The sequence below is a fragment of the Salvia miltiorrhiza genome, chromosome 1 (genome assembly GCF_028751815.1).
Source record: "Salvia miltiorrhiza cultivar Shanhuang (shh) chromosome 1, IMPLAD_Smil_shh, whole genome shotgun sequence".
Classification (NCBI taxonomy): Eukaryota; Viridiplantae; Streptophyta; class Magnoliopsida; order Lamiales; family Lamiaceae; genus Salvia; species Salvia miltiorrhiza.
Genome location: NC_080387.1, coordinates 21137607 through 21209695, shown reverse-complemented (window position 1 = coordinate 21209695; position 72089 = coordinate 21137607). Strand labels below are relative to the sequence as shown.

The following is a 72089-nucleotide window of genomic DNA, read 5'->3' as shown; positions in this document are numbered from 1 at the left end:
TATGAGAATTTCATACCGTTGTCGTACCGTACTTTTCGGTATACCGAAGATCGGCATACCAAAAATTTCGGTATGAGAATTTCCATACCGTTGTCGTACCGATAGTGCGGTATACCATACCTTACGGTATATCGAAATTATTGGTGTATTAATATCAATATATGTAATATATAATGCGTATATAGTTTTTTATTATATATAACATAATATATACGTAACCCTATAAGTTTTAAAATTATTTTAGTACACTATAATTAAGTTAAATTATCAACTTAGATAACATTGAAATTATATATATTATGTATCTAATACTTAATAAATAGTTATATTATTATTTATCTTTTTATGAGATATATTGTTAAATAATGCATTATATTGTTTTTATTTATATTCGAGGATTTAATGAGTATTGAATAATAATTTAATGAAAATATAGTAAGTATTTCATTGTTTGATATTAATTGCTTTTATTTATATTAGAAAAATGACATAATTATATTTTTTTCCCTTAATTAAATGAATCAAATATTTTTGGTTCAGTTTGGTATTCAATTCAAATTTTTGATATTCAAATACAAAATTTTGTGATTAACTCGAATACAAATATGAATATTTTGTTAGATTTGATTAGTTATCAAATATGATTCAAAAATCATAATGCTCGATTAAATATTTAAAAATAAATAATAAAATAGATATAAAGTAAAATAAAGAAAAAAAATAATATTTACTTAAATAAAAATTAATATTAATCAAAGCATTAAAAACATTGATTTCAAATTCAATTCATACGAAAGTATTTCATATTTTGAATTAAATAGTAAGAAGTCAAATGAAATAGTAGGAAGTACTATTTCGATTTATATTGTTTAAAATATACTTGTAAACAATTGAAACGGATATTTGATTCGATTCGAATATTCGCGAATCAGTGTACGAATAGAATATGAATAACAAATAAAATTTGAAAGATATTCGAGTAACCATTGGAATATGAAATTATTTTTACAAATGTGAATCGAATTCAATAATATTCGCTTCAATTCGATTTGTTTACTTTACATCCGTAGAATTAACTTATTCTAAAATTCTAGTTATAGTCTACATATATAATATAACTATATAGCTCACACTTATATAGTTATATATTATAATTGACTATATATTGATATTCTAGTTTCATCAATAACCTAGTAGATCTTGTAATTATTGCTTGAGTTTTATATTTACTCAATTTATTTACTTTTCAAAATTTACTTATGACTTATTATTATCTATTAGTTAATTTAATATATAACATGAATGTAACTTATTCTAGAGATATAGTTATTCTAGAATTAGAATTATAGTATGTAGACATATAAATATAGATATATATATATATATATATGTAGCTCATACTTGTATAGTTATATAATATACTTGTATATTTTTCAAAGTCCTTTAGTTAAATAACATAGATGCAATTTATTTTATATTTATTCAATTTATTTACATGTTTTTAATTATTAATAAATATATATTTTATAAGTTGTCATTATTTTTTTAGTAATTATGAAAAAAAACTTTTTAATGATTTACCATTAATTAAATATATATATATATATATATATATATATATATATATATATATATATATATATAATTTATTCTGACGGTACACGGGTTTTTTCGGTATATACCGATACCGCGGTATATACCGTAGCATGGTATATACCGAAACAACGGTATATACCGGTTTTTCGGCATATACCGCGGTATGGGGAAAATGATACCGTTGTCATACCGAAAATTTTCGGTACGGCAATACCGTACCGAAATTTTCGGTATACCGAAATTTTGGTATTTTCGATATTTTTTCGGTACGGTAAGTGCGGTATACCGATTTTTCGGTATTTTGCTCTACCCCTAGTTACTGCTCAGTTCCCTGTAGATTCGACTTTGGACTTACCACTAGCTAGTCTAGTTGTGGGCACAAGATATTTTATTTGCGCGAAGCTCAAACGACGGCTTCGTCACGCCCTGCTTCGTCGGAGTCTAGCAACGTCGATCAGCCGCTGCCCCTCTTTCCTCTCATCTATTTACAGTAACAGCAACTGAAACCATCTTCTTCTCCTTCTCAAATTTCTAATCGGGCAACATGCCACCACCGACTTCCTCCTGCCTCTTCCTCACCTTTTCCCCCCGTTTGATCCCCTAAATCTCCCATCTCGTTTCCTCTCTCACAAAACCCACAATTATCTCAATTTATGAATTGATTCATGGTAGAATTGCCACTGCCATTCCTCACCTTTTCCCCCTTTATAAATTGATTCATGGCGGAATCCCTCATCTCGTTGTCTTCTTCCATCGATTCATGGTGGAATTGCCACGGCCCTTGTGCCATATTCTGATCGGCGCTCGATTTTTCAGGGCATTACACACCATTTGGGCAGAGGGTGGAGAATGAGTTGGCGGTGAGGAGGGGGCAGCAAAGGAGATGGCAGGGGGAGGGGGGATTAGAATCGACGCTCGTTAGTCTTTTCTTTTTTAATTACACGTGTCGGCCAACATGGCGCTTCGCCGGAATAAATCAAATACCGATAGTCGGAATATTTTTACGGGTCACAAATAAGAAAAAAATAAAACGATGAGTATTATTTTGTAATTATCCTTATGGTGGGATATTTTTGAGAAAATGCTCAAACGATGGGCTAAAAACTGATATTTACCCTATTTTTAAAAGAAACAATGCAGTCAAATAGTCATAATGAAGATTGAAAATCAATTTTTGGCCCCTAATCTTAAAACATCAAAATATGGCCATTAATTATGTGGTATGCCTAATTTGCCCCTTTTACTCGGCCGCTGGGGTGATTGCTCGGCCGCTGAGATGATTACGCGGCAGCTGGAAGCTTATGGGTGAGTTGCGCGCTCGCGGGAAAAAGTCAGCACCCGCTGCGCGTATGGTTACTTGATTTTATTTTGGATTTCCGTTGGCATTTATGTCACTATTAGTGCCATAAGTGCCAAAATGACCATTTTAAACACTTCCTCGTAGGGTTTAGATGTTTCATTTAGGGTTTAGATTATCCATTTATTATTTCTTAATTCTATTATTGTTGTTTCTGTTGCACAGATGACACTAATAGTGCCATAAGTGCCAAAATGACCATTTTACTTGGTTTTATTTTGGATTTCTGTTGGCACTTTTGGCACTATTAGTGCCATAAAAACGCCCAAATCAATAAAAATGGCCAAATTTTATGTTTAATCAATGTGTGGCCATAAATTGTGTTTTATGCTTCATTTTGGCTACTTCAAAATTTTACTCTTTTTAAAACATACTCTGTCCCGTCCATTCCACACAAAAAAAGAAAAAAAAGGTGGTTTATGACGTCTAAGTAAATGAACTTTGAGTGTAATTTAATTTTTCAAAACTTTTGAAAATTGTCAAAAAATACACGAACTTACGAAGTGTTGTGATTTTTCCACAATTTAAAAATATTTAGTTTTTCATTATGTACATATTTATACTATTTTTTGGTGGGTTATATACTATCTATATGATGTAACATTTAATATACACTTTACTGCATTACTGAGAATAAAACAAAATATAAAATGCACAAAAGTAATATGCACATTCTGCATTATTGAGAATAAAATAAAATTATAAAATGCATAAAAGTAAAACAGAACATCCCATCATGCAAGTAAAATAACGTTTTCTTGATTCTAATTATGCCATATCAAAGTCATGTCAATCACTGCATTACCTAAGTTTTTGTATATTTTAACAACTTTCAAAATTTTACGTGAAAACCCAAACTATAATTCATGTATTTAAACACCAACAACCCTTAAAAAAACATCTATTGGCATGTCATGGGCATTTTAGAGCATCCGCAAGGGACTTACTTGATAGCCTACTTGATAGCTTACTTGATAGTGAGGGACCACATTGAGTAAGTAGTGTTGCATTGAGGTTACTTGATAGCCTACTTGATTTTTTTAGTTTTGATTTTTATGCTTTTCATTTAAATTAATTTTACTCAAATTTAAATAACATATTTTTCTAATAATTAAAAACTCCATTAAATTAAAAATCCTAAAAATTACATAAAAATAAAAAAACACCTAAAACATTAGTAAAATTACATAATTAAAATCCTAGTCTAGACCACGATGCTTGAGCACGTCGGCGACCATGGACGCGTGCAATGCCCTTTGTGCGTCCGACATGTGCGTCATATCCGTGTTGAGGAGTTGCATATCGAGCTCCCTCTCCTTGATATCGTTCCTCCTGGTGTACTAGGCGGTGAATGCCCTCACCTGTTGGTCGGACCTGTCCAACTTCTCCACTATTTCGGGTGGAGGCTCCGAGCTCATCTGCGACGCCGACGCCTTCCCCTTCCCCTTTCCCTTCGCCGCTTTCGCCGCCTTGTTGCCAATGGGCCGTGAAGAGGAGATCTCCTCGCCCGACGCCGAGGTTGTAAAGCAGCCCTCTTCCGTAGTCTTTGTCCTCTTGGAGGAATACACGTCTCCGGCGGGGTACATCGACTTGAACTTTGGATTGTTCCGGAGAACTTTCCACGCGTTCCAAAAGTTGAATACGGCCTTTTGTGGGCTTTGAGCCTTGAAGAGGATTTGGGCCTTGTCAAGGCGCATATCGTCAGAATGGCCGGAAGGCCAATTGTTGCGCGTCTCCACCCAAATAGCTTCCCAGAGACGCACATCCGTGCTCACTCGGGCCTAGTGGCCTTGAATTCGCCGGATTTTAAGCTCGACACCGATGATGGGGTTGACACGGTCGCAGATCCGTCCCCAATACGCCTCCCCTTTTTGATCCGTCCCACGGATGGCGTCGTTCGTCTCCGGCCTCCGCCCAACCTTGGACGATGAGATCAGTATGCTCGGGAAGATAAGTATGACGGAGCCTTCCTTCCGGCGCCGACTTGTCGTGCTTGATTTTGTGGGCGATTTCCTTCCTCCGGCCGCCTTTCAAAATCGTGCTTGATTTTGGTTTGGAGGCACTTTCCTTGGCACTTGCTGGGGCATCCTCGGCACTTGCTGGGGTCTCCTCCAAGTTGATTCCCCCCATATCGGGGTGATAATCGGCGGAGAGATCGGGGCACCAATTAGGATCATAGTATTAGGGGTTGTGTGGATCCATGAAAATTGTAGAGGAAGAAAGAAATTTATAAGAGGAAGAAAATTGTAGAGGAAGAAAATGTGGTAGGGAGAAAGGGAAGAGATGGATCTTTAAAGAGGAGAAGAGAATAAAAAAAAATATATTGGAACGGTCAAAAGACCGAATTCCAAGAAAATGCAACAGCCAAATTTTTTTCAAAATTCGAAATTTTCCTTTTTTTTTCTTTTTTTTTTTAAATTCAGGCGCGTGCATAGCATGCGCCAATTCTCTCTCTCCCTCGTGTATACTCGAAGGCTCGAGTAGGCCTCGAGTAAGGCCCCCCTGCAACGCCCTACTCGAATGCAACGCTCTACTCGAGTAAGTGCTCGAGTAGGAGCGTTGCGGGTGCTCTTAGAGCCAATAGAGTGTCGGCTTATATCTATTGGCGTAATCTGCAATGTTGTTGGCTAAATTTTGCTTCTTGGTTAATAACCATTATTCATGAAGTAAAGCAATGAAGATCAAGACTTTGGCTCCAACAAAAACAAAGCAAGACTCCAAGGCCCAATACCAGTTCATTTGACATTTTTTTTATATATAATCTCTCCTACTATCTAACCATTATTTTCAATATTTATACGGGAGAGAAAAAAATTACAACTATTTGTTCTATGCTTTTCAAGCTGAAAAAGTAATTAGGTTTACATTGAAAAACTTCCAAAATCATAATTTATTTGTTAATGTCTGATTATTTTAATACAACTACAAAATACTATTTGTAGTGTTATTGTAAATCTAAAAAGCCCATCGGAGTTTTTGTCGATTTAATCGGTGGAATCTTAGCAGTAAGGCGGAAAAAAAAAATCAAATTTACAAAACACCAAAATAGCCTGTGGCTTTAGCTGCTGTTGAGAACTTTGGCGTTTGAAACTGCTGCTGCGGAGTCGCCGAGGTGGAAGGAGGCGATGGGGAAGGCTAGGCGAGGTGCTGCTGTCTGCTGCTTGCAGCGATGGAGAGGTCCGAGGCCGTGCGACTCGGGACGGCCAAGAGAGAAAGTGATAGCGGCAGAGAGCGAAGACACAGATTTCATAAACCTATTTCAACTTTTCTTTTCTTTTCTATTATTGTATTAGCCATTAAATTTTGATATACCAAAGATATACATATATTAAAAAATATTAAAAATTCAAAATAATTGTAATTCTGATTTTAAAATTAAATCAGTAATTTTTTTTTTGGCATTATGAATGGTGGCCTCTAATACAAAAGTGAGTATTGTTTATTGTTGAGCAGAAATACATCAACTTGAAAGTTATATATTTCTTTCACTGATGGGAAAACTAAATTTTCTTCTAAAAGAAACATTCATTTGAATGCCGATGGTGAGATACGGCAGATGCTCTTGCAGCAATAGGTGTGTTTTCTTTTAATGTTGTTTGATTAACAATGAATAGAAGAGAAGGATGAGAATACTTCCTTGAAATTTATTGATAGTTCAAATAATCGCATGCAATTACAGAATTAATGACAGTAGTATCACTAACCGTATCCTAAGAAAAAAAATGAGAAATCTTAATTTGCAACTATAATGAACAAAACAATCTACCAAGAAAATTGCAACTCGCCTTCTGCCTTGTAAGGTTTGGGGTTGATAGTGAAATAGGAGATTGAGATGAAGTTAGCAACTTGGAAGTGAATTGAGGTTGTTAGTCTGCATTGCAAGATGGTTGCAAGAAGCTTCAACTTTATCTCCCTTTTGTTGAGCACTTAACATCACATTTTGCAGCACAACGTTTTTGCATGGAACTGATTCACTGCAGTTCAAATTTATGGCCACCTTTGAAGCACTTGTGCCTTTTATGTTCCTGTATACTACATTCTCCACTTGCACTGCCGATTTCTGCAAAAAAATTTCCCCATATGTTATGTTGTCAGAGAAAACATTATTTAATGGTTGCCAATATTAATTAAGTTCCAAAATAATTATTTCATTGATAAAACCGGAGGTTTATATAACTCTATAGTATAGGTGTACGTATATGAATAATTTGAGAAATGCCCCCATTTTCTATAGGTTTTTTAAACACAGTGAAAAACTCCACGTGTTTTTTCTATGGAACAGGGGTAGTTTTATTAGTATATACTAAATGAAGAGGGGAGATATGTATTTAAATTGTGAATTTACAAAAAGCTATTACTATCAAAACAACTTTTAGATGTTTTGATTTATTAAAAATAATTTAATTAACCAAAAGAATTTGAAACAGAGAGGAGTATTGATTTAAAAAAGTGTACCTCTTTATCACATTTTTTATTTTTGTCACAGTAGTACTGATTTATGATGATGGGGTTGTGAACATTCCTCATCAAAATATCTTCAAACACTATATTCCTTGCAATTCCACTGCCTCCCTGCTCATAGATAAGGACATAAACTAGCTTAATTAGGATATATTACACTCCATATTTTACAAATTAACTCATCTAAATTTATAGTTCTCACATGATATTTATATGTATATTGCAAATTGCACAAAATGAGATGGTAATCATAGAAATAGGAATTAATTGTGCTTTTAAACTACAGAAAATGGTTTTCAGATATAATCAAATTAAATTTCAAGAATTTAATGTTGCTACTCATCGGCACGAAATATGCGTTTCGCACATTGTTCAACTACTGCAATCTAAAATTATGAGAAATTAAGCATTTATTTATTTTAATTTCCATGGAATTTACCTGCCAAGTCTTTATTCGTACTCCATTTGTCGTTCCTGTAAATGTTGCTCCTTTAACAAAAATATTTGAAACATAATTTTCTGTGTTGTCTTCACCTAAGCTTCCAATGCTGCAAAATCAATCATTTTCAACTTCCCACCAAATCCACCAATAAACTAAAAAAAAATACCCATAAAGTTTGGCATCTATGAAAAGAATTCCTCTTCATTTTGAGTTACTTACAATTACAAAGGTAATATTAGCAACTTTACAAATTTAGAGGTGTTCCTACTAAACAATTCAAACTTAATGGTGATTATATAATTTAATTACTTCAAATAAAGCTACATAAATAAAGGTTGAATGGTATATATATTTACCTGATGCCATGGCCTGGTCCACAAACTATGTTTCTGACATCAACATTTCTTGATCCATTCACTATGGAAACACAGTCATCACCTAATTATCCAAACCAAACAACCCAATAATTCATCACTACCTTTTTGCACCATTCGAAAATATTCACAACCATATATATAATCTAATTAAGTGCAGCTAGCTATTTGTGTAAATCACCTGTTCTGATCTCAGATTCTAGAATCTTAATGTTGGAAGTTCTTGTAACATGAATCCCATCTGTGTTGGGGCTCTCTTCTGGTGCTTCCACTAAAAGTCTCGAAGCTTCTACGTCGTCACAGTCTTGGAAATTCACATGCATTTGTTGTGCATTCAGAAGCTTCAAGTTGCTTACTGTTAGATTTGTGCAGTTTCTGAAGGTTAGGGCCTGCATGCATCAGAAGAGACAAAGATATTAATTGGAATATTCAATTAGTCCAAATTTTGAGAATATATGTTGAGTTAGAAAAGGATTTTCAAGAAACTCACTGTTGGTGCACTTTGGCTTTGACAAGGCTACAAAAGTGACAAGCAACACAAATATTATTTGTCAATATTTTACTTAGAAACAACAGTAAAGGAAATGAGGAAATTGACATTTAATTGGTAGCACAAACAAAATGTGTACATAGATACCTTAGTTTTCTTGATTTTGCAAGAATTCTTCCACCATACTTCACCATTACCATCAATTGTTCCACCACCAAAAATTTCCATGTTCTTTACATCTTCGAACTTTATCCAAAGTCTTCTTGGGATATCATACATCTGAGCAAAAGACTTGATTGTTCCTTGGATCTACAAAATAATAATAATAAATCTTAAATTAGTAACAAATTAATGTTTATCCTTATTTTTTTCAAAGTGGTGCAAGCTAATTTAGAAACTTACCTCCAAAGAAATACCAGAGTGACAGGGACCGGTAAAATTAATGTGCTTAACATAGTAAATTTTGCCTTTAGGCACCAAAATTATCATTGATTCCGAAGAATTACAAGCTTTGTCCCAAGCTTTCTTGAATGCCTGCAAAAAAATCATAAGTATTATACTTGTAAGTGAAGGAGTTCTGAAAATAAAATGTTTTAAGGTAAACTACCACAACTAAAATCTATCCAACTCAAATACAGGAACATGCAAACATCAATTTCAATCAACATCAAAATATATACATATATATTTTGAATATATACCTCGGAATTATCTGATTTTCCATCAGCTTTAGCTCCAAAAACCTCGACATCCAAGACCTGTTTTTGAGCAATATATGGAGTTGGAGGTGCTCGTTTCTTCGCATGGCGCGTCTTGTGATGAGAATGTTTTCTAGCAAAGCATGAGGAGGATAAACAACACATCAAAATTATCAAGAATATTGCAACAACATTACAAGTTGTTGGCCTCATCACTTCCTGAAAATAGAGTGTATGTAGGTAGGATTTTGAGCAAAGTAGAGAAAGTTGCAATGCAATTACTCAACAACTACTAGTGCAATATTAATTTGTTTTATGATCATCATAGATACCGGTATATATAATGTAGACATGCAGCAGAAATGAATGAGAAATATATATATCTTATTCAAGGAAAGAGCTTTGACGGAAATTATTTTTCTGCTTTCCCTTTTCTGGTTATGAAATAAGGCCAAAACATTTGAGAATTAATGAAAAGTGGTTGACTACTCTTGAGCAGGTATATTTCAACTATGAAAATAAGGACTTGTGTTGCGCTTGCTTACCAATATATTTGTAATCATTTTCTACATCTACATGTGCACAATATTTTTTTTTCCAGTATATTCTGTATTTGTGAAAATAGAACAAATTAATTAGGAATATATTATGTATACAGTTGGCCCTTGCAAAGCCCACATAAGTAGAAAGTTGGTTGGAGCCCCCACCTTATTTTGCAACAGGACTTATATAGTAATGTAATGGCTAACAATAATTAAGTATGTAATTAGTTTACAATAATTAATACTATCTTTTATTAAGTTGGGGGCAAAATTTAGGGTGACAAACTTGCTTCATTCGGACCTCACAAAAAAGAAAAAAAAAAGAACTTGCTTAATTGGAAGAGAGTAAGTACAGATTTGGTTAATTTGAATCTAATTATGTATTTATGTGGGTGCACTATTGGACCTGCTTCTAGAATTAACATCTATAATAATATAACTATAATACTTAAATTAATCTACTTTATATATAATTTTAAAATCAGATGTTTTTACAGAATTAATTATCAATTTCATGAAAAAAAAAATCTAAGGAGGGTTGGCAGGTCCATATCCGTTAGGTTTACGTTTATTGTTGAGAAAAAGATCATATTGCTAATTGACTTGATTAAATAAATTTAAAAATTGACTTCATTAAATAATAAATTTGAATAAAACCTAATTCGTATATCCTCTTTCTTCCAGTTTGTATGGACGACTACAGAACAGGTTTGAAGTTCTTGAAAGTCAATAATCTTGTGAAGTCAAAGAAGTGGAAACTTGAATAAATCGGGCAAACATACACTATCTGTACTCACTGTACATATTATTAAATTCTGGAATTTTCCTTCGTGATATGTCATTTTTTTAAAAGAGCCGTTCGGTGAAGGTGTGTTCTCTTTAATTGATAATTTATCAAATGAAAAATAAAGATAACACAAATTTCTTCATTTAAATATTTCTTTTCTTTTCGTCATTTTTTTTCCACTTTAAAGATGAATAATATTATCACACAAAAAAATAGTGTTATAAGAATAAAAAAAGGTGTTTTTTGTTTTTGTAGAAAATGAGAGATAATTAAAAGAAATAATTTATTACTATCCATTATTTTCTTATAATCAATAAAAAAAAAAGAGAATATGCACTCATATACCCATATTGTGGATTGGAACTCAATATTTGGTCCTTCATCTTAAAAACACAAATTTTAGCAAGTTTTTGCAATTTTGGACTGTATTGCCCTTAATTTAGGCGGATCGGATCGGGTTGGGCGCGAGTTCAGGTGGTACTTTTGCCATTGATGTTATAATTTGTGCCAAAAGTACCAAATTACTTGGTACTTTTGGCACAAATTATAACATTAGTGCCAAAAGTACCAAATGTATTTTTTTTTTTTTGCTTTCAGTTGGTACTTTTGGCACAAATTATAATATTAGTGCTAAAAGTACCACCCGAACCCGCGCGCCCAACCCGATTCGGTCCGCTCAAATTAAGGGCAATGTAGTTTGAAATTGCAAAAAATAGTCAAAATTTGTGATTTTAAGATGGATGGTCAAATATTGAGTTCAATTGCTCAATATGATTATCTCAAAAAATGGTTCTAAAAAGAATGTCATTCTTTTTACTACTTCCCACAATATTTATGTCGTAGATAATTATAAGTTATAACGAGGTCCGATCTTGAGTGACAAGTCTTGTGGGCCCTTAGGTTTAGGTTAGATTTTTTTTTTCGGGATAATTGCAGGTAAATATACAAACTTTGACCAAAATTCATTTTTAACACGAACTTAGAAAAATTCAATAAAATACATGAACTTCGATTGTTGTTCAAGTTTAACTTTGTTAAATTCTTGAATATTCAAAACTGCTCCATTTTCAAACAAATTGCACAAAAATTCACTTTTAAATTTGTGTGTACAAAAAAGCTCACTTTCAAATTTGTGTGTAAAATTTTAATAAATTACTTTGATGAACATTTTTTTTATAATTATAAATCCCACGCTCTCGTCTAAAATGGTGTCACAGTGATTATTATTATTTTTTTTTTTGAGGATTTATTAATATTTAATATACTATTAAGTAATTAACCATATGTGGGAGACTGGGAGGAGACTTCAAAGAAATTATGAATTCGAACAACTATTCGAGATGCAATGCATATAGGATTAGTCTCCAAGAGATTGTTCATCAAGGTAATATTTTAAAATTTTACACACAAATTTGAATGAGTGGACTTTTCTGTACACACACAAATTAATTTAAAAGTGAATTTTTGTACAATTTATTTCGAAAATTGGGCAATTATGAATATTCAAGAATTTAATGGAATTAAATTTGAACAATAATTGAAGTTCGTGTTGAATTTTTCTAAGTTCGCGTTAAAGATAGATTTTGATCAAAATTTGTGTATTTACATGCAATTATTATTATTATTATTATTATTATTATTATTATTATTATTATTATTATTATTATTATTATTATTATTATTATTATTATTTCATTTTCATTTCAACTGAGTTTCTAAAGAAGAATGGTGTCAACTGAGAGGGATTGTTTGGGCATTGGCAGGGAGTTAGGAGATGTGGCAATAAACTAGGTAGGTAAATTTGCATAGTGGCGAGTTTCCGTTATTTGCGTCAACTGCCAAACAGCCCACAATTAACGAACATGTTTAGTCAATAATTAGTGCATCCTTGAACATATTTGGCCCAAAACGGATGTATATTTTGAGTTAGGAATACCATTTCTTATCATATTCATAGTTGTAAGTTGTGCAACATACAAATTTCAAATTTTATATGCGAAGACAGAGAAATTCTATTGTCAAACTTTAACAAAACTATTTCCGCCTATAAAATTTACGTATTACATTAATACCTCTATAAATTAATTATCTTGAATTGAGAAATTTTATTAATCTAAAGAGATATTAATATATCAATAAATTAATAATTTATTTATATATCGATAAATTAATAGTTTATTTATTTACAGAGTATTTGTTTTTAATTTTGAAAATTGTAACTTTAGATCAAGTTTACCATGTAAAAACAAATGAGAGATAATATTTAAATTAAATAAATTTGTGCATGCTTAATTAAATAACTTCATAACTTCATGTATCTATGAATTCATTATAAGATGATTCAACTCCATTGGAAGCAATCATTAAAAAAAAAAAAAAGCATTGAAAGTGGCAATAATTTTTCACAACTTTTTTTTGTAGCTGAAAAACTCAACATCAAAATCTTTATATCCAATTAGCAAAGTCGTTAGGGATGAAATCCACCTAAAATTCAATTTAAACAAAAAAAAAAAAAAAAAAAAACAACCACTTATACAACAATAGGTTCATATTTGAACAAGTTACCTTAACATTCATAATTGTAATATTTTAAAAATTAGTAATGATATTAAAGGGACCTATATATGGGTTAATGACTGTAAAATACACGAAGTTTGACTATTTTTACTTTTTGCACATGACCTTTCAATTGAGCCTCAAAATACATGAAATTTTAATTTAATTGAAATGTGCATATAATATTGACCATCACCCAAATTGAATCTGACGTGTATCCCAGAACTGCCAACATGATGCTTCGACGGTATGCTAAAACGGTGTCATTTTTTCGCATGTAAAAAAGCTATCTTATCCTTGTAGGGCGTCATCATTTCATTTTTTGTTGGGCGGGGGGGAGGGGGTGTATAATGAAATTAGGGTTCTTGAGATAGTGAAGTGTGTCGATTGTCGAAGAAATTAAGGAGAGGGACATGCCATTAAGTGCCCGCGATTCCATGGGATGAAGCAGGAGTTGTTCAAGAACCTCTTCTTCGAACGAGAGCTACATAATTGACAATTAGCAGAGAAGTATGCATAACATTCTGAAAAATTTGAAGACTTCACACACCGAGAAGAATTCAGTGTGGAGATACGTCTTATATTGTCGGAGATAGTGGGATGACCGTGGATATTGGGAGTAGGTTGATCCTGAGCTCACGACATATTACAAGAATTGTTTTAATGCACTGAATCGATACCTTGAATCTGCTGAAGATGATGGAAGTGAACCTGCCGACTTGTCAAATTTGTGAAAAGCGGTTTATATGAAAGGAATGGAGTGGAGCTAGGGTTGTAATCGAATCGAATGCGAATCGAATATGTAAAAATGTTTTGATATTTGATTCGATTTCAAATACTAAATTCGATTCATTTCATTTTTTAATTATTCAATTCGATTCGAGTATTCATCGTTATCCATGTCATTCTTCGATTCGAAACTATTCGATTCAAAATTTTTAAAAAGGAAATATATGTAAAATAATATTTTAAATAATATAGGTATATATCTAATATATTTACATAGAAAACACAAACAATAAATGCTCAATTGATGATTTGTAGATTTATAGTGATTGAATTATACATATTCAGTATATTTATGTAAATAATAAATATATCTTTGACTATTTAAATATCGTATCTAATATCATGTTTGCATATTCGTATTTGAATACTATTCATATTGAATACAAATCCAACCATTATTTTTTATGAGACTTCTTTAATTTGAAAATCCAAATAAAAGCATATTTAGATGTTTGGGTAATTAACAAGTATCATTATATGGATTTGAGAAGGAAATCTAGAATAATCATTTTCTAATTGAGTTTGAGATATATATGCTATATAATTCTAAACGGATTGGGACATTCATCGATATACCTAGGTTTTCTCCATATTTCTCCACATTAATTATACTATAACAATTTATAACCTTAATAAAAAAAAACTCAATTCTCATTCTTACATTAGCAATTCGTTATTCTCATTATTTATTTCTTATTAAGCCTCATAATTGGGAAACCTAAATGAAATTAAATGATACTCATAAGATGTAGTTCAAATAAATACATTCTCAAAATGAATTGATTTGTCAATTTAATTAGATCAAATTTATTTGGTTAAACAAAAAAATATTAATTTTAATTTTTAAAAATAAATAATTATGATTGAATTTATTATTTTTTTTAATTTAATTTTACCATAAAAGAAGATATTTTGTACAAATTTTTAAAATAATTTTTGGATTCCAAGTTGATTTTTATGAAAACTTATCAATTGAAATATTAAATAAATTGCTAGAATTTGAATCTCACGCCAATTTTCTCATATTTCAGACTAGATGATTCTCATAATTTAGTATTTGATGTATCATATTCATTATTGATCTTACGTGGCATCTTTTCTACCCTTCATTGTTAAATACTTTAAATTCTCTATCACACATTAAAAATTGAAATAATACATCCGTGTGACCATTTTGAAGAAGGAAACACAAATTTTGGGCACTAATTTGAAAAATACAAAATCTGGCCATTTTTTTTTTCGTTTTAGAACTGTTTTACCTTTAATTAGAGCGGACCAGATTCGGGTTTGCGTGCGGGTTAGGTACACATGACACTATTAGTGCCAAAAGTACCAACAGAAAAAAAAAAATCAAGTAAATGGTACACTTGGCACTATTAGTGTCAATAGCGTCATGCACCAATGGTATTAGTGACCAATTGGCACTATTAGTGCCAATAGTGCCATGCACGAATGATACTAGTGACCATATTAGTGTCAATAGTGTCATATATTTGTGTTGATACACTGTCTTGTTTTATATAGATGAGTGCAGTTATATGACCATTTTGAACACTTCCCCGTAGGATTTAGATTATCCATTTAGGTTTAGATTATCCATTTAGGGTTTATATTCTCCATTTAGGGTGCTGCACGAATGGTACTTATGGCCATATTAGTGCTATTAGTGTCATATACTCTCTCTTATGTAGTGTTGCACGAATAGTACTTATGACCATATATTAGTGTCATTAGTGCCTAACCCGTGCGCAAACCCGAATCCGATCCACCCTAATTAAGGGCAAAATAGTTTTAAAACGTAAAAAATTGCCAAAATTTATGTTTTTTAGATAGGTGGCCAAATATTGTGTTTAACTGTTCAAAATGATACTCTTAAAAATATACTTTAAACTATAATAATTTATAGCCTTACTAAAAAGTTTAATTCTCATTCTTACATTAACAATTCATTGTTTTAATTATTCATTTTCTCTTAATATGATTTAAATCTCATATCAATTTTCTCACGCTTTACACAAATTGATTATGAGAACTTAGTTATGTTTTTTCAAACTTCAAATGTGATGATGCTCACAAGTCAGTTATGCTATTTCAAACTTAACATGAGATGATGATCGAAACTTAATTATGATATTTCAAATTCCAAATGAAATGATGCATCAAAGTCTATCATAATTTTTCAAGCTCCATACAAGATAATGTTTAGAAGCTAATTATGATCTTACAAGCTTTAGATAATATAATCTCACAAATCAACTTTAATAATTGCATTTTATAAAAAATAATATAATTAATATAATTTAAATTACAAGTTAAAGTAATTTTTCGTCCAATTTCGATGGATTACCTAGTTGTAAAAAACAAGGGTCAAATATCGCATCAAAATATGGTATTTTCCCTTGAAACCTCGCCTTAACAGTTTGCGCCCCATATCATATTTAAGTTTCCAAATTTCTTGTCGATAATTCTCAGAAACCGATTAACAATAAATGAAATTCACTACAAAACTATGATGAAGTTAGCTCCAAAGTTCTTTTGCTTGCCTGCAGCCCCGTAAATATTAGCATATCATATCATTCAGTACAAATTTCTTCAATTGTCAACTACAAAATATAGGTCGGCTTTCTTCAAATCTTTTTTTTACTAAAAGCAACTTCAATAAAATCAGAGCCAATCCAAGTAAAACTTGACATATTTATAATCATCTCCACGAATAATATTTAATAGATAAACACATCCATCCATTTCTCAAGTGCTGAAATTTAAATATGTATAGCATAAAAAAGAAAAATGTAATTCTATCAAGCTAAAGCAAATCTTCACTCACTCCAAGTTGTTGTAGTTTCACAAGCCGAGTTGAGTCTGTATTTCTACCACCCTTCAACAATCAATTGCAGCCCTCCTAAAACTACAAGATCCACTCACCACCTCATGTGTGCAAAAGAGGTTGCTTCTGCACCATCAACTGCCGAAGAAATTCCATCAGAATAAAAACAGACAAATAAATATTCAAAAGCCGGTGTGAAGAAGAGGAAGACAGGTCATTGGAAGAGACCAGAGGTACGAGAGGAAAAGAAGACTCTTACCATCGATTCCATTCTTCTTTGTCACTGAGGTCCAAACAGGCCAGAAAAGAAAATCAGATGACGATGATGGTTTGTCTAACTTGAATTCAACTCACTTTGTAAAACACTGGTAATGCTGATATTTCAAAAGTGAAAAGTTCCTGGTGAAGTTCATTTGGACTAGCATACTGCGTACAATGCACTCTAAGCTTTATCCAGAGTTAAATCACAAGAGAATACTGAATATCAATACTCTATCTTCCTACAAGTCATTCGTCTACGAAGTATGGCTGTAGAAACAGAACATATTATATAGGATCATCCAAGTTTTTGGGTATCTGATTATTAAATGCTCATAGCCAAGCCTGGGGATATGATATCTGTCTAGAAGACTAGGCAAGATTAAGCAGACCAGTCAAGAATGCTACACCTAGCAAATCTGGATTTTATGACGAACGGCCATACTTAAACTTCGAGGAGGGGGAGTTCCACATGCTCAGAGGTACCAAATATACATAAGCGAAACATGATTACACTCTTTAAACAAAACCAGACAAATATACAGATAACATGATTTGTAAGTACTCTACATCTCGCATCACAAATGTTATCCACAACACATTAAACAGCCACCTGACTAAAAATTAAATAAAGCCTTGGTGCAAAAAAAGAGATAATAATACAACATATAAGCATTGTACCAGCACTATAGAGTTAACTGAAATCTATTCAAGTTATTTCACTTAAGCTTTTGAGCAAAAACAATCATTTTGACATAATCTTAGATCTCTACCATATAAAAATGGAAAACGACAATTAAAGCTGATATTATGTGAATAACCAAATTTATATATATATTTTCAATATATAGGGGTGGGGTACCGTGAGAACACATCTTAAAATAAGAAATAGGAGCAATTTTCAATGTATGAATTTTATGTAGAACACGTATGAATTCGTTGTATAAATGTATGAATTGTGAAAAATTAATTTTTGCTACCTTTGAGATTCGAACTCTGGATCATAAATCCATCCAATAGGGTTATGAATCAGCCGTAGATCTTGATGATCTAAGGGTTGAAAATGATTCTTATTTTATATCTTAAGAAGTGTATTTATTTTAACTCTCCCATATATATATATATATATATATATATATATATATATATATAAACGAAATAAAAAAAGAGTAAATCTTTACTTCAATCAAAATGAAACCTTTCGAATAGAAATCATTGAGAGCACTTCAATTCCAACAACTAGATTTCAACTTAAGATAGATTCTTCCAAGAATTTAAACTATCCATTAGATGATGTATCCAATTCAATTAAGTAGCCACTTTCATTCAGACTTTTTGTATCTCATTGGCCCCAATTTGAGCTGCAAAATGTAAATAAGGAAACAAAATAAAAAAATTTGAAAAAAGAAAAAGAAGAGCATGTTATGCAAAAAGATGTCCCTCAGAAATGCCTATTTTCTACCTGGCATAGCAATAAAGAGATGGTTCCTCAACCTCCATTGCAAGAGGGAGCACCAACTTTGCAAAGCTCCAGATTACTAAATATTTCATCCATGGGACATTTTGCAGTATTGAAACAAATGGTAATTTCTACAATCCCCCAAAATATCCAGAGCATAAGAACCTAATATCACACATCACATCATTTACACCAACACAGAAACAAAACATAGCAATTATGAAAAATATTATGTAGAAGAAAACAGAGTGAAATCAGCCAAATGTTATCAGCTTTTCAGACCAATGACTGATTGACAGAATAAAAGTCAGAAAACAGAACAAGAAATAGAAGAAAAACGAAAATGCCTTTTATTCTCCCATGCTAGAGAGAGAGCAGCAGCGGCAACGGTAAGTGGCAACAAAGAAGAAAATGGGAAATTGCAGGTTTGTAATGGCGTCTAGGTTTTTGTATAAAAGGGCTTTGGTGGTATTGTTGTCCTATTTCTAAACTTTGTTTTAAGTGGGGAATGGGGATGTCAATCGGGCCAGCTATATCGGGTTGTCAGGTTAATTGAGTGCGGCCTAATCAGGCTGAAAATTTTTCGGGTTAGAAATTTTCAACCCTAACCCGAAACGTTCGAGTTTCGGGCTAGCCCATCGGAAAAATCGGGTGAAAGGCTTAAAAATAAATTATCTTTTGTATTTTATTATTCTTAATGATCATTATATATGTATAAAATCGCAATAAAAAAGACAAGATCACGAATTCATGATTCAACTTTATGATTTGGCAAGCTTTATATAATTCCTTTGTTAATAGTAGAAAGAACTAATATTTCATGCAGCTAGCTCATTTACTTTGAATCAAATCATGTTCCTTTTGGCAGAAAATTCTAACAATCACAAGAATTCTGACATGGAAAAATATAAACCAACGATGTTAGTTTTTATCATGTCAAACTTTAAAGCAGTTCGTATAAAATGAAGGAACAGTTAATTAGACGATCAGCTTCACCTAAATGATAACATGTCAATTTTTTTACTGTATTTTATAATAATGATACCAAATTTATAATGTTGATATCCAGATGAAATAAAGCATGACACGCATCATAGAGAGAAGACAATCCCTCGTGACTAAAGTGTGAAACAAAGATTCATGCAAATTGTTATCAACTTGATTTGGTATCTGCTCCTAATGAACTGCTCGCACACAGACAAATCAAGAAAAATAAATGGCGAAAAACACAACATACATGCCGATAAAAGCAAAATCCTTATTAGAAATCAAAATCCCCAATCTGAATAAACTGAGATTAAGTTACTACTACATTACAGACACAGCTGCTGCATTTGCCCATTAAAAAACATATAATCTGTTTATTTTTATGAAGTCAATTTCATCAAAGTATCGGCAAAGTAAACATACAAAGCATCAAAATTTATAGCTGCTGCATTTGTAAACATACAAAGCATCTAATTATAAACAAACAGCTGCTGCATTTGCCAATAAAATTTATATCTCTATACAGCGATTGCTAAGAATTTCAACTGACAAAGCATCAAGATCTTAGCACGAGGGCGAAGGGATCGTTGCTCGAGAAGCAGAGCGTACCAGATGATAGCTTAGGCGGCTTTCGGCAGAGTCGGGGTGGTGACGCGAGTGGAGGCGGCGGCTGAAGCAGAGGCGGACGGCGTGGAGTTGTGGTGTCTGGTGTGCGACCGCCGACTGAAATGAAGGAAGAATATGGTATGGAGGCGCCGGGTAAGTGGTTAATTCAATTTCAAACCCTAATTTTTTTTGAGCAAGTCTTGTGTACCCCAGGGTACCATACAATCCAGTCAAATCTGACTGATTAAAAATGAAAATATATGCTTCCGATTAGAAATGAAAATATATATACTCCGTCCATCCGCGATAGAGTTTTCACATCCATTTATAAAAGTATTGTCCACAAACTTTCACCCACAATAATATTGAGACCCAAACTCTACTCATTACAATATTCATTATTATTTACTACTATCCACCACTTTTCTTAAAATTCGCGCCGTCCACAATATGAAAACGATATCGCGGACGGAGGAAGTATATAATCTGCATTTTAGTTAACACTATTACGATCATCCCTGCGATGCACGACAAAATCGAAATTAAATGATATTTTTAAAATTTATAAATATAAATACTAAACATAATTAAATGTAATAAATACAAAATATGATTTAAAAATAAAATACTAATTACTCAATAAAATTTCGAATTTAAAAACGTAATTTTCAATTATGTATAAAGTGTAATGATAATTATAATTATTAAATTATTTTAAATTATTTAATAATGAAAATTAATATTACTCATTATTATTAAAGAAAAAGTTGTAAAATTTTAACAAAGAGAAAAAAATAATATTTAAAATTTTTAATAACAATTCGTTTTAAATTCATTTTTAATGATTTTTATACCGTATTAAATATCTTCTGACGAACTTAAATTTAAGATGCACATTGAATAATTTTTTTTATAAATTAAATTTGACAATGTTTAGAAAAGAATTAAAATTATAAAAAGAAAAGAGTAAAAAATAGTAAAAAAATTGATGAGAGAAGATAGAAAAAAAATGGAAGGAAAAAATTAAAAAAATACTCCCTCCGTCCACGAAAGAACTTCCTATCTTTCCTTTTTGGGACGTCCACAAAAGAACTTCCTACCTATTTTTGGACTATACCCCACCACTTATAATCCTCTTACTTTTCACTTTTCACAACTCCCAATATTAATTATAACACCTTTTCACCACTCCCAATACACTCAACTACCTTTTATCCATTCTCAATACACTCAACAATATTTTTTCTTAAAACCTGTGTCACTCCCTCCTAGGAAGTTCTTTCATGGACGGAGGGAGTAATATTTATGGAGGAAAAAAAAATGAAAGTAGAAAACTCTTCTTTTATATATTAGATAAGAACATATAGCTCAACTGGCTTTCCGTTGATGTGGAGGCGCTATTTTTCTCTTGATTAACAGATGAGGTGCTATTTTCTCTAAGTGTCAATTTTTTTTTTATTCTTTGTGTTCTTTAAGTTTTCTTCTATTTTTTTTTTGCGTAATTTTATTTATTTTTCTTTAAAAGTATAATTTTCAGTTTCTTTCTCTCTTTTTTTTTTCGTTCTTTTCAGTTTTTATTTTAAGTTTCTTTTTTTTTCTTTTCGGCTTTTTTATATTTTTAGTTTCTTTCATTTTTTCAGTTTTTATTTAATTTCTTAACACATTAAAAGTGTCATTTAGTTATACTATTTTTCTTACTAAATTACACTATCTACATTTTGTAGACAATAAATGATACTATATTTATGTTTAAATAACATTTTTAATTTATGTATAAGAAAATATTTATCTTAGTTAATTACATTATCTACTTTAATAAATGATACTACATTTATATTTGAAGGACACTTTTAATATATGTATAATGATATTATTTTCTTTAGTAAATTACATTATCTACTTTAATAAATGATACTACATTTATATTTGAAGGACACTTTTAATTTATGTATAATGATAGTATTTTCCTTAGTAAATTACACCAGCCCGCCGTCTAGCCAATGATAGCGTAGACCGGGTATCGTTACGACTAAATAAAATGAAGGAATGAAGGTTGTGAAAACTAAACTCAACATTAGACGGAAGCAAATAACAAATCATGCTAATTCTAGCAACATAATAACCCTTCAAGACATAAACATCGACATCTTTATAAAAGCCAAAGTATCAGGATTCTCGTCATCATTTACAAAGCAGGCATAGCTCAATATTTACAAGGATTTATATTATGCAGAGTATCACAGCAAAAGGTGATTACACTATATGTATGGAGACATTTAGCTGAGAGTATATCACTTGATTAAGTCTAAAACAAACTCTAAAATCAAAATACTACCATATGAAATGAAAATACGGTAGATAATAAACATCCGAAACAACAACCCCGCCAACACCACACCATCCTTCATCCTTGCTTATCCTGCACATTTAGAAATATATGCAGGGCTTGAGTACAGAATACTCAGTGGACATAAGCCAAAAAATAACTGAAACTTTCTCAATAGAGCTATAGATTGAACTTGCCACAGTTTTAAGCAGATCACAGGGGTTTTAGTATAAATAAACCGATGAAAGTCGAATCTCAAACATAAGCGTTATAATAAACAAACGAACGATTGTGCAATCAAAATACTCAACATGTATGTACCACGTCTACAATTCATCATTTAAGGTACTGAGAAGTAGGCCTCCCTCTCAAGTACCGTGACCGGCCGACCCGATAGACGGCTCACAGTCACCTTTGTGCACGAATCCCGCTTGAGGCAGGACCGAATTCATCCCATCGGTAGAGTGTAACATACAAGCTCATCATTAAAATTTGGCAAGTCAATTAGTTCAAATCATAATTCATCTCAAAACATTTATCAAATCATATCATCATTATCATTTGAAAAATCATATAATAGTAGTAGTCAAAGTAACGCACACCTGATAAGCTTAGCTTACTTCAAGTGGTACTCGGGGTGATCTTACTTGCGTCCTCGACTGGTATCTTCAGATATCATCATCGTAATAAATCATGAGACAAGTTAGAGGAACTAGTCAGAAACTTCATTTCTAAGAAACTAACCTTAATCCTATTATAACACTCATCATAATCACACTTCGACTTATCTCTATCTTATAACTAATTACTATATTAATAAACATTAATCTTATTCTCAGCTTATCACTCAAATAGGGCTAGATTAATAGCAATCAAGTACATAGAAACACATAGACACATAAGGTACATAGAAACATATACTCCCTCCGTGCCCAAAATAAGTTCCTCTTTGGGGACGGCACGGGTTTTAAGGAAATGGTAAAGTGTATTGATAGTGGAGAAAAATATATTATAATTAGTATTGGGAGTGGTGAAAATATGAAAAAGTGTTATAATTAGTATTGAGAGTGGTGAAAAAGTGAAAAGTAAAAATAAATAAAGTATTATTAGTGGTGGGGTAGTTGTCCAAAAATAGAAAGAAAGAAAGAGGAACTTATTTGGGGGACGTCCCAAAATGGAAAAAGAGGAACTTATTTTAGGGACGGAGGGAGTATATAAGTTATCACACACAAACGTCATTCTGCACTTTCTCAAACCAAAAATTCAATCCATTTCATCTCAGACCTCTCCTGGGTTCGAGACTCATATTAATGAAAACCCTTTTGAGTCTAGTTTCATTTTTTTTTTAAAGTAGGTTGAAAAACTCGAAGTGATTTGAGAGATATGACCGTTCTCCTACAGTCTACCATATTCGGTAGTTTTGCGCAACTGCAAGTTTTGATTTTTGAAAAATAGTAAACTTTGTCTAAATGGCTTGAAATTTGGTGGGTAGCTATTTAACACAATAAACTCTTTATCATACAAATTTGGAAGGTGAAACCTTACGGAAAGCCACTGAAAAATGTGTCTCTAGGTTCTGTTCTTCACAATATTTGGTTGAAAGTTGCACTTGGAGTTTTACATTTTATAAAAATAGTAAACGATGTCTAAATGACTTGAAATTTTACGAGGGAATTCAAGACTCTCGTATATACTCACCATAAAATTTCAAGACTTTTGGGTAACAAAACCCATCGTAAACAGTAGGTCAGTGGCGTCTCAAAATAGCTCCAAACTTGAACATAAAAGCAAAAGCCTCATCTCCAAACTCCTTTGATGAAAAATTCTCAAAAATTCAAATTAAACTCTTATAACACCCAAGAACATAAATATACGATCATACGATTCAGGAAAAATCAAACTAGACTTCTCCCCTTATTCATCATTTTCGGTCCTCTCATAGAATTTTAGGGGATGACTCGTTTCATCTCATATCGCATATATAAACTCAAATAATCATCACATAGCCATATATGTTCACATTTAACACTCAACTCATCGCATATGGGAGATCTCATGTAAACACACAAACTAAACTCGGTGAAAATTTACAATTCATTGCGAATTCACAATCTATTTATGTCATGGTCCTATATAGGCTCCAAATAAGATATTAATTAAATTGAGATTTTATTAAAAAGAAAAAAGAAAGAAAGGGAACCTAAAAAAAACCCTTGAGAGCACAGAAAAGCAAACTAAAGGCCGAGCCTCGTTAAAACCTTTTTAAGGCAAACTCGAAAGGGAAAATCCTTAAACATCATCAATTTAAGTAGGGATCTCATAAATCATGAATATCCAAATTTTAGTAAACTAAACTCAAGTGAATTCACATATATACAACAATTAGTCAAATTGATCATGGATACTTAGTCTAGACATGCTTTTAATCAATTAATCGTATCCAATTCAAACATATATCTCATAAATTAAAAAGTCTAAATTTTAGTCAAACTAACCTTTTAGAAAATCTTTAATCATGCTCATATAACCAATTAAAGCTTGGATCTAAGCAATTATTTCACTCAAACATAAATATAAGCATTCACATAATCATTTCAAGCACATAGGTAAAAAAATACCTAATTTTCATCAAACTAACTCATTCCAAATTCCATCCATCACTTCCAATCATCAATCCAATCCATCAATTATCACCATAGCAAACTCAATAGCTCATATAAACACTCAATTCATCAATTAAGTCATCATCTCAAAAATTCCCAAATTTGGATAAACTAACCAAAAGAAATTTTCATAATTCTTTCCCAAGCACAACAAAACACATGCAAATCATCTTAATACACTCCAAATAGTATTAATCTCCCTCCAATTCATGAAAAGAAAGAGAAATTTTTTTGAAGGGAAAATGCCCTAATTTTCGAAAATTTTGAAAAATGAAGGAGGGGAGTTTTCTTGCTTCAATCATCCATCTACACACATATATCACATTATAGAGTTTAGATTCATGAATTTAAAACACTTACTCAAGTAGTTCAAAGAGAAATGAAAATCCTCTTTCTATGCTTCAACCTTGGAACTTCTATTCTCTAGGTTTTGCTTTGAAATAGAGGTGTTTAGGTTGATTTCTATGGTAGACTTTAGTGTAGAGATGATCTAAAAGCTTTGATGTTCTTCATTCATGGAGGATCAATGGAGGAAAGAGAGATGAGAGAGGGGGGGTTGTGAGCTAGGGGGAAGTGGGGAGAGAGAAAAATATTTTGTTTTAATCCTAACTTACTTCCTAAGTTAATAATGCATTAAATGTTCCTTTAATGCCTAATCCATCCACTTGGCCACTTGTTTAATCTCACATGTGAAATTGATTAAAATAATTAAGTGAGAGTGTAGGAATTGTTGGATTTGTATACTGAATGCAAGAACGTTTTATGCTTGTATACAATGATTCCTGTGTTCACTATTTAATCTCCTATCTGATTGTGTTCATGATTGCATATGTATGTCCTTTATCTCTATATAAGTAGATTATATGGTGTGTTGTATATCACAGAAGACCATATAATTGGAATAACCTTAAAAGATATAAAATGATCACAGCCGAAATGACTCTAGGACGAGTCGTTGATTTAGGCTGTAGTATAGATGGAAGGAGTTTGTCTTGACTACTTGTCTATACTGGTACGTCATAACGTATTGATAGGATCACAATGAGATGTATTCTTCTATCTGACATAAGTGAAGAATCAAGATCTCGGTGACTTAATAGAATCTTAATACTAATAAGATTTGTTGATTCGTGTATCACTTTGACTTACTATGGGTGAGAGTTATATAGTAACTTGAGTATTCTGTATCTTGGGTGATAGCAGTCAATATATGATATTTGTTTATCTGTATTAGTACCCGTATCTGGTATAGGATAATGACATCCCCTTAAGGAGCTCAATAAGGTTTATTGCGTTAAACCCTGCAGGTTGATTAAGTTCAGGCGCAATAATAAAGTTTGAGTGGTACTGCTTAAGGATTATAAAGAGATTAATTAATTTAAGCTGTCAGAGCTCTAATTAATTAATGGATGTCGGATATTTTAAATACATAGATTTAATAAGTGTAAATACAAGCCCCTACTCATCATCGGCAATAAAGGGGTAAGTCAGTATTGATTCTCTAGTGGAATGAATTAATACTTATGAATTAATTATGATCTGGGCTGATCATAGAAATTAATTCATTAGAGGCCCATCTTTATTTCTTGTATCTGGTCCCTGGACTGGCCCAAAGTATCCTATGCCCTAGTAGGAGTTAAATTTCGCCCATCACAGTTATTGGTGCCCTAGGACTGTATTTTGTCTATAAATACAGCTGTCTGCTCTCAGAATAAGACACACACAATATTAGGGTTTTAGAGAGCAGCAGAAGGGCGCCAACTTTGAGAAGGCCGATTTCTCCTTGGGAATTCTTACAGCCCGTTGTCCATCCAACGGTGGGAGTTGAGCGGGATACAGTTCAGAAGATCAGAACTGGAGTCTTTCAATTAAGTCATTGACAGTCTTTCCATACAATTCACAAGTAAGTGTTTCTAACTCCAATGTGCAACACTTAAATTCAATGAAAATCAATCTCACATACTATCATTATCACAAAAGTAATAATTACTTAATCATAAGTACACACGTATCAAGTAAGTCACGTAATAATCAATTAAATAGTTCACACAAAAATCACATCAAAATTGCACGTTATTCATCGTCAATCCAATCATCTCTCGAAACTAAATCTTCTCTATAGTGACTCTCATTCACTACCTCGACTCTATCTCTAGCATTTCTATCTCAACTCAATTCAATCAGCATCTCTAACTCAATTCTAACCTCTTTCTCAATTCTATCAGCATCTCTAATTTTACTCACATTACCATCTATCGATAACTCCCTCTCATCGTTGGTAGGCTAGTGCAAAACTCTCAGAGCTCTTAATAGTATCTCGATACTATTAATAGTAAGGTAAAAATATGGGGTGTTACACACGTATATGAGACTAGCATTTGCATTCGTTCAACACACGAAAAATATTTTTATATTTTATTATATATAAAAATTGATATTAATTTGACTATTATATATAAAAATTCTAAATATAATTAAAATAATATAATTTAAGATAAATATATTTTAGTTTAATATAAAAAAATAAAGAATAATGCATGTTAATAAAAATTGATATTGTAAAAAAAGAAAACAATATAAGTTAAAAGATAATTGAAAAAAAATATATTTATTCAAAAAAAAAAAGAGGAGAGATGAGAGATAATTTTCTTAAGTTTTAATCTTTAAATAAATATAATTTTTATATTTTAAATCCAATATTTACATAACATATATCAAATTAAAGCTTTTGTCATGATCTTTAATTTGATATGCATATCAAATATATATATTTTGTAATTAGTCGAATTTCACAATTTTAAAAAAGAAATAAAATAGAAAAATAAGAAGTAAAAGGAAAAAAAAAACAAAAAAATATGTATACATTATAAATAAACCTTCAATTTTATTCTAACTACAAAATTGTCACTCAGTTTTGAAATTGATTTGAAATCAATTTGAAATTGAAACCTTCATTTTAATATAGTATAGATTACTCAAAAACAAATTTTTATTTCTTCTTTAATGAATTTTTTTTGATAAATTTAATCTCACATAATAATAATAATAATAATAATAATAATAATAATAATAATAATAATAATAATAATAATAAAAACGGTTTTTCACCCTACGACACCATTTTTAACATAAAATCGGTGTCTATTAGCATTTTTCTTGTAGTGATATTTTTTATATGGGTTAATAGCCGGAAAATACACGAACTATCACCGATTTGCATATTGCACACCACCTTCAAAAATAGTTCCAGAATACATCACCTTTTAATTTAGTTGTGATTTGCACACGACAAAATTTTTGATTATTTTTAAGTTTGACCGGCGATGACGTGGACAATATTTAATATTACATGTGTTGGGAACCTTGTGGAATATCCTAATCCTTGTTTTGATGATACCAAAATTCATAGGTCTTAATTGTAATAGACTAGAACAGTTTTTGAACTCAAGTGTTAGAGTTCGTTTCTAGTTTAGTATGCGGTTCTGAAAACTGAAGACTGAAGATACCAACTGAAGTATCAATTGAAGAATCAGTTTGGAACTGATTACTTAATGCGTGCCACAGACTGATACTAAAGTCAAGTATCAGTTAAACATTCTTTCTCGGACTGATCGTCCAATGTTCAAAGGAAGCCACGTACTCACAAGAGTACAGCCGCATTAAATGCAGAGATCTCAGAATCTTATATCTGCAGAGGTCATTCCTATTTGGTGGTTACTTTATCAGAGATGTCACATCTCCTGTCCCTCAAGAGAGCCGTTTCCACCAGACAAGGAACCTCGAAGATTGAAGCCTCAGCCCAAATTCGAATTGCTCTCCAACGGAAGAAATCTTGAGGACGTTCTACGCCAACGGATCTATTCAAGAGTTCTCCTACAAATAGCGCTCGAGGATCACTTCAACCTTCACCGATTCAACGACATAAGCTGAAGCTCTGCCAAAATCGCTACTCAGCCTAAAGCTCAACCTCCCCAAAGCTTGAATCGAAGAAGAGAATTCCAAAGCCAAAATCAGTCACTGCTGATTACATACATTCTCTTAGACCTTAGGCAAACCTATGTTTACCCAGAAGCCAAGGTCAAACTTGCTACAAAGAACTTGTTCTTTGCAGTATAGTTGGCACTCGTTCAAACCTCATTTCCAAAAGAAAGATTTGAGTGTTTTGAGTGATTCGGAGTTCAGAAAGGTTTTCTGACTCTGAGAGTCTTAGCGCGGGTTGTGCTAAGCAAGAGAAATCCGACACGAGTGAAGTGTGGGTACTGAAGAAGGGTTTTCTTCAGTGGTACGGTTGTGTGCACCCGGCAAGCACACGGTTTGGTTTGCAGTGCACCTGTTAAGCACTTGCGGAGTGGATTGTTGGTCTGATCAACCGACCGTGGATGTAGGAAAGGGTTTTTTTCGAACCACGTAAAAGTCTCTGTGTTGTTTACAGCTTTCAGTTTTACTTTCCTACTTGTGTTGTTTCAATTGATAAACTGAATACTGAATAACTGCAAAGAGAAACCTAAGACCAACAACGTGCTCAACCGAGGCTATTGCGAAACTAAGTTTAATTTCCGCTGCGTATGATATCAGTCTGACTGATCTATCTTTTGATAGTCAGGAAGAGTGTTATCATCTCTATTTTGGCAAACTCGACTGAAGCCCATAAGTGCATCAGTTAAGTTCCAGCAACTTAACTGATAACTCCTTACTGGAGAGCTTTCAGTATCAGTCGTCAACCCTGTTTGGTCAAAACTGCTTTCAGTTAACAGGCGTCTGTGTTTGCATGTAAAGTTTCGTTTAGATCTCTATCTTGAGATCTCTTTCTTTGAGGAAAAGAAAAATAGCCCATAGGTGTATTTCCCCCCCCATACACCTATTTGAGACCCCCGGGACCTAACAACATGGCATTACTCGTGACATTTTTTACACTTGGGAAAAATAACGTCGTTTTACCCAGAAATTAAATTGACTTCCTAAAAAAAAAATTTGAACAACCCCTCGCTCCAGCACTGGAAAATCTCCCCTCTCCGACGCCGACCTCACCCCCAACGTCAACCTCCACCGCCTCACCCAGTCCTGGTGCACCCTTCACGCCTCCCACAGCGTCGAGCGCCTCCCCATCCCCAGGCCCCGTTCCCCAAACCCCAGCTCATCTCCCTCCTTGTTGTCGCCGGCGCCACCCCCAAACACAGATCAAGTGCCTCCACCGCCTCCGGTTTTGAAGTGTAGTCTATTGCATACTATAGACTACAGGTGAAGACTGTAGAGTATGTGCGTGACCACTGTAGTCTATGTCAACTATAGACTACAGTTTTACAACCGTAGAGAAAAAGTGGAGTCTTTCTCTACATACCTATTCTCTACAGTGCAGAATGCTCATACTAGTGTAGAGTATGAGATAATTTGTAGTAGTGATAGTTCCATTTTTATATTAGTATAAAAAAGGAATGATCTATATTTTTAAATAATGACTTTTATTTATAATTACTTAAATAATACTCCCTCCGTCCCACTCCAATAGGCTCACTTTCCTTTTTGGGACGTCCCACTCCAATAGGCCCAGTCTAAAATTGGAAATAATTAGGGCTTTAATAAAATTCAATAGTTACTTAATTAAAGGAGATATACCCCTTAATCTACTCATTCAAAATAATTTCACTTCAGATTTTTCTCCTCTCTCTCTCCGGGAACCTTCCCCTTCCCCCTTGCCCTTTCCGTCAACTTCCCCACCGCCGCCGTTCTCCGTCACCGCCGCCCCCTCCCCCTTCTCTCTCTTAACCGCTGACTCTCCAGAGCTCCTCCGCTTCGCCGTCGTCTTCCTCCTCCTCATCCTCCAGCGGCTCCTCCTCCGCGGCATCTTCTTCGTCCTCCTCCTCGGCCAGCAGCAGCGCCGACGAAGATGAAGAAAACGACGCCAATCGCGGCGAAGTGAGGTCCGGCCACACAGATCCGCCGCCGCCTCAAGCCGCCTCCTCTCCACCCTTTTCTTCTACCTCTGCCGCCGTCTCTAGCGGCGAGCGCCTCCACCGCGTGTACCGCCTTCACCGCCTCTACCCTCCACCATCTCCACCGCGTCTTCGGTCTCCACCGCCTCCATCAGCCTCGTACACCGGGATCCCCAGATCTGGTGAGGGAGACGATGATTTCTTAGAGTGGGTTGCAGATCTGGGTTCTTGATTTGTTGCTATAAATGAGTTCTTAGAAATTTTCATGAAATGGGTAATTATCAATTGATTTTCGTTGATTTTTGTGAAATGAGTTATTGTTTCTTGATTAGTTGGAGCAATTTTCTGTTCTTGATTTTTTGGAATTTTCTCTCATAATTTGCTGAATTGTTCCCTGCTCAATTTGATCTTCCGTTTTGCCCTAACGCCGGAGAAGCACCTTCTGGCTTTGATCGGAGATGGTTTCACCTGAGAACACGAATTGGCTCTACGATTATGGCTTCGAGGATATCACTGTTCCAGATGCCAATTTCGCAGGCTTTTCTTGGCATGTTCAAGCCCTAACTGGCTCGACAAATGCTAATGTCGAATTGATGGATCATTTGGAGAATTTGACTCGCAGAAAGAAAATTTGCTGAATGATTTTTGTGAAATGGGTTCTTGATTAGTTGTTGCTTGAAAAACTTGAAGAATAATGAATTTCGGCAGTATATGATGAAGAAAGGAAGAAAGGATTTCTGCATTTAAATGATGAAAGTAATCAAATGAGATTAAGGAAAAATAAGGGAACAGTTAAATCTTTAATTATTGGTGGACCACACCATTTACCTACTAAAAATTGAGTTTCTTAATCTCCGTGCCGAAATGAACTGGGCCTATTGGCCTGGGACGGAGGGAGTAATTAAGATATAATTTATAAATATAAAAAAATTAAAGATTTTAAATAATTAATTTATACTCCCTCCGTCCACGAAAGAACTTCCTATATTTCCTTTTTGGGATGTCCACAAAAGAACTTCTTACCTATTTTTGGACTATACCCCACCACTTATAATCCTCTTACTTTTCACTTTTCACAACTTTCAATATTAATTATAACACCTTTTCACTACTCTCAATACACTCAACTACCTTTCATCCACTCTCAATACACTTAATAATATTTTTTCTTAAAACCCGTGCCACTCCCTCCTAGGAAGTTCTTTCATGGACGGAGGGAGTATTGTATATCATAGTTGTTTTTAAATCATTTAAATATTAAATAAGATAATTTACATTGCATGTAAAATTTTAAAGAGTGAATTTATTTTGTAATAATTTTTATTAATCATTTAAGCATTTAACAACTTTTTTATTTTTTTTATTTTTTTTATTAAGCATTTAACAACTATGAATTTATTTGTTATAAATATAGAAGAAGTATTTATATTGTATAATATTTTTTATCTAAATATTATTTAAATAATTATTAAAATGAATTTTTAATTTTTTTAAAATAAAATTTTTAAATAAGAAATAATTTATAATAGAATTATTACTTTTATTTAAAATTATTTTAATATTAAATAAAATAAATTACATTACATAAAAATATATAAAAAATAAGAAATTAACTAATGAAGGGAGTAGAATTCAAGGAGCTGACTTCTAAGAGCATCCACAATGCTTGCACCCATAGTGGGTGCAATACCATGAGTCCCACTTCTATTGCACCCACTCCCACAATGGTATTGCACTCACTATGGGTGCAATAGATTTTATTTTATTTTTGAATTAGTTTTATTCTAGTTTCCATTTTACAATAATTAAGAAATTAAAATTTCATTGAATTAAAATTCAAATCCTACATTGTTAGAAATAAAAGAAATACAAGAAATTAAAATCCTAAATTACTTAAATTAAAACAAACATAAAATAAAAAATCCTAAAAATCTACGGGATGTTGTGTCGTTGCTTGATCTCCGCCATCTTGCACATGTGAAACGCCAATTCGTCGGGATTCATTTGAGAGGTGTCCCGGCTCATCAACATGCTATCGGCGAGGTCACGTTGAACTTGGGAGAATGTTTCCATTGCATTCACCATATTCGCCATGTACCCGAGAGCTTTTTGGTTATCCTCCGACGTCTCTTCGGCCTTTTTCTTGCCTTTGCGCTTGTCTCGCTTGGCCGCCTTTTGGCCTTGGGGCCGGGTGGAGATAGAGGCGTCACTAGAAGTCGTTGTTGGAAGACCGTCGGACCCCTTTGATCGTTTGTCCGAATGGACATCGGAGTGAACATCCCCGCCGAGACTTGAAAATTTCTTCGACTCGCGCAAGATCTTCCATGCATGCGAATACCGGAACGGAACACGGTACTCGGCTAGCCACATTGCCTCTGCTTGCTCCAGGATTTGAATATCACTCATGCCTGATTTCCATTGATCATGGCATTTTTTGTGCATGGCCTCAAACCTCTTCGTATCCTTCGACACCCGTTGAAAGTGAGATTTGATTTGCGTGACGTCGCGTGAAATAGATCCTTCGGGCCTTTTAGCGTTGTACTCGGCGCAGATGGAGCCCCAAAACTTCGCCCCTTTTTGATCGGCACCCACCACAGAGTCGTGGGTGTGCTCGCAATACAAACGGCAAATTAGCACCGTTTCTGCCGGATAATAGTTGCTACGTTTGGATGCCGCCGGCATAGAAGCAATCTCCTCCACGTCGGGCTCGGGCTCGGCAACGGCGGCAAAACGGGGGTTCAAATTGGTGCCCGCCGCTTGAAAGGCATTGGATTCTTGCGTGAACGGCGAGAATCCTTGCCTGGAAGCATTTGATTCGCCGGGGGATGGATTTTGAGGATGTTCACGCCAATAGTTGCTCCAATCGCCTTCCATTGCTATTTGTTGAAATAATTTAGAAGATGAGGGGAATGGATGAATGAGGAGAATGGATGAATGATAGATGATGAAGAAGAGAATGAGGTTGTATATGTATATATAGAGGGAGTATAGAAATTACAAAAAAAAAAAAAAAAATATCAGCAACGGAAAAAAAAACGGTCGAAAAACGGCTAGTTTTTAAATTTTTTTTTTTTTCGGCCGAAAAGGGGCGCGTGTTTTACACGCCCCCTCCATCGCACCCGAAATACACGAGTGCGTAGCTTCGCCTCCCTCCTTCGCCCCCTCCTTCGCACCCGGGTGCGGCATCGCTGGTGGGTGCGATAGGCCGGGTTCGATCCGGCCATCGCACCCACCATTGTGGATGCTCTAAGTAGCAATCACAAACTTCAACAAAATAGTCGCACTATATTTATTTTAATTTCAAAGAATTTATTAACATTTTATACTGTCAATTTCAATTCAAAATAGCTCATTCTTCCTACGTACGTAACTAGGGGTGGAAAATCGGGTTGCGGGTATCGGGTATACCCTCACCCGTCCCGATACCCGCGCGGGTATCGGGTACCCGATACCCGCAAAATTCGGGTGGAGGGTCGGGTGCGGGTATTGGATCCTCGAAAATTGCGGGTAGAGGGTACCCTCGGGTATACCCGCGGATACCCGCACTACCCGCAAATTTAACAATTATAAAATTAAAATTAATACTTTTATTTAGGTTTTTAGGAATTAAACCCCCAAAACTCTCCTAGCCCTAATTTTTCCCCTATTTCGTTCCTGCTGCCCTGGGCCTGGCCGCTGCCTTGGCTCTCGACTCTCTCCCTTCTCGACTTCGCCGTCGCCGCCGCTGCCCCGCGCCGGCCCGTCGCCACCCCCTCGACGCTGCTGTGCTGACTGCCGTCGCCACCCGGCACGTCGCTACTTTGATCTCTCCCTCCTCCGCATCGTCGACATCGGCAGCTGGCATTCGCTCTCCCTCACCTCCCCTTCGTCAGGCTCCCGCGTCAATTTCGCGTTCAAGGCGATTGATGCTCAGCATTGTCCAGGTAATTGTGTTTACTGCTTTTGATTCGTAACTTCTCAGTGAGATTTTGCTGCGATTGGCGTTGTTTGGGGTCGGATTTTCCTTGCGATTGAAAATTTCCGATTTCCCCTCTTTTGATTGTTAAGAACCCTATTGTGTTCATCAATTCTCGAATCCTGGAATAATCTCATTGCTTTTGATTGACCTCTTTCATTCACTCTAAATAGGTATTTCAATTTTTTTTTGTGAAATGCGGGACGAAATACCCTCTCGCGGGACGAAATACCCTCCAGCGGGACCAAAAACCCGCAAAATTACAATTAAAATCAAAATCGCGGGACTGTGAGGGTACCCTCATACCCGCAGCGGGTATCCGCTGCGGGTATTCGGGTACCCGCATCGATGAAGAGGGTCGGGTGAGGGTGCCCTTTTCGGCGGTTTTCGTCCCGCGGGTACCCGCATTTTGCGGGTAGGGTACCCGCGGGTACCCGATTTTCCAGCCCTATACGTAACTTACCCACTATAATTTCAGTTCACTAAGTCCCTCCCACCCACCCACTCTAACCCTAGCCCCTTTCCCCCCTCAAACCCGTCGTAATCCCTCTGCCGCCTGTCTGCTTCAAACCGCCGCCGCCTTCTTCCTCTGCCTGACGAGTAGTGTCATCGCTACTACCCCCTCACTCTGCTCTCATCAGTTTTGCTTCGTCGTCGCGCCGCGTGCTCCCTACGCCGGTCAGATTTTCATTTTGTCTACTTTTTTTCAGCATTTTGAATTTTGATCTCATATTTGTTTTTATTTGATGAAGGAGCTAGGCCAAAATTAGTGCTTCAATTTATGGGCATCAAAGGGCTGAATATTGCTCATGTCAAGAGCCATTTGCAGGTGAGTGCAGCTGATTAAATCTTTTTGTTTGGAGTCACAATAGATGAAAAAGATGAAAAGGTTGGGAAATGTAATTATATCATATTTTAATCAATACTTTGTAGATTTCAAGTTTAAAGATCTTTTGATGATACATTGATACGTTTGATTGGATTGAGTACGAAGAATTTTGATGATGCACTGATTTACTTCCTTTTGATCTCTTATAAGCTTAACATGTTTTTTAGTGGTTCGATTTGTTTGTTTGTTTGTCTCCGTAATTCATGTTGTCTTGTTTATTTATTTATTTTCAATTTTTTTCATCTTCTTCTTATTTCTGTTTGTTTTGGTTAAGTAAACAAGAATCTGGATCTTTGACTGTTAAGATTCTTAGAAGCATAGCGAGGATGATAATAAAATTCACTTAAAGATTTACCTTTTTATTACACAATATTTCTTCTTGATTTAAGAAAATTAAAGAGATAAGGTATTTCACATTTGCAGACTCTTGCTGACCTTATTAGCGATGGAACTATGACGGATCTAGCATGGGCCAAGCTCCCGGAGAGGACATTGAAGTGATCCTATAGTAAGTTAATAATCTTTGATTTTTTTTTTTAAATTTTTTATTTTTTGAAAATATTATGTACTGATAAATTTATTAGGCGATGAAATGAAACAGTCCCTAGCATGGGCAATTTTTCTGGGATTCATTTAGAAGAAACCATTTCCAACATCACAGTTGGAATTAAACAAAGAGCAAATTCAGGTAAACTTTTGTTTTCTTTGGATATTGATGGTTTCCATGTGTGAGGCATATTAGCCCACGTGGCTTGGGGTGTTAGAAAATATGTTTTTAAACAGATAACAATCTATGGATTTTAAAATTGGAATGATTTTCATTGATTTCGTTCAAAAAATACACATGAACAAATCCGACCTCAAACCATGAGAATTCAAAAATCTTCAGATTATCCAGCGCCGGCTGGGTTCCAGCGGACGCGGCTCAAGAAGCCAGCGCCCGCTGGCCAAGAATATAAAGTAATATTGGAGAGGGTGAAAATAAAGAAAATATTATTTTCGTATGCTAATTAAAATTCTGGACAAGCGCTACGCATGCATGTACCCATACTTATATCTCTGTTAGTCGCACCCAGCGGTCGCTGGCAATAATTTTGAGTATCCAGCGATCGCTGGGAATCGGTCCAGCGCTCACGGGCTTGCAACGACCGCTTATTTTTTGATTTCAAATCTGGAAAAATCACGAGCAATTCTTGTTAAAATCCGTCCAAAATCTTTATAGATTCCTGTAGAATTATGAAGATTCTGTGTAAAATCGGTAGATTTCTAAAATCCAGAAATCCTGAACGAATACACCCCTCTTCTTGCAAAATTAAATCCCTTCTTTTTTGAACATGTACCTTGTAAGTCAAAATTGTATTAGGCCTGTATGCGATCTGCTTGTATGCCCCTGACCCAAGGATCGTCACAGTATGTTCGGAAGGTCTTGAAAAGGAGTAAATTGCAAATAATCAGTTGCATCTTGGAGCACAACTTATTGCTATTAAGCAGCAATTGATAATTTTTTCTATCGCGATCATGCTTGATTAGTTGATAGATTTCTACTTTACCTATGTCATACTTGGTATTTTCAATTTTAAATCAATTGATGATATGTACTTGATATTTGGTACTTTGTTGTTAATTTTAGGTATGAAATTTGTATTACTTGCTACAAGATTGTTAATGAAATATTTTTATTTTGAATGGAATAAAATTTATTGTATTTTAATTTTGTTTTGTATTTAGCATTTTAAAATAGGTGTGAACATTAATAATGTTACTAGGGTTTTATATATAAAACATTAATAATGATAAAATCGTAGCCTAATTTTCATAAGGACTACAGTTTACATTGCAGTGTATAAAAGCGAATATAAGACATACAATGCACAGATCCATTAAAACCGTAGACAAAAGTAAACATACGTACACTACAATGAAAAACAAATTACCTATTGCACACTATAGACTACATGTGAAGACTGTAGAGTATGTGCGTGACACTGTAGTCTATGGAAACTACAGACTACGTAGAGAAAAAAAGGGGGTCTTTCTCTACATACCTATTCTCTACAGTGCAGAATGCTCATATTTGTAGTAGTGATAGTTCCATTTTTATATTAGTATAGGTAGATATGATGGGCATACACAGTAATTAATATGGAAGCAGAAGACGATTCGGACTTTTATTCATGGGAAAAGTAGAAGAAGATTTTTCAGCAACGTGGCATATCCGGCGGAGGTGGCAACATCTTCTCATGGGGACGTTCCCCGTCTTTGACGATGAACACCATTCCCATTCCCCAGCTGATATGACGCTCGATATGGCAATGCATGTACCACACTCCCGGATTGTTTGCCTTAAATCTTATTGCGGCCCATCCGCTTTTGGGCACTACAATGGTTTGCATCAACGGCGGGTCGACCAAATTGTAGTTGGCCACATCCCTGATTCTGTTGTAGTTCCCTAAACCGGATCCGACCACGTAGAACCTGTATCCGTGTAGATGTATGGGATGATCGATGAGATGGTTGGCTCCTTGAAGCACCACTTCCACCGTGGTGTTATACTCTAGCATCCGAACCCCTGTTCCGAAGCTCGTCCCCGCCTCTTCTTCGGGTAGCACAACGCCGGTGAAGTCGTAAGATAAATGCGGGAAGTCTGGGAAATCCTCTGTGTAAATTCCATTGATCCCTCTGTAATAAGCCTGTAGAATGTCCAGTCGGAATCGGGGAAGCACGAACGACACGTTGTTCACGCTTGACAGCAGCCTAGTCGACTCCGAACACGTGCTTTTCAGACACGGCATTAGATTCATCGATAGAGTGTAGTACATGAATTCCTCCACCTTCTTAGGAACATCCACGTCGTTTCCTAGACTTCTCAGTCGGTTGATGAAGTTGTTGACCGCCGCTGAGTCTTTGACATCGGGTAAACTTGGAAGAAGCGGTGATGGCGGCGGTGTGTAGTTCCCCACGTACTCGATGATTGCTGTGGTGGGGGTGGTGGGGCTGTGGACGTCTTTGCTGGTGTACATTCTGGTGGCCATGTAATAATGGCTGGGTGGCTGGTTAGCCTCCAGCAGCAAGTCGAGGGTCTGGCCGGGGGGAATCGCAACGTAATCGGTCGTCAACGGCTTCGTGTAGGCGCCGTCAGCGCCAACCACGGTGAGCTCGTGGTTGGCAATTTTGAAGAACATGATGTTGTCCAGCGCCGCATTAACCAATTTGATCAAGTAAGTTTTCCCATATTCCACTCGCAACTTGTACGTATCTGCGCGCACAATAGTTTTTGTTAAGTAATATAATTAATGTGAGCAATTTTTAATTAATTACCTTGGTTTGAGCATGGATACAAGTCTCCTGGTTGGCCATTGAAGAGGAAAGCATTAGAAACTTCAGGATCTCCTCCAGTCTCGAGAAACTCCTTGAAGACTGTTTCAATCTCGGTATTCCACCACTCTCCTGCAACAATATTAATTAATTAATTAATTAAGATGAAATCAACACACACACACGTGCGCATGATATACCTATTAGGATGGGGGGAAAATGGGCATGAGGGATGGGGAAAGGAAAAGACTCAGTCCTGGGCGGTAGAATGACAATGGCGCCATACACAGAATTCCGAGCCCAATCGCTGTGAGCGTGCCACCACAATGTGCCTTCCTCGTCGGAGAGAATAATTTGTTGGGTAAACTTTTGTCCAGGTTCAATTGGGCACTGCGTCACATAGTTGGTGCCATCTGACCATGGATACTGGGGCATTTTTACTCCATGCCTATAATTACCATGCTTAACTTCAGTATGCATGACATGACAATTATTCAAGTGTGATGCATTTATCTAGAATATTCTTGGTGAGAATAAGTTATGTATATTCTAGAGTATTCTAGGTGAAAATAAGCTATGTATATTCTTGAGTATTCTAAATAATACCTAGAACAAGTACGAGCATTCTAGAGATTAGATATTTTTCATATAGTATCTAGAGAATTCCTTAAGCAGATGCTAGTAGAGAATTCTAGATACAAATTAATGTAGTGGGATCTAGATAGATCTTCCCACACCTATAAATAGAGCTCTTGTGAGATTTATAACTAGGGTCGGCCCTTTAGTGAATGAAGCGGGGCAATGGCCCAGGGCCCCCAATTTTTGGGGGCCCCAAAATTTAGGCCCATTTGTATTATACCCTAGTAAAAAAAAAAAAAATTTGCTATTGTGGGAGATGGACAGATGCAGCAAGCCAGCCCAGCAGCTCAACAATTTTTTTTTTTAAAATTTAATTTTCCAATCGGCTCTCTCTATGCTCTCATCTCTATTCTCTCTCTCTCTCTCTCCCCCAAACGGTTTTATCGGCCCTGCACTCTCTCTGACTCTCTCTCGACACTCCACTCTCTCCATCTCTCAACTCTCTTGGCTCTGCTCTGCTGGCTACTGCGTTCTGGTCGCCCGTCGCCGGTGCTCCGGCCTGTAGCTGCGCCTCTGCCGGAATTGCAAACTGGTGTGTTGTTTCCAATTTAAATTTAATTGCTTTGAGTTAGAACTTAGAAGTTTAAGGTATTTTGTTGGCTGCTGTGTTTATTTTGATTCTTTGAAATTTGATTTTGATTTTAATTAGAATTTATTTGTTAATTGAGTAATTGTTATTGTTTATTTGTTTTATTGAGGTTGAAATTTATTGTGGATATTATGTTGCCTAGAAAATATGCATCGGGTAGTCAAAAAAGAAATAAAATAAAAAGAATTGATGAGGTGATTAAAACTAAAAAAAGGAGCCATTCATAAGTTTCTTATACCTAGTTCTAGTTCTTCATTGAAAGAAGTTGATGTGATTGAAAATGAAGAGGTTGACGCTATTATTGAGAATGAAAATAATGCTTTGAACAAAGAAATTGATGTAGATGAGGATGATAATGAGAATGAGAATGACAATGAGAATGGTGCTTTGCATATAGAAATTGATGATGTTACTTTGAATATATTTGATCCAAGAACTTGGGATAATATTGATAATAAAACTAGAGATATATTGATTGAGAAAGGTCCCCTAAGAGAGTATAATCTTACATTCCCCGTAGATGAATTTGGTAAACATTTTGCATATTCTCATTATGATGATTTTGTTTCTCAAAATGCTAGAAGATCTAAGTTATTTTTGTAATTATTTCATTATTGTTTTTTAGTTTATTGCACTTTTATAGTTATAGGGGCCCCTTTTTTTCCTTTTCGCCTAGGGCCCCCGAAATGTCAGGGCCGACCCTGTTTATAACTATCTCAAAAAACATCACTCTATCTAATATTATCTAAGTTCTTTGGAGACAAGAGCTCCATCTTCTACACACACTACACTCACAATATTCTCTACATCACTTCACTACAATCACTCACCACACTCAAACCACTATATAATCACCCCCATTTTCTAACAAGAATCTATATATATATATATAAAAGCAAAATAAACTCTATCCTACGTGGCGCCGTATAATCACTTTATTTCAATTTTCCTCAATTCTCATTTATTCTTATATTTTTCAATATCTCTAATCAATCTCCACCTCTAATCAAACTTCATCCATTAAAAAATCTATAAAAATCAATAATATATAAATCTATATATATAAAAAATCAATAATATAACTTATATAATATATGTAAGTTACTCCAACGAATATAATATTAATATGAATTTTTTGAGTTTCAAGTTGTACAATTAATAATAATATAATGCTCCAACGAATTTTACATATATTAATATGCAGAATATATACATCAATTTATTCCAACGAATTTTAGATTCATATGCAGATCATATACATCGAAATACTAATTAGTTAACATATGAGTTTCAATTACATATCCCAAGTTAAATATTTTTTCAACATTCATTTTTTTTTTTCAAAATTTTAATTAATTTTGAATAAAAATAATTTATGAATATTTCTAAGATTTATAGTTTATAGTTTTGATTTAAATATTACAGTGTTCTAATGATTTTTTTAAACAGATTTGCAGTTCACAGATGATCAAATAATAACATTGGTTGAAATTGAGAAGTTGTTTATTGCTAATTTCACTAGTTTAACCAATTTTCCTACCATGTCGTTATCAAACGAAACTGTCATATCTGATTCAGAGAATCTATTGATATTAGAAGAGATGTCTTACAACATGGAAGAAATGAAAGAAGACAACCTTAAACTATATGTCTATATCCCTCTTTGATAGATGAGCGAAGAATGATTTATGAAAAAAACATGGAAGAAATGATAGAAGACAATGTTAAACTATATGTCTATATCCCTATTTAACAAATGAGCAAAGAATGATTTACGAAAAAATAATGGTTGTGGTTGATAGTGGTGTAGGGAGGAATTTTCTTTTTATATGGATATAACATCATTACTGTTGCCTAGGGCTACACACTCTAAATTTGGTATACCATTAGATTGCCACAAAGTGTAATTTTGTATAGCTATTAATTTTGAAAATTAAAAAATGCAAGTTTATTTTGTTTTGAGTTCGTCCTCCATTTCAGAAAATAGAAAAAAAAATATTAAAATATATTAAAAATTACAAATTATCTTTATGTATGTATGTATGTATGTATGTATGTATATGGTCAGAAGGGCTGGTCTAATATATTTTTCTCATTAGCTAAAATTCATTATTTTGTTGTTTAAGTTTTGATTAATTGTCTTCCTTTGTACAGAATATGAATGAGTACACATTTGATGAAAGTACATTTTGATTTCAAATATACATATTACATATAATAATTTTATCATAAAAAATAGGCAAATGCTTTTGGTTTGGATACAGAAGAAACCAACGAATTTGCATAATGAATACTTAAAATAGGTGACTGTTGACATTATCAAAATACATTCTTATACGTGCATTATGCAACAAATCCTATTGCAGCTATAATGGAAAACGCATATAATGCATTTGACCCATAAATGTTTAAGAATAGAGCTATCTTGGCCCCCCACCAATGAGATGGTTGATACGATAAATAACTATGTCATGTCTATAATGTCCATCAAAGAAAGGGTTTGCCTAAGTTCAAACAGCATTCGCAAAGAAGATGGACAAGTGAACCTCGATGAACATGTATTCTCGGATGAATATCTAAACACGATCAAGTGTTCAGGATTGCCGAGTCATGAAATTAAGAGGGATGCATAATCATGTTTTTTAGAAATATTGATCCATCTAATGAGCTTTGCAATGACACTAGGCTAATAGTAATTAAACTTGGGGAACACGTAATTGAAGGCAAACTCATTTCAGAAAAAAAAAAATACGGGCAATTAGTTTCCTATAGCTGGAATAATTACGAGTCCATCGGATTTCACTAAAATTTCAATTCGGTTTTAGAGAAGGCAATTCTCTGTGAGTGTTTGTTTTGCTATGAAAATAAATAAAAATCAGGGACAATCTCTTTCAAATATAGGATTATATCTACTGAAATCTGTTTTTAGTCATGGATAACTTTACGTGTCAAATTTGATAATTTATTCAAACTTTGGTAGCTTAAGTCATTAATGAGTTTATTTTATTGTTTTTTCTTATTTTTTTAGTTACTGATTCCAACTACATGCATTTAATTTAGATACGTTTCAAATAATTGTTCCAATTTTTCTTTTAATATTTTGTGGGTTGAAACTCTGCTTACATATAAATTTCATAAGATATTTAAATTAAATTAATTTTAAATAAATATTACAGCTTTTTTACTTTAAAATAATTTTATTAAATTCTCTATTTTAGTGAAAAGAAATTCATGAAACAAAAAATATAATATTAAATAATTTTATAAATTTATATTTTAATAGATCCCGTCGAAATTCGATGGGCCACTTACTAATGCAACATTATAATATTTCATATTTTTACCAGTGGATGCTGATATTTTGATCGGCGCGATTCACAATATTCATTGTAATCAGATCTCCCCTCCTAGCATATATGGTTGGCCCCGGGAACTGTCCATTTATGGTCAGCATAGTCTTTTTGGTGCATAGTCTAGTGTGCGCAGAATTTACCACCTGAAATAAGTTGGGGGGAATTCAAATTACCTACTTTTTCTTTTTTTTTTTCAATTAAAATTACAAGAGCTATTTCAATATAATCAATTATGCACGTATACGGAACCTCAACACCAACATCTAAAAGTGAGAAAACATCACCGCACGAACACGAGATTCAAGCCAAGACTTGTCACAACGGAGAGTCTTTGAATGCCTCAACCTTACGCCTCATTGGCAAATTAATTTTTCTTAAAATAAAAGGTGATGATGATGAAAATATACTTACTTCAAACGTACAACAACGAATTGAAGCATTAACTTGCGTTGCGCCTCCAATCATAATAACACCTAAGTAGCACAGAATGAAGGCCTTTGTAGCCGAAAACATTTTTTATTTTTTTTGTGTGTGGTAAATATGTATAACTATTGTCTGTTAGTGTCATATTTATAGAACTTGTTCTCAATAGAACTTGCTTTTGTTAAAGATTGCTCTATGATCAATATTGTGTCCACGTCAGATACCTTATATAAAGTCTATTCTGGGCATATGTGCACGTGCGCATTGCATTTGGATGAGAACACGTGTCCCCCAACGAAAACCAACTCGGTTCAACACTTAAATGTCCTTTCCGGTTTGCATTCTTTTAATACTGCTGTTTTGTGAAAAAGAAATGGTTCGTGTGCAATAAAATGATGCCACCAATCATTCCACTATAATCAACAAGAAACTATCAAAAATTCAATGTCTTAGCACAATCCAATATTTAAGAGCTACTATCTCATAACAAAAATGATCAAAAACGCAATCAAAGTTAAAGAAAAAATAAAAATAAAAATTAGTAAAACCTTTCAGCGAGGCGAGCTGACGATCCAAGCATATGAATTTTGGAATCCGCGAATTTCGTCTTTGCCCCCTTTCCCGCTCAGCCGCCCGATCGCTCGCGACAGGTGCTCCCCTTTCAACGTCTTCACGTCCTTGATCTCGAACGACTAAACGTAGAGCTCATCCATCCGGAGCATGAAGGCGTGCGCGAAGTCAGCGCACTTCTGCAGGTTGCTCGCTCGACCCTGCGCGCCTTGAGATTCATCCGGATCTCGATTTTCATCTCCTCGTAGATTTCGAGCCACGCTTTCTTCAGAGGGGTGCGGCGGCACCGAGATTTTGCGGAACTGGATCAGGCCGGAAGTTCGGCTTCTGTGCGAATAGGACCGGTTACAAGAAAACTGGTCGAACACCGACGGAAATCACCGACGGACTATTTTCCGTCGGTAGATACCGACGGACCGTCATCCGGCAACATCGCCGGAGCCGACATCTATTTCCGATGAAAATACCGACGGACTACCGACGGCGACGCTTTGGGACTAGTGCACTATGTTATTGTCATTAAGGCTTGATCAGTGCTTTGGTGTCAATTGTTTAATATTGATATATTGTTTTTTTTTAATTACTTGCTACTTTTGTATCACTTAATTTGGAGTTGAAAGTTTCTTGGCTGCATACCATTTTATAACTTTGATTTTTAACTATAAACCTTCTTCGATTTCATTTTTCAGAAACAAAGTTACGTGTCAAATATATTTGTAGAGCATTTGTGTTTTTATTATATTTGCCGGAAAATGGCTATGATATAGCAATTGGGAGTTCATACTATTTATTAGGGGTGGTAAACCGGTCGGCAACTTTGTAAAATGTGTGCAATAGGATTTGAACTATTGAGTTCAAAGATAGAATGAATGAGGTCTTATCCATTGCACCAATTCATGACTTGTGATAATTTAGAACAATTTTTTTTTTATAGACACATGTAATTTATATTAAAAAAAAAAGAACAATGATAATAAATTAATTCCAACGCATGTAGTGGTTAAAATTTTGTAAGACTAAGACCAAATAATATCATCTCAAATTTTGCATCGCACATTTGCACTAGTAGAAAAGAGCAAAACTAGGAACAACGAAATATGGTCCATTTTCTTGAACTATAAAAACAAATAATAAAAAATGGCCCCATCCAACAACTATAAAACTTATTTAATTATTACAAACGATGAAACTTATTTAATTATTGCAGATGATGAATACAAATAAGAAATGGCCCCATTAACACCTAAATTCTACAAAATACAAATGAATGAATGGCCCCATCCAACAACTATAAAATTTATTTAATTATTACAAATGATGAAACTTATTTAATTATTGCAGATGATGAATACAAATAAGAAATGGCCCCATTAACACCTAAATTCTACAAAATACAAATGAATGAATGATGAATCTATCGGGTGCAACCGTGCAATGAATAGAATGAATACACATACTTACATCAGAGACTATCTCTTCTTGATTCTGCCGAACTGTCTGCTGCTGCCTGCTGCTACTGCCGGAGGGAAAAACCGGTGGAGGAGGCGAGCTTGGCGGAGGAGGCGAGCTGGCGGAGTGAGCGAGGCCGGCAAAGTGACAAGCTGCTGCTGCTGCTGCCGGAGGGAAAAATCGGCGGAGAAGGCGCCGGTGCAAGGGACGAGCGCCGCTGCTGCCGAAGGGAAAAATCGGCGGAGGAGGCGCTGGTGCAATGGACGAGCGCTCGCTGCTGCTGCTGGGACGACCGGACGAGCTGTACCGCCTCTGCTGCTGCCTACTGGGACTGCCGGACTGGAGAAAGGGAGGGAGGCGCCGGTGGGAGAGGCAGCAACGCCGGTGCCGGTGGGAGGCAGGGATGGGAGGGATGGAAGTCAGTGGAGCCGTGGAGGCGGCTGCAAGGAATGGAACAGCGGCTGGAAAGCCTGGAATGGAACCCTAAATGACTAACTAATGTTAAATTAATAAATTAATTAATTTAAAAAATCGGTTAATCGATAAAAAATCATATAATAAAAAGATAAAACGTACCCGCTTCTCTAAAAAAATAGCAAAATCAATCTTCCTCATCTGTGAGTGCTCCATCTCAAACAACGAGGCAATATCTCCCCGCGCTCTCGAAAGCCACATTGGCTTCCCAAAGCTGGAACGGCCTCGTACGACCAAATTTGTAAGGCCCAAACCGGACCATAAAAGTGGTAATCTTTTTCAGCTTGGTCCGGGGCAATCGCAACAGTGTCTATGTAGTAAGACAATGCGCCATACGTGTACGAGCCCCATGGAAAGGTATCCCAACGCTCAAAATCCTCAACTAATGTCCATGCCCAATCCTCGATCACTAGATTATCCCGACATAGGAGGAAGAGATAGTACACCAAAAGGTTTGCAGCCTTCAAATAGTCTTCCACATCCTTGCCAAGGCTCTTCTCATTGAATCTCTTGCGCAACACATTCACCTTCGTGGATACACCATTGAAGAATCGATAGAATATACCATTCCGTGGAGGCTTGTGTTTTGCATATGGATCAAAGTCACTGTTGCCAAAGTGAAGTCCCGTGACAAGGGCATACTCCGTTGGCCTAAATCGAATGGTCCGTCCACCAACTTGAAACCAAGACTCGTCACATGGTATATCACTACCTTTCAATTGACGAGCTAGCAAGTGATGTAGAGCATTACTTGCACTACGGTTTCTCTTGATATCAATCAACCGCCTACTACGCCCTCTCTAAATCTCTCTACAGCCAACGGACATCTAATATCAAGTAAAATACTCTTGACCTCCTTCAATATTTCAGCCCTCATATAAAGATTAACTCCACGGGTCACGTAGATCAATGTAGGCCTTTTCCAATCACAATTAATCTACAAAATCAATGTATTAAAAACAAATTAGAAAGATAATCATGTATTTGAAACAAATAATACAACAATTAAAAAAAAACAAGGCGGGGGAGGCGGGCTGTCGAGATCACGATGGGAGGCTCCCATCGTGACCACGATGGCCGCCATCGTGGGCCATGGTTGTGACCTCGACGGCGCCATCGTGCCCACGATGGGAGCCTGCCATCGTGAATCCGACGACGAGACCCCCGTCGTGCCCACCCGCCCCAAGCCCCCTTCGTGCCCACCCCGCCTCAGTCCCATGTCGCGCCCACCCTGCCCCAACCCCCGTTGTGCCAGCCCCCGTCGTTCCCAAAAATCCGTCGAAAATTTCAAAAAAAACTCCAAAATTCTAAAGAAATTTTCAACAAATCTCAACAAACTCAAGCTATTTACCAACTAAACATGATTCATAAAGCATTATAACACATATACATGCATTTAAGCTCCAATTTTTTAAAAATAGGAATTGGGCGAAAATTAGGGCTCACTCACCGGAGGAGTAGGATATGCGAGACGCTCCTCTTCGGAGCTTGTCGCCGACGCCGACGCCGAGTCGTCGCCGTTCCGATCGCGGTCGCCCATCTCGATGTCGTGCCTGGAATTTGATCGTGAGGTGGCGCCGGTCGTGAGCGTGTCGTGAGTTGTGAGAGAGAGAGAGAAATTTTCTAATTTGGGGGTGGAGGGGGGAGGGGCCAAGAGAAGCTTTGTCTTCTCTTTTTTTATTTTTTTTGCTTTTCTTTAATGATATAATGTAAGGGTCTTTTAGTCTTTTAAGTGATTTTGGTATACAAAAGAGTTGTTTTTAAGTTGAGGCTAAAAAACTTATCTTTTTTAATTTTTGGTATTTAAAATCTTGGACCCCTTTCATGAATATCAAATTATAAGTATAAATTTAAAACTTATATTCATAATGTTAGTAAATGATTCATTTTTTATTTCAAAAATATCAAATTATAAATATAAGTTTTAAACTTATATTTGAGATGTAAGTAAATGAATATCAAATTATAAGTATAAGTTTTAAACTTAAATTTGAGATGTAATTGTAAGTAAATAATTCACTTGTTAATGATGTATATTTATAATTGTTTTAGGTTATCCATCCACATCAATTGCTCAAACGAATCAAACAGATATACGAGACATACACGGTAGGGGACACAATATCTTACACAGTTTATTACACAGTAGAATGACATAACCGTGTAGTCAACTGTGTAACTAAGAACACCAACCTTTAGAGTTCTTTATTAAAAAGAATTTTCGATAAAATATTTGTAATTTACCACTTAATTATATTTCATGTTCTAACAAATCAGAAATTAACATTTATTTGAAGTTGTAAGTATTTGAAAGAGTTAATCTTGCTTCAATAAATATCTTCAATATATTAGTGGAGATAAAGGTAATATATAGTCTAATTATTAATAATTGATGCACAATTCATACTTGTAATTGTTTATCATAATCATCAACTTTAATGATGTATATTTATAATTGTTTTGGGGTATCCATCCACGTCAATTGCTCAAACGAATCGCACAGCTATACGAGACATACACGGTAGAGAACACGATATCTTACACAGTTTACTACACAGTCGAATGACATAACAAGTGAATCATTTACTAACATTATAAATATAAGTTTAAAATTTATACTTATAATTTGATATTCATGAAATTCAAGAATGATTAAGGCACATATTAACAGTTTTTTTAATACTCCCTCCGTCCGCCAAGATTATGTCACAATTACTATATCGGGCGTCCGCCAAGATTATGTCACTTTCCTTTTATGGTAGTGGTCTCACCATCCTCTTTAATATTTTATCCTTACTAACACTCTTTATTTACAAAAAAATCACTCAAAATTCAATCTCAACCACTCATCTCATAAAGTGGTGGGACCCTTTTCTCCACTACATCAAAATCATCATCAATTTTATTAAATCTCGTGCCCAAGCAAATTGTCATAATCTTAGCGGACGGAGGGAGTATTAAAGCATTAGTAACAGTTTTTTATTTAATTACGTTTACTTTGAAATCTAAAACATACTTTTTTCATTACCATAATATTTTATTCTAATATATATATATACATATATATATATATATAATATGTATCTTAAATAAAAGTTCATAAAAATACCTTTAATTTCATATAAAATATATAAGAAATAATATTGAAATAAATATCCCTGGTACCCCACTTTTAATTCTTAAATTTCTCATTGCTTGACCAAAAAAAAATATTGAATTAAATACTCCCTCCGTCCCACTTCAATTGGCACTTTTACTTTGGGCACGAAGATCAAGAATAAAGGGTTGAGTGTGTAAAGTGGGTGGGGGCCATTTGTTTAATGTGTGTAGAGAAGGTAGGGACCACATACTATTTTTGGAAAGTGCCAATTGAAGTGGGACAAACAAAAAAGGCAAGTGTGCCAATTGAAGTGGGACGGAGGGAGTATGTTATTAACATTTAAAGAATAACATGCTTTCAGTTATTTCTTTCACTTTCACATCCGTTTTTTCCCCCCATTTTATTCTTTTTTTTTACATCTTTTTGAATATTTGATTATTTTTATGCCAAGGTTTCTTCAGTTTCTCTATGTCAATTTGTGCAATCTATTTAGCTTTCTCTCTGTTTCTTTAAAAATGTGTTAATCTTTATGAACTAGTATAAATTAGTAGATACAATTTAATACAATAATAATAATAATAATAATAATAATAATAATAATAATAATAATAATAATAATAATAAATCGTAGGTCGTGATAAAATTTAAGAAATGGTTAAGTACCAAATCCCCCCAACGTTGGGGCCCCTATCGCGTATAGGACCCTATAGTCAGGGTAAGCGCTGTTTACTACCTCAACGTGGCTAAACCTAAGCAATCCCTCCCCCCCCCGCGTTTTAACGGCGCTTAACACCGTTAGTTTTTTTAATTTTTTTATTATTATTTTAATGAAGGTGGCCCCCATGTCACACGTCACTACCACCAACCTTCTCCCCCCATCCCTGCCGCCGCCCCCCCAGACATGTTCTTCCCCAACCTCCGCTGCAGCTTCCCCCGCCACCGCCAGCCATGCCTTCCCCGACCACCATCACAGATCCACCGCCTTTCCTCCACCACCCTCTACCGCGTCTTCTCCAGCTCCAGCTCCCTCCGCTACCCTCCCTCACCACCACACCTCTTCTTCCACCGCCTTTCTCCACCACCATCACAGATCCACCGCCTTCCTCGACGGCCTCTGTCGCCTACCCCCAACAATCCCTTCTCCTCCTCCGCCGCCCTCCCCCACCAGACTATGCGCCTCCGCCGCACCAACTGAAGCTCCAAAAATTGGGGGTTCGATTTCTCCAAAAGTTGGGGTTTGATTCTGAATTTCTCGACCTCTCTCTGAATTGGGGTTCGATTTCTTTTGTTGTGGTGGTGGTGGCGGTTGGGAAGATGGGGGAGGATGTTTGGCAATGGCTACTGGGAAGATTGGGGGAGGATGTACGGTGAAGAGAGAGAGGGGGACGCCGGGAGGTTTGGGAAATGGATGTCTGGTGGTGGTGAAAGGCATGGCTGGTGGTGGCGGGGGAAGCGGCAGCGGAGGTTGGGGAAGAACATGTCTGGGGGCGGCGGCGGCGGGGATGGGGGGAGAAGGTTGGTGGTAGTGACGTGTGAAATGGGGGCCACCTTCATTAAAATAATAATAATAAAAAAATTAAATAACTAACGGTGTTAAGCGCTGTTAAAACGCGGGGGAGGGGGGGAATTTGCTTAGGTTTAGCCACGTTGAGGTAGTAAACAACGCTTACCCTGACTATAGGTTCCTATACGCGATAGGGGCCCCAACGTTGGGGGGGATTTGGTACTTAACCCTTTAAGAAATAGTAATAACTTAGTCTAATTGGTTGAAAAAGACATTTAAAAAAAATCAGTAAATTATTACAAAAATTCAAACTGGAAAAAATGAGAAAATAGAAAAGAAAAAAAGAAGAAGCTTAAAATGGAGAAAATGAAAAAACAAAAAAAAAACATTTCAAAAAAATTCAAATTGGAAAAAAGATGCGAAAATGGAGTATATCTAACTGTTAATAATGAATCTTCAAACACATTAAGACCACTCCCAACGGTGACTCTCATGGAGAGTCACCCGCATACGACAAAATCCTTAATTTATTAAAATAATTGAAAAGTCACCAAATTTGGGTGACCGGGTGCCTCTGCCGCCCGGGTCACGCCATACTCCCTTTTTTTCTGAACAAGCCATGTGTCAATATTTAATTGGTGGATTAAATTTTATTTAGATAAATTTTTATGATAATTTTTTTTATAAAAAATATATTAAATTTATATTAAAATTTATATTATTTTCAGCTTTATAAATAGAACTTAATTTTTATATATTTTTTTGGCATCGAAAATTAAATATGTGATTTGCATTTTCTAGTTGTATTTTTAAGTTTCACATATTGTACTTTGATTTATTTAATTTTAGTTATTTGTTTAATTCTTGTAATCTTCATTTTTGATTGAGTTAAGTATCAATTATAATATATGACAATGTTTAATTATAATATGATTACAAATTTTAGAAAAATAAAATAACTATTTATTTTATTTTGTTAAAAATAATAAATAAATATTTAACTTTAATTTATATTTTATTTTAGATATTAGATAATTAAAAATAAAGTGAAAAGAAGAAATATGTAAGTTGGGTTGGTGTCATTATTGGGAGTGAAAATTATATTAGATTGTGGATTGTGTAGGTGGATGAAAGAAATGAATATTTTATTAAAAAGTTGAGTAAGGTTGGATTGGAAGAGTGTCACGACTGTAGCTAGTCTAACAAACATAAGTTCGAAAGGTGTCCTAGGAGGTAAAAGTATAATCCTATTCAAAAATGTCTCCTGCATGCAGTTCTTATAGGGGACACGTGTCATCATTTTATTGGGACACGAAAGCCTCTTCCAAAACAGCCACTTTTTTTATAAAATAGTGGTTTCACTCAACCGGACGTATTACATTAAAGCAAACCGGAGCAGAGATATAAAATATTGGACCGAGTGGGTTTTTTTTGTGGGACACGTGTTGGCATCTAGATGCGCATATATCCAGGTAGACTTTACCCTTTTGCATGAAAGGCAGCACGTGCCTGTGATCCGAGAAAGTTTAGCAGTTTATAACTTTATCTTTGCATTTAGTGTAGCGTATTTGTCTATCTCAGTTTATGCTTTTAAGATTTTACTATCTAAAGTCATGCAGTACAGCTGCAAACACTCAAAAAGGAAGCTCCACCCATGAGGGATTGTCTCATGAAATCAAGACATGCCTATATGATTGAGAAAGATCAGATAATGCGCTCCTAATCAGGATCACCCTTAAGATTTGAATATGTGTCCCTTTATTAAAGTGAAAAATCCAGCTAATTTTGTTACATAAGCCCGGCGCTGAAGTTAGAATTTTACAATTAAATACACCAACTTTATAAGTTGTTCAATTTTGACGCCGATTTAATTTTCGATGATCGTAAAAAAAATGACGTGAAGTTAGGATTTCATTTTAGATCATTTTGTTATTTGTCTGGCGAACTAAAAGGCATGTGCCGGCGACCCACGTAGGAGCTACGTCATTTTAAAATTTGAAAAAAATGAAATTGGCGTAAAAATTGAACAGCCTACAAAGTTGATGTATTTAATTGTAAAATCCACGTCAATATGGATTTTGAGCAAAGTTTGTGTATTTACATGTATTTTTCTTAAAATCAATGCTTTACAAAAATTTATGAGAGAAAAAGAAAGACTTTATTGCCTTTTATTCAATTCAAGTAGGTAGAAATGTTCTTATTATAGATCTATATGGTTTGATTCATATGAAATTAAAATAATTACTTGATTCTACACATTAGTCATACATTATTTTATTTTATAATATCCAACTAAACTCAATAAATAAAAATTGTATGTGTGTCAACTGGAGAGAGAGAGTTGAGGCGGCGCTAGGTGGAGGTGGAAAGGACGGCGACACTAAACTCAGAGGCGGTGGAGGCAAGGAATCGCGCCGCCGTTCTTGAGACCCGCGATGGCGTGGGTGCTGCCGACGGCGGCGTGGGTGGTGCAGGGGTAGTGAGGCCAATGGAGGCGACAGCGTATGTGGAGCAGGCGACGGGGGTTGACGGCGGACAGATCTGGGGGGCGCGAGGGCGTGGAGGCGGCAGATCGACGGCGATGGTGAGCGAGAACTTTGAAGAGAGACGGGAGGCGGATGGTGGGCGAGAAGGGAGGCCGTTGAGCCGGCGGTAGGCGGCGCTAGGGTTTAGAGATGGAGGGATGAAGAAGAAGGAAATTTAGAGATGGAGAGGCAGACCGCGGAAGTATCGAGATCGAGAGAGAGAGATGCAAAATGGATGATTTTATTTAGGCAATTAATTAGGGATTAATTAAGCTTTAAGTGACCCCTTATTATTTCCCAAAATAGAAACGTGTCATGTAGGTTGGGACAACCCAAAATGGAATACATATCATGAATAATGGGACGGAGGGAGTAATTAATATGAAGAAAATGGGATTTTAGAAGCTATATAGAGAATTAACTAATCCTACTTAATTTAATTCACTTACATCCACAAGCCTTAGATACGAATGTTAAGAAACGAATAATTTATAATAAAATAGAAAGAGAAAGTAACTTTTGTTGGGGATATATATTTCCAAAAAATAGAAAAGAGAAATAAAGAAAAGATAATTATGTGTGAAGTACAATAATATTTGACGTAAATAATGAGGATATTTGTTATGTGTTGACTTTTCATTTTTGGAAGTGGTCTATTGAATTGGGACGCCTGAATAAGGAAACATGACCTATTGAATTGAGACTGATGGAGTATTTGACAATCAGACTAAAATTAGTAAACAATTAAAAAAATGGTTGAATAAACATAATATCTTTGACCACACAAATATCTTTGAGTCACAAATAAATTTTTTTTATTTTTTTAAGTTCATCTCACTATTTTTGCTTTTTAGGGATATAGAAAATCACTTCTCGCAAATGCAAGTTAGATAATCTTTAAAGTTTTTCATGTAATATGGTATTCGTACGAATAATATTTTGGTAATTTTCGGTCAAATTACTATTTTAGATTTAATCAATACTTTTTAAAGCTGAAGAAACGTGTTTAAAAACGCTAGAATACAGCTTATCGAGGAGAGCAACACGTTTAAAAATGTGTTATATATATATATATATATATATATATATATATATATATATATATATTTACTGATAAAAAAAATAATGGTTTGTTACAAAAATTAATGAAATCTAGTAAATTCTATTTTATTTACAATAATTACTTAATTTTCAAAATATTCAAATTAAATTCATGTTAAAAATGACACTATTCAATTCCTAAATAAAAACACGTCATAAATATGAAGTTTGAATATACCTAAATATAAATAATATGTGCACGTGCTTTGGTAGAAATATCATCACAGTTTTTTCAAGGATAAGAAAATAAACTAAAATAATCGAATAATTAATTATTAATCAAAATGCAGAAAATTTGGTCTTGTGTGAAGTGGTTCAGCCAGGTTTATCTAACAAAATTGGCTGGGTTGTATCACTTTAATAAAGGGACACATGTTCAAATCTTAAGGGTGATCCTCATTAGGTGTAGTCTAGCATGGACTTTACCAGATAATGCCTATCCTTTCTGACCTCGGATCAGAATATGATTCTGTTATGGTAACTATCACTTCTAAACCTGAACTTTGGTCTCTTGGAGATGTTAGTTCTTTGCTCTTGAATTTTGAAAGTAGAGTTGAATCTGCAAAGCCTCAAGTTGTTAACAATGAAGTGTGACAGCTCGAAATCAAATAATTATTTATTTTACGATATTTATAAATATATATAAATAGATATAAATATTTCATATATATATATATATATATATATATATATATATATATATTAATTATTGAGCTTTTGACTAGCTAAGTTGTACTCTAAATAAAAGAAATATATATATTGAAATAAAGATTAAATAAAATTTTATAAGTTAACTATAAGTGTAGAGATAATTTAATATACATACATACATATATATATATATATATAGGGTTAGACTAAAATAAGAACTACATTTACGATATAAATTAAGAACCATTACTAACCAATGGATCAATTTAAATATAGGGCTAGATTTTGATCCTAACAAGTATGTTAAATAATTCGCTGACTTCATAGAAGGGATAGAAAAGTTATTTGGGATTTTCGGTTATAATTCATTCCTTAATTAAAGGGATTCTACTATTCATTCACAATTAAGGATTTTATATCCTTTTTTCTATAGAACACCTCATGCAAAAACATAAACATAATATTAAAAAAAATCACCAAAGAACTAAGGAGTTTCAGAGGCTGCATCACTCATAGCTATTCCTCAAAAATAATACTCGCGTGCTTTTCTATGGTCACCTGGAGAATCAAGGTATGTTATTTATTTTCTACAGACGCTAACAACAAATTAGAGTATCATAATGATTCATACGAGATTCATATCTATGCATTCGAATCTTATAACCATATTATACTATTAAATTGTTCATATGCTATAATGAAAAATTCATTTTTTTGTTGCTAATAGTTGGAAGAAGTTCACATTCCTTTTTATTCATTCGCGGTTTCGTAGCGGGTCATACATCGATTCTGGTTATTCGTTTAATTGATATGCACATGCTTATGTTAAGTGTGAATGATAACACTCATGTTTCCATGGTTTTTAATATTCATATGATGTCAATTTGATAGGGAATTGAGTGTTTGATGATTGTTTTGTACTTAAATTGCTTTATCTTGTGAAATATGATATTTGCTCGTACTTTGGTGATTTTTACAGAAATATTGAGTCTAAATTTGGAAGAATGGTCTTAATGAAAGTTGTAGATCATTTCACAATATGAGTTCGTAGGTGCAAACGGATTGTAAATCAAAGTTTGGACGAGGAAGAAGTGACTGAGACAAGAAAGTCACGCGCAGCAGTGAATAGTTGTCACGACCGGATTTAATTAAGGATAATTAAACCGGGAAATCGTGACTAAGGGAGGGAGGTTAGAAGCGGGGTAGAAAGGGAGCAACAAATATTAAAGGATAGACTCAAATCACTAGTAAGTTTGGACGAATCCGACTTAGTTGAAATGATAAGGTACATAAGAGTACGCAACGGAATATTACAATCTGATTACATGTATGAAGACATGTATCCAAGAGTTCATTCATTTAATTTATGACAAAAGCTCTGCTCGTCACTTCATCTTTATCAGCTACTGCTCAACCTGCACATTTAGAAATATATGCAGGGCTGAGTACGAGGGTACTCAGTGGGCACGTATGCCTAAGTATAAATATAAACATGCTTCATAAAAACTGTAAATTGTCATGCCATCATAAACAGTACAACAAGGGAGTTTTAGTTAAATAGGCCCAAGCTTACTAAATTCATTTGTGATTCTTAAAGTTCGTCTGATCAGACTAAGTTATGTTGTAATCTATCATATCTGGAACTGCGTGCCGGAGAGGTGGCCACCTCTCACGGACACTTGAACGACCAACCCACTTGATGACTCACGGTCCCTGGTGTACACTAGTCCTGGCAGGATAGCTATCAACTGCTCAGAACCCAAATTTGATTACATAACTGGCAAAGCCACATCAGATAGATATCATACCAAAAATTGAAACATTTTTGGCAAGACAACAGTTGAAAAAAAATTCAATTCAAAGATTTTGTAACGAAATAACTTGCTCAAATGTAACATTAAAATCATTTGATATATATATATGAAAGTAAACCCACCTGATAAGCAAACCTTTGCTATAGCTTAGTTACTCCTGACTAGCTTTTACTCTCGCGCTTGACCTTTAATGCGATAATATAATGTAAGACTTTAGCTCGATGATAATTCTCAAATGAATGAGAATGCGTAAAATAATAATGCATGACTCGTATTCCTTTAATTAATCCTGAAATAATAATAATTGAAGGATTTCTAATAATAATCCAAACTATAGGATTAAAGCTCGCCTTATGAGATCGGATTATTAAATCTAATTAATCCTTCATCTTAAAGCATACTAACCTGCTAACTAATTAATAATCTCGTTCTAAATAAATCTGTAATTAAAAAAATTAACTGAATCTAATTAATCGATTAATAATTCTAAAATCGGTCTCTACTTGGGCTTAAATAAATGATAAGGCTTAATAAAACAGTGATCAGTGAATTAAAACATTAATCTGTATAGTTCTTCATCCATACGAATTGGTGTATGAGTCAGAAGCCAAAACTATATTAGATTTTTGGAATGTGGGTCTTATGATGTGATGGATGTGTGCACACACTTAATATTATTTTTCCATTGTAAAATCCTCTACTTCAGTGTCGAATTGAAGCATTAGCGTTAAAGTCATATATTCAAGTCAGAAGCAATTTTTTTGGTCTAATCAAGCACGATATGTGAAGTAGTGGATGTGTCGATTAATATTATGTTGTTGATTATTCTCATCATTCTTTATTTTACAACTATCCTAACTATATTTGATTAGCAACACAATTGCAGGTAGTGTAAAGGGGAAGGAAAAACTGATCGCCGGCTCTGGATGGAACAAACGTAGTTCAGGTGTTTCACAACTACTTGAAGATTCGATATATTAATCATTCTTTATTAATGAATGCAGTGCAATATTATAATGCCAAAAGATATGCTAAACTACAAATTATACATGAAAATGGGTTATGCAGTTCGTACAAAATATCAGAATGATCCAACATTATTAACTTTTAAGCGATAGATACTTGGGGGTATGTTAAAATAATTAAATATATATGTTACAATCTAAGATATGCCTGCGAAGCTAGATTACTAGGTGGTTGATAGCTCATGCCAGAAGTGTTTAATTTGTAAATTAGTTTAATGGAAATATAAGTAATATATAAGTTTTTTTTAGACGATGAAGCGCAGTCTGTTGGTAAGACGCTTCTCCTCCAACCAATAGGTTAGGGGTTCGAGTCACCCTAGGAGCTAGAGTGTGAGTGAGTTTTTTCATTTCTTTGGTTGTAATATATATTTTTTAAAGTAATATATAAGCTTATATTCTATGTCGTGTGAAAGTTTTTAACACTATCTCATATGACGATTTATACTTAGTTTTATGTTAGTATAATATTGGCAGAAGCTTGGGTTGTTTTTTAGTGGTTATATTTTTTTTTGGAGTAAGAGTAGATTTGAATTTATTTTGATTTGTGCGTGGAAAAACATTGGTGTATGAATGATTAGTGAGATTTGTCGAGAAATTCGTGCCTCATATCCTATTTAGGTTAGAGTCTTATTTTAGTATATAAAATAGCTTGATAATAACATATGGATATTTGTGTTTAATATGAATTTGATGAGTTTACGACATGAATAAATCAATATATTCGCATGAATGAATTTTTCAAAGTTTATGCGCAAGAATTTTTTCATAAGAAACCACATGTAGTCCGAATTGGTGAGCATGAATTATTAGTGAGAGTTAAGTAAAAATTTGTACCTTATATCCTAGTTATGGTTGAGTCTCATTTTAGTATATAAAATAGTTTGATAATAACATATGGATATTTGTGTTTAATGTCTCAAGGTTAAAATCATATCATACATTCCTGAATCCGCTAAACAGTTATCTCCGCTAGGTCTCAAACCGAATAGCTACACATGCAAATTATTGGTCAGATAATCCACAAGAAATCAAACACCAGGAATTATGAATCATAAACTGGAAGGTAAATAGGTACTAACAAATAAATCACATGCATCTAATTAACTATTTACAAATCTTATAATCAGATAAGAAAACTAGCCAGACATATTAAAATAAAACATAAACATAATTAAAAAGAAAGCAATTGAAAGAACTGAATTAAATAATTGAAAGAACGATCTTGAATCTTCAATCCTTGCAAAAATCCAATCCAAGCTCTAAAAACTGGAAAACAATATTAATCTAAAGCTATAAAATTGAATAACGAAAGTTGGGAGCTGAAAAATAAAGTTGGGAACTGAAAAAGGAACCCAAAATAGGTCAAGAGAAGACCTATTTATAGTACCAAGGTAAAATACAGAGTTTGAGCTCAAAAAGAACTTGAAACCAATTGTTGGGTCCCGAAAGGTCTAGAATAGTTGTATGGGGGAGGGGGAATACACATATAGGCTATTTTTTAAAATCGAAACAACAAACAAGTACAACCTTTTCAATTAAGAGTGTTTTAAGTAAAACTCAGGTTGTTGACTGATACTGAATACTCTTCAGTAAAGAGTTATCAGTTAAGTCAGAGACTTTAACTGATACACGTTAGGCTTCAATCGGGTTTGTAAAACAGAGAAGTGTTATGAAACTTACTGACTATCCGAAGATTTATCAGTTAGTCTAACAACACTGGCAGTGGAAAACTTTTCTTTCGAAATAGCCTTAGTGATTGAGCAAGTTGTCGATGCTTATGTTTCACTTTTCAGTTAGTCAATTTCAGTTTGTGAAAGGTTGAGCACAGATAGAAAGTAAATACTGAAAGCGATAAACAATAAAGAGATTTTTACGTGGTTCGGAAAATACTTCCTACATCCACAGTCAGTCGATCACACTGACAACTTCACTGGGCATGTGCTTACGGGTGCACAGCAAAATGAAACAACCGAAGAGCCTATCTTCAGTACCAACACACTGGGTTAGATTTCTCACTCCTAGCGCACACTGGGCACTAAGATCTCACGGAGACAGAACACTGGTCTGAATTTCTTCTCGGCACAGACTCTTGATTCGGTCAGTTGAAAGGAGGTTCGTAAACTTGCTAACTAGATTACAAAGAACGAGTTCTCTGCAATCAGTTATACCTAGGCTTTGGATATACAATATTTGCCTAAGTTCTAATAGAATGTATATAATCAGCAGTGACTAATTTAATGAAGTTGTACTTGGAAGTGCGTGGCTTCCTTTGAACTCTGGAAGTTCAGTCTTAGGAAGGATGATAACTGATACTTGATTTTAGTATCAGTCCGCTGAATCCACGTGGATCGCATTGAATAATCAGTCGTAACTGATTCTTGAGCTGATAAGTCAAATATCAGTATTTGACTTCTGCCTTTGTAGCTACAACAGTCGATGTCTTCAGTCATCAGTCTTCAGTCCTTCGTTCTTCAGTCTTCAGTTTTCAGAACAACATCTAAACTAGAGAAAGAACTCTAACATTTGAGTTCGAACAGTTCTAGTCTATTACAAATAAAACCTAAGGATTTTGGTATCATCAAAACTAGGATTAAGATATTCCATTAAGTTCACAACATTGGTCAGACATGAGAAATAAAAGTCTGATCAATTTTCTCGTTAACAATCAATATGGAACAGTATTTTTGAAAACTGTAGATGCAAGTGACGTTGTGAAAAATGCCCAGAAATTGTTTGAGTTACTTGATGAAGTTGTTGAAGAAATTGGAGATGAACATGTTGAAGGGTTATATACTTAAAGCAATACTTTTATGCTTGTATATATTGATACCTTATTCACTACTATTTTCCTATCTGAATTATTGTTATTGCATAATCCTATTATAGTCCAATTTATCTCATACTATAGATTATATGGTGTGTTGTAGATCACAGAAGATCATATAATTGGAAAAAGTTGAGATATAAATTGAGTTCACAATCGAGGCAACTATGGACGAGTTGCTGGTTTAGATTGTAGCATAAATGGATAAATAGTTTGTCTTGGCTATTTATTTATGCTAGTACCTTCGTGTATTGAACAGGATCACAGTGAGATGAATTCTTATATTCTGACTAATTAAGAATCAAGATCTCGGCGACTTAAATAGTCTTAACCTTAGTTGGATTAATCGGTGTGAATAATAGATTGACTATTGCTTTGATTTATCATGGGTGAGAGTTCTCTTGAAGCTCAATATACTCGATACTTTGGGTGATAGCAATTATTATTTAACATGCGATTATATTGCAATAAGGATCCGTGTCCTGCTAATAACAGGATGATAATATCCTCTCGAGAAACTTAATAAGTTTATCGTATTAAACCCTGCAGGTGGAATTAGTTCCGATACGATAATAAGTTTAAGTGGTAGCACTCGAGATGTCGTTTATAATTAAACGACTAATTAATTAATTAATTGATCGTCAGAGGAATTAATTAATTAATGGATATTCGATATCTTAAACACGGAGATTAATTAAGTCTAATACTAGCCCCGACTCACCTAAAGAATAAAGAGGTAATTCAGTATTAATTTTCTAGTGGAATAAATTAATACTAGTGTCTCGATTTATATTCTGGGCTGAATAAGAAAAATCGAGCACTGGGAGGCCAAACTTTATTCGAGCTAGTAGATCCCCGATTGGCCCAAATTAAGGCTTAAATCTCAAGTGGACAAATAATTCATTATCTCTAGATTCTTTCTCATTAATAATTGCTATTATTATTATCTTTTGCTATTTTAATCAAAAGTAAAATGGCAAACATAATAATTGCTATTATTATTATCTTTTGCTATTTTAATCAAAAGTAAAATGGCAAACATAATAATTGCTATTATTCTTATCTTTTGCTATTTTTAATCAAAAGTAAAAGATAAGAATAATATGTGATATCATTCTTAAGAATGAACAATCACGTAGCAATTAGACATAATTGAGAAAGAGAGAAATTGAGAAAGAAAGAGATTAAGAGTGTTTGTTAATTGGAGTTGAGATAGGATTCGAAGATCGTTGCCATCCAACGTCGAATCTTGCCGTGGGAACAATTCGGAAGATCAACTCTGGAGTCGATCACTTCTCGTTTCGCAGGTATACTTCTTTTACTACCTTGTAGGATTATGGTTTTTGTATGTACTTGTTAGATATCCGAAATGGATCATGGGCACACGAACCGTATATCAAAATATGGTTCCTTCACATGTTGTGCAGGTGATAACAGATAATGCAGCCGCATACAAAGCAGTCGGGCGTTTGTTAATGGAGAAGAGGACTAGCTTATACTAGACTCCGTGTGCATCCCATTGCATTGATCTAATGCTTGAAAAGATCGGCTTACTGCCACAACACTATAATTCTTTACTTAAAGCAAAGAGGGTGACTAATTATATCCACAACCATCAGTGGATTTTGAGCTTATCAAGAAAGTTTGCTAAGAAAGATCTTCTCCGACCAGCTGCCACTCGATTCGCGAATGCCTATCTTACATTGGAGAGCATGTATGAGTTGAAACAGCCGCTGCAACAAATGTTCGTTTCCAGAGATTGGGCAGGATTTGCGTGGGCAAAAAAGGATGAAGGAAAGACTGTGATAAAAATTATCATGAGTGATAATTCATTTTGGGCTAGTGTGGTTTATTCTATTAAGACCACAAAGCCTCTTGTGGATGTGTTGAGAGTGGTTGGTGGTGAAAGGGCACCGACAATGGGATTTATCTACGCTGCTATGGACGAAGCCAAAGAAAAGATAGCCAAGAATTTGAATGACGAAGTAGGTGCCTACAAGGAGATTTAGAATATCATCGATGATAAGTGGGATAAGCAATTGCACCGTGACCTTCACGAAACTGCTTATTATTTGAACCCGTAATTTAGATGGAGTGAGAATGTTTCCGAGCATGCGAAGATTAAAAATGGGCTGTTTAATTGTATGGAGAGGATGATCAAGGATAACGACACTTATTTGAAGGTCGATGTCCAACTTGACGAGTACAAAAACAAGAGAGGGTTATTTGGCTCGAGAGCATCTATATCAACATACACATCTCGTGCACCTGGTTAGTAGTTAGTTTATCAATTAATTATTAATTACTTATCTTAACTACGGAACTACCTTATTTGTGCTAAATCTAATCATTATATTATATTCAACAGTTGATTGGTGGGAACATTTTGGAGATGAAGTTCCCCATCTCAAAGCATTTGCAAATAGAATTCTTCGGCTTACTTGCTTGGCCTCGGCTTGTGAGCGTAACTGGAGTACATTCAATCAAGTGCATACAAAGAAATGGAATCATATAAGCACATTGTCCCTCAACAAGTTTGTGTACATTATATGTACAATAAACGCTTGAAGCATAAACATTTGAAGAGAAAGGAGAAGGACGATCCTTTGATTGTTGAAGACGTAACTTCTGATGATGAGTGGATAGCCAATCCAAATGACGAAGATGATATTGATGTCAATGATGCTAACTCCGATGATATTGAGGCAAATCATATGGATGAGGGGACAAGTTCTTCATTACCAAGAAAGAGAGGAAGAAGTCAAGTATCAAAGAAATGTACTTTTAGAAGTTAGTTTTAATAAAAAATTATTGTAAGTTCTAATTATTTACTTATTTACATTGATATGTTTAAATGTAGGAAAAGGAAAAGAGGTTGAGCATAGACTTGTGGATGAGGACCTGGATGAGGACCTGTGGATGAGGATGAAATTGCAGCAGATGGTGATAATTAAGTTGGATTATTAATTATAAACTATAATATGGTTTTCGCACTTGTGGTCGTATTAGCTATTTTGCTATGAACCTATTATTATATAGCTTATGACTGTTAAGTTGGTATTTTATTATAGCTTTTGACTTTATGGTATATTGGTATTAGTTATTTTGTTATGAACTTATTATATTTATGAACCTATAATTTTTCTTAAAGGCTTACGCCTTGAATCGGTTCCTATGCCTTGGTTCGAACCGGTTCCTACGCCTCATGGTATTATAAGAAACGCCTCAGTTCCCGATTTAGTTTTTTAAAACATTGCCCTTAACAAACTACGGGGGGTGTATTCGTTGTGGATTTCCACAGACTTTAAAAAGTCCATGGAATTTAAATTCCATGGAATTCACATAGATTCCAGACGACTTTGAAAGAATCCGTAGTTGGATTTCACCCCGATTTTCACTGATTTTCGAAGACTTTACGGGATAATTTTGGAATTGAATTCCATGAAACCAGCGCCCGCTAGAAGAGACCCAGCGCCCGCGGAGTCCCAGCACCCGCTGGAAACCCAACGACCGCTGGAAATAGGTTGAAGAATGCTTAATGCGTAAACTTCATATTTGCTCATATATTTTAATGCACGTTGCACTTTATGTTCCTTGTTCTTCTATACAAAATTAATAAACCCAATAAGGAGGGGGAAAAGTCTTCAGTTCTGCATCTTCTAACATGTAAGATATAAAGAGTTAAGAAGGCAATCTCATTATGAGACTCGTTCGACTAACATGTCATCTTCTCCTTTCAACTCTACATCTTCTTTGTTCAGGGAAACGGAGCTGTTGAGAGAGAGTCCCTTGCTCAACTTTCCTTCAAGTGCTCTGCCCCGATAATACATCACTCCCGTATATATATATGCAAATATCTTTGTATTATTTGTTGATGGATCAGTTTCTCCCTTCACCAGCGATTCCATCTTCTTCGGCTTTCCAGCGATAATTCCTCGTTGAAATCCTCCCACAGTAGGTCCATCTTCTCCTGCGATTCCGCTTCTACCTCTGCCTAAGCCCAGCGACCGCGGCAACCCAGCGATTGCTGAGTTCCAGCGCTCGCTGGCTTCTTGGCCGCGGGCGCTGCAACTCAGCGCTCGCTTAAACTTCATGGATTTCAATTCTCGTGGTTCTTGGCCGGATTTCGTCGTGTGTATTTTTTGGATGAAATCCATGAAAGTCATTCCGGATTTTAAGTCAATGGAATAACGAATATGTCACAGCCCGCCCTAACTAAGGATAGTTAAGCCGAGTGATCTACGACTAGGGATGGGTTTAAAGAAGAAGGGGAAGAAAAGGGGCGTCATTTATAGCCGTAAAACTTACTCATCTTAATAAAACTCGTCATTTTTATTCATGAATACTCAATTGAAAATAGTCTATGAAAGACAACATAAAACTTAATTAATATCATTAATCAAGTTATACATCATATGAAACCATTCTCTTAAGACTCAAAGTATGACATAACATACTATAACATCAACAACATCTTGCAGCGGAAAGTAGCTAGACATATGTATGAAGACATATTCTAGACAGGTTAACTATTTATTAACAACCCTGGAGACTCCGCTCATTGCAGCACCATCATCACATCAGCTCAACCTGCACATTTAGAAAACATATGCAGGGCTGAGTACAAAAGCACTCAGTGGGCACGTATGCCTAGGTATAAAAATACATGCTTCAAAACTGTAAATTGTCATGCCATCATAAACAGTACAGCAAGGGAGTTTTTCGCTAAAAAGGCCCAAGCTTACTAAGTTCATTTGTGATTCTTAAAGTTCGACTGCAGTCTAAGTTCTCTTGTAATCTATCATATCTGAAACTGTGTGCCGGAGAGGTGGCCACCTCTCACGGTCACTTGACCGGCCAACCCGCTAGATGACTCACGGTCACTGGTGTACACTAGCCCTGGCAGGATAGCTATCAACTGCTCAGGACTCGAATTCGATTGCATCATTGGCAAAGCCAAAGCAGATAGATATCATACTAAAATTTAAACATTTTATGGCAAGACAATACTTGAAATAACTTTAATTCAAAGATTTTGTCATGAAATAACTTGCTTGAACGTAACATTTAAACTCATTTGATATATATATGAAACTGAAATTAACAGTTAGATCATCTCATGCATTCATTCGTATAAGAGGCCTACGACACGCAGGGGATCTCTATATACGTATAGTAAAAGTAATGCCCACCTGATTGCAGTGTTTTGCTACTTAAGACAATGATTCTCTTTCCTTAGCGCGATAGGTTACTCAGGCGCTTTTGTTTATTTGAACCTTTAATAACACGAAAACATGTGTTCGAGTGAATAATAGAAAAGATAACAACAAATGCAGTGAATCACTATTCACTCATTTCTCTAACTACCCATATTTCCTTAAACGACTATATCTAATTCATATACAATCGTTCTTCCTTTATCAAAATACTTCATGTACCTTTGAGGATGTAGGAAATTCCATTTTATATTATTCTTTTATTTATCTTTTATAAATAAAGAATAATTCTATAAACATAAAACGTTTTCCTTTTCCCCATTTAATAATGTCAATCACCAATATATATATATATATATATATACACATCAATAGCTCATTTATAAACTAAAAGTGATATTTTATCAACAATAAAACTTTAAAATTCTTAATAGGAATTATTTTGAATCATTTCCATCTCAACAAAACTGTATAGATTCAACTTCAACTAATAAACTGCTTTTACTCCGAACTCGTATGGAGTCGAATTTTATATCAATAGAAACCTCTTTGAGTCTAGTTTAATTGAAAAAAAAGTATGTTGAAAAACTCCAAGTAGTTTAAGAGATATAGCGATTTTCCCATCGCCTACCAGATTCGGCAGTTTCTGCCAACTGAAAGTCCAGATCTTTGAAAAATAGCAAACGTTTCCGGAATGACCTCAAATTTTATATGCAGATAGATAACGCATATAAATTTATACCATAAAAATTTGAGAGCTAAATATCAACATATGGTTACTGAAATAGTTAACTTAATCATCTGCCTCACGACAGTTTCAACAGATACGGGCAGTAGACTTCTCAAATTTTAAAAGGGTAGTAAACGAAGTTCAAATAACATGAAACTTTGTACAAATATTCACCACACTACCATCTATACCCCAGAAATTTCCCATAATATAATAGAAACGGGAATGCATCGAAATAAGGGCGTCAACTTACCCTTGTCCAAGTGAGCACTAATGGAAGTTGTTCGCCGGGGGTTTTTCTGGTCGTCGTTCCGCTATGGTGTTTAGCCGCGAAGGTCTACGACTTAGTCTTCCTCGTGCGAGGTAGATCAGGCTACACAACGGTGGTTTCTCGATCCTTTTTCGTCGTAAGGATAGTGAGAAACGAAGGCCGTAAGTTGGCCGGTGGCTAAGTCGGGAATTCGACGTTGGCCGCCGAAGGATATTGCAGCCTTTGGTCAGGAAAATATAGAGAACGCTTCGGCATTTCGATTGTTGGGTTTGGTAGCCTGAAGATGGAGGAACGAGTACACGTTCTCGGTTCAGAGCCTAGTGGCCGGTCGGCGAAGAAACAGCCCGGCGAAGGGAGCTCACTTGAGCTCTTGCAAGTAAGAAATTTAAAAAAAAATTCTTCTAAACTCTCTCTTGCCTCACACCTCTTGCTGCACTTCTATTTAACAAAGGGAGAAAAAAAATACAGTGTTTACAACACTCACAACACTCAACTCACAACCCGTTATACCCCGAGAAAATTTCTATCTAATTTTCTCACACCAAAAGCTTCTAACTAAGCTTTTGTCTCAAACCCTCAAACTCTCGTATTTGAGATTTTACTTCAACTTACTCTTGCTCTCTCTAACAGAAAGAAGTATTTTCTGCTTTGGTGTGTTTTTAAACTGCTGCGAATCCTAGCAATTTATAGGCAAAACTGGAATAGTGTTACTGTAGCAAAGGTTGAAAAAATCATGTAGCAAAACTGGAATACGTGAAAGTCCAAAGCAGCCAAAATTTTCTGCAAACCACCAACTTTTTTTTTTGACAAATTGTTAGCACCAACATTTTGACTAACAAGGGAATAGTGTAGGAATTGATGTGTTGGATGAAAAATCGAGACATACGTGTAGTGCCGTGATCTAGTTTCTCCTAGTTCCTGTAATAATTCTCCAATTCTCGTTTAATAAATACTCGTCGTATTTATATAAATTAAATCCTCAATCTTGAGATTTAATACGTGAAAGTCGAAATTAATTCGCGACTTAGTACTAAACATATAAAGCGTGAAATAATAAAATTATTATTAACATAAACTCGAGTTATAATTCTAGCAATTCGATTTAAATAACACGATTTATGAAATCGGTTATAAATCTAAAATTTCTAATACTATTGATTAAATCAATCAACTGGTAATGCAAGGTTTCAAACGTGTAGCTAAACCAATAATTTAATTATTGGTTTGATTCATGATTGAATATTAAATCGCAGCTCTGTATCTCTTATACAGACTTTTGCTGAAATAATATTATCTGAATAAAATAGTCACAATAAATAATTAAAAGAATTTTATAACTAATGCACATGTTTAATCTAATATATATTTAAAAGAGCGGGGCATTACATACTACCCCCCTTAAAATAAATTTCGTCCCGAAATTTGCATACCTGGTATTCTAGCTTGTGATACTAGTCATTCGTTTCATTCATCTCTTTTGTAGCCTTTTCCATCCTGTGATGGTTCCACTACATGACGAGAACAATATTATTGCCTCGTAACACTTGAACCTTGCAATCTAGTCACTAAACTGATTTCTTTTAAGCCCTGAGCTTGGACTATCTCATCTTTCTTAATCACATACTTTCTTAACTGCGAGACGTAATATTCAGTGTATACATCCAAAATCCTCCACTAACCATTAGTGCACTATTCCTGACTTTCGTGAATCCTTTCGTTTTTATTATTCTTGAGGCGAGACACATTTTCTCACCAATATCCATTTTCATTTCGTGCTTTCATAATCCTTTCTTGCAATTCACACTTAACTATTGATGCAACTACACAGCTTGATATTGTCTCCGGATGGTGAACAATTACTAAACCGAATAAGGCAATCACCAATCAGTACTTCATATTTAGTGGTGAAACATCTTATCTTAATTTCCAATTGATGGTACCATCATAAATCTTCACTAATTCGAATCGTCTCTGTTGTCTTACATTGAAATTTCTTTGCTCGAAAAAGCACTTCAAATTCTTGTCAGCTATAAGGACCTCACACTTAACTCCGTAGAGATAGTATCTCCAAATTTCCAACACGTGCACAACCACAACGAGTTCTAAGTCATAAGTCAAGTAATTCAACTTTGGGGCTAATGAGACATAGTGCTCAAGTTCTCTGAAGTTTAAAACAAATACTTGCTTCCTATTGATGGAGCTTTTGACACTTTAGCCGAAGCAATCACCCTTCTAGTGTGAGGTTGTTGGCTTTGAGGTTGGGTTGGATCTTAAGTCTTATTCTAAAGTTCTTTTTCTATTCTCGAATTTTTCTGTTGTTTTCTTTATTCCATTTTCTTTCCTTCACCACATCTTGAGGTGGTGTATATCCAGATTGTGTCGGAGTCTTCCCATTCTCCCTTGGTAGCAGTGATTCGATGGTGAGAGTCTTGCTCGTTGGTTGCTCCTACGTAATATTTCTTTGGCTTGGTAGGGGAATTGAATATCTCATGACGCCATTCGTTTGCGAACTCCTTCACGCGTTTCTCATAAGTGTCCACCACATTCGTCCTGAAATTTTGTTGAAAACTCTATCATACTAGTTATCTGTCCTGGTTCTCCACTTGGGATTCCAGAAGTTGCTTTGTTTCTACCGACTATCGGTCAAAAGATAGGTTGATACTTAGTGTATCTTTCTAACTGTGAGAATATCACCTTCTAGTACTTCGAGAACTGACAGCAAACTAAGTCATTCTAGTCATTACTGTGCTTATCGTGGTAAAATAAGATCTTATTGTGACAACTACATAGTGTGAGTCTATACATTGGGATGACGCCCTACTCAAGGTCAAAATCCTAATTGACGATCACCGAGATCTTAGTTATATGGGCTGACCAGACCCAGCACAATGAATCACTCAGTCAAGTGGGAGCTTCGCCCCCAATCATGTCAACTTCTTATCTCTTATAAAGCTCTAAGTCAACTTCTAACTTAAAGCACTTACTAATAAGTGTTTCATCATAAGTTATTGATACCATGAAAGTCCATTCTATGTTGTTCTAGCCAAGCTATCATGACTAACATCATAATCATAAGCAACATAAGTTCTTATGTGAAAAACTTAATCTCACCGCTATTGAAATAGCTCAAGTGAATCCTTAGTCTTAAAGCATTGTCTCTATGTTGTAACATCTCTATGTTAAACATTTCTATTTTACCAGTTTTTACTTAAATCGATCAAGCGGTGCTATCACGATTAACATTCTCAAAGCATTCTTGGGTGGTACTCAAACGGTTTGTAAGAGGACCCATTATTCTAGCCTAAAACGACAACATAAAGCTTTCTCATTCTTTCATACATACATACTTCTGTTTCTTTTGAAACCTTAACATATATGGACATTTAATGTCCCTTTCATGAAAACTTTGCTTATGCCGGAAAGATTCAAGGAATCTAACTCGACCATACATACATACATACATTGATTCGTTAAGGGCTCGGGTTGTCCCAAACACGAAATATATTCATTGAGTCGTTATGGGTTCGGGTAGTCCCAAACACGACAAAAAGCATTCACATAGCATCGTAAACATAAGGCGCACATTTTCTTGAAAAACTTTCATAACGTCTGAAATACATATATGTATATTTTTGAAACTATTATTGTACCTTCGTTGCGGCAGTGTGACTGCGAGCTGAGGGTTACTGACATTCTTAGAAGTCTAGAGATACTATTCTAGACTCGACATAAAAAAACTTATGGTTATCAGAGACATGAAAAGAAACTTATGCTCTATCTCATACTCTATCTCCTTACTCAACTCTATATAAACTCTCCACTCATCTCAAATCCTTAAGTTCAAGGATAGGTTTCAAGAAAATCATGGTTCCAAGTCTCGATTTGTCTCTCATATAAGGCTCTTCTAATCTCATTCAAACACATAGACAACACAATCACCTAAGGCCCATAAGAAAACACAATCAAACATTATCAAAACATGCTCTGTGTTTACACTGACTCAACTTCAAAATCTAACCTGTTCTGACTCCGACACCTCTTGGACTCGAGACTCATACCAAAAGAAAGGTCTTCGAGTCTAGTTTCATATATAAAAAAAAATAGAGTAAAAAAAAAATCCAAGTATTGTAGGAAATATGACTGTTTTTACTACAGTCTACCATATTCGGCAGTTTTGAGCAATCGAAAACTTGGATTTTTGAAAATTAGTAAACGTTGTCAAACTGGGCTCAACTTTGGTGGATATCTAGCTAACACAATAAGGTTAATACCATAAAAATGTTGAAATCTAGATCACACAGGAAGCTACTGAAATGAATGACTCTTTCTCCTGTTCTCTGAAATTCTCGGTAGTAATGTGCAGTTTAGGTTTTGTATTTTATAAAAATAGTAAACGAAGTCCAAATGACTTAAAATTTTACCGGTGTGCTTAAGACTCATGTAGAGATTTGCTATAAAATTTTCAAAGCTATTAGACATCTAAAAAACCATCGATCACAGTAGGTCAGTAGGCCTACGAAATTC

The 72089-nt window shown here is 34.8% G+C and overlaps 3 protein-coding genes, 1 long non-coding RNA gene and 1 other non-coding gene across 6 annotated transcripts; all 5 read right to left on the bottom strand.

The window, feature by feature from the left end:
* Window positions 1–6666: 6666 nt before the first annotated feature.
* On the bottom strand, window positions 6667–9597 carry LOC131006962 (polygalacturonase QRT2-like). Its single transcript, XM_057934104.1, has 9 exons — window positions 9422–9597; window positions 9123–9254; window positions 8868–9029; window positions 8721–8747; window positions 8412–8619; window positions 8213–8294; window positions 7854–7962; window positions 7409–7525; window positions 6667–7013 (listed from the first exon to the last, which is right to left on the bottom strand). Exons 1-9 carry the CDS (start codon window positions 9581–9583, stop codon window positions 6792–6794), a joined length of 1221 nt encoding a protein of 406 aa, XP_057790087.1. The 5' UTR covers window positions 9584–9597; the 3' UTR covers window positions 6667–6791.
* A 7173-nt stretch (window positions 9598–16770) lies between these two features.
* LOC131006963 (uncharacterized) lies at window positions 16771–20485 on the bottom strand. The gene is made up of 2 exons (XR_009095838.1): window positions 17179–20485; window positions 16771–17057 (listed from the first exon to the last, which is right to left on the bottom strand). It is a non-coding gene; the product is annotated as an uncharacterized LOC131006963 (long non-coding RNA).
* Window positions 18614–18736, bottom strand: LOC131007428 (small nucleolar RNA snoR130). The gene has a single exon (XR_009096129.1). It is a non-coding gene; the product is annotated as a small nucleolar RNA snoR130 (small nucleolar RNA).
* Window positions 20486–31253: 10768 nt separating the features above from the next.
* LOC130996911 (uncharacterized) lies at window positions 31254–33830 on the bottom strand. The gene is made up of 2 exons (XM_057922219.1): window positions 33296–33830; window positions 31254–31387 (listed from the first exon to the last, which is right to left on the bottom strand). The coding sequence occupies exons 1-2, from the start codon at window positions 33828–33830 to the stop codon at window positions 31254–31256; spliced, it is 669 nt and encodes a 222-aa protein (XP_057778202.1).
* A 4018-nt stretch (window positions 33831–37848) lies between these two features.
* Window positions 37849–45220, bottom strand: LOC131006961 (putative laccase-9). Of its 2 annotated transcripts, none has more exons than XM_057934102.1 (5): window positions 44300–45220; window positions 43880–44031; window positions 39508–39755; window positions 39311–39439; window positions 37849–39248 (listed from the first exon to the last, which is right to left on the bottom strand). In XM_057934102.1, the coding sequence occupies exons 1-5, from the start codon at window positions 44399–44401 to the stop codon at window positions 38191–38193; spliced, it is 1689 nt and encodes a 562-aa protein (XP_057790085.1). In that variant the 5' UTR covers window positions 44402–45220; the 3' UTR covers window positions 37849–38190. The 2 variants fall into 2 exon arrangements, with proteins under 2 accessions (XP_057790085.1, XP_057790086.1); XM_057934103.1 differs by having other exon boundaries at window positions 44860–45220.
* Window positions 45221–72089: the final 26869 nt, after the last annotated feature.

Coding starts and splice junctions, on each gene's coding strand:
- LOC131006962 (XM_057934104.1), bottom strand. CDS start 9,583: ATGTGTTGTTTATCCTCCTCATGCTTTGCTAGAAAACATTCTCATCAC. Junction 7,963..8,212: donor GGACCAGGCCATGGCATCAG/GTAAATATATAT, acceptor TTGATTTTGCAG/CATTGGAAGCTTAGGTGAAG. Junction 7,526..7,853: donor TACGAATAAAGACTTGGCAG/GTAAATTCCATG, acceptor ATCTATGAGCAG/GGAGGCAGTGGAATTGCAAG.
- LOC130996911 (XM_057922219.1), bottom strand. CDS start 33,830: ATGCCGGCGGCATCCAAACGTAGCAACTATTATCCGGCAGAAACGGTG. Junction 31,388..33,295: donor CAAGCGAGACAAGCGCAAAG/GCAAGAAAAAGG, acceptor ACTCATTTATAG/CAACAAATCAAGAACCCAGA.
- LOC131006961 (XM_057934102.1), bottom strand. CDS start 44,401: ATGTTTTCGGCTACAAAGGCCTTCATTCTGTGCTACTTAGGTGTTATT. Junction 39,756..43,879: donor CAAAATATCAGCATCCACTG/GTAAAAATATGA, acceptor TGGTAATTATAG/GCATGGAGTAAAAATGCCCC. Junction 39,249..39,310: donor GTATCCATGCTCAAACCAAG/GTAATTAATTAA, acceptor TTGTGCGCGCAG/ATACGTACAAGTTGCGAGTG.